Source organism: Electrona antarctica (genome assembly GCF_951216825.1).
Source record: "Electrona antarctica genome assembly, chromosome: 16".
Lineage (NCBI taxonomy): Eukaryota > Metazoa > Chordata > Actinopteri > Myctophiformes > Myctophidae > Electrona > Electrona antarctica.
In genome coordinates this window covers 28,292,127-28,364,215 of record NC_136797.1, presented here as the reverse complement: position 1 = coordinate 28,364,215, position 72,089 = coordinate 28,292,127, and the positions used below count along the sequence as shown (strand labels likewise).

At 42.4% G+C, this 72,089-nt stretch overlaps 3 protein-coding genes across 4 annotated transcripts in view; 1 reads left to right on the top strand and 2 right to left on the bottom strand.

The window, feature by feature from the left end:
• LOC306939614 (uncharacterized protein) overlaps window positions 1-27,818 on the bottom strand; it is a 42,631-nt gene extending 14,813 nt beyond the window's left edge. The window contains exons 1-3 of the mRNA XM_079524239.1: window positions 27,439-27,818; window positions 24,174-24,302; window positions 19,132-19,305 (exon numbers count right to left, since the gene is read on the bottom strand). Of these exons, the coding sequence (XP_079380365.1) occupies window positions 19,132-19,305; window positions 24,174-24,302; window positions 27,439-27,733 (598 nt within the window). The 5' untranslated portion in view covers window positions 27,734-27,818. The remainder of the gene's footprint in view (window positions 1-19,131; window positions 19,306-24,173; window positions 24,303-27,438) is intronic.
• A 6,513-nt stretch (window positions 27,819-34,331) lies between these two features.
• On the bottom strand, window positions 34,332-65,812 carry LOC306940084 (myosin light chain kinase, smooth muscle-like). 2 transcript variants are annotated; one of them, XM_079525050.1, is made up of 6 exons: window positions 65,729-65,812; window positions 38,716-38,843; window positions 36,012-36,141; window positions 35,692-35,779; window positions 35,053-35,193; window positions 34,332-34,784 (listed from the first exon to the last, which is right to left on the bottom strand). In XM_079525050.1, the coding sequence occupies exons 3-6, from the start codon at window positions 36,099-36,101 to the stop codon at window positions 34,615-34,617; spliced, it is 489 nt and encodes a 162-aa protein (XP_079381176.1). In that variant the 5' UTR covers window positions 36,102-36,141; window positions 38,716-38,843; window positions 65,729-65,812; the 3' UTR covers window positions 34,332-34,614. The 2 variants fall into 2 exon arrangements, with proteins under 2 accessions (XP_079381176.1, XP_079381177.1); XM_079525051.1 differs by lacking the exons at window positions 38,716-38,843; window positions 65,729-65,812 and adding an exon at window positions 37,397-37,534.
• On the top strand, window positions 63,295-64,059 carry LOC306939384 (inhibitor of growth protein 4-like; the record flags this gene model as incomplete). The annotated part of the gene is made up of 1 exon (XM_079523970.1): window positions 63,295-64,059. One exon carries the CDS (start codon window positions 63,295-63,297, stop codon window positions 64,057-64,059), a length of 765 nt encoding a protein of 254 aa, XP_079380096.1.
• Window positions 65,813-72,089: the final 6,277 nt, after the last annotated feature.

The following is a 72,089-nucleotide window of genomic DNA, read 5'->3' as shown; positions in this document are numbered from 1 at the left end:
TATGGGCAACTGAGAGAGAGAGAGAGAGAGAGAGATAGGGGGGGGGGGGGGGGGGTAACTGTAAAGATGAATAAAAGTAAAGTAAAAGAAAGAAAGAAAACATTACAACAGATCAAATTACATACCATTGCAGCTGATCAGATCAGTTAACACTTTAATTGCCCGGAACTATTTAATCCATTACATTCATGCGCCCAGTCGATTTGTAAACACGGGCGCCTTTTCCGGACGGACCGGCCGGAAGTTCATGATGTTGTGTAGCAGCTAACAATAGCCACAGCACTTTAGAGTCGATCGACAACAACGGGAGACAAGAATAAATCTATCGAGACTAGCGACTGGACCGTGGAGCGCCGTCTAACACAGGATCTTTTTTCAGAAAAAGACGGGATGATTTAGATCGCAATTTATTAACGTTTTAAGATTTTCGTTTATCAGCTAAACATTATTGTTATAGTTACTATGTAATTCAGGGTCTTTTGATTTTTCCATATCGTCTTCTAAAGTGAAATATCTCCAATCTGATCTTTTGCCACTATGCCTAACATCTGTTGAGGAATAACTATAAAGATTGATTATATAGAGACTGATTCACTCTGACATGATATCTGTGATGTCAGTGACGTCACATACTAACCATAGCAACCATGCTCGTTTTTTTGGTACGAACAAACACGGGTACACGGGTACAAAGCCAGTTGTTGGAGTGGTTTGCACCACTCAAAAATAAAGATTTAAAACAATATATCTAAGATTTTCCAATTCAGACACATTGTTTTCAAGGAAAAAATATTCCCTACAGTCACTGGTCCAGTTGTGGTGTGTTTTAAGATCTACTCTTAACACTTATGCCAATAGTACAATATCCATAATCACAGACAATATCCAGTCTAATGATATGGATATAATACTGATGCCCTGCCCATGCACAGGCTTAAAGCAATTACCATATGTTACCCTATGTTGACCAATCATCATTATGATGACGTTATGACCTGTGGAAGCCACTTTCTCTTCTCATGTGGAATGTGTTTCACTCTGGGAGTGCACTCAGCACACCGTGTCAGTTTATGACAGACTCCGCACTGGCAGGAGAGGAGACTGTTCTTTTGGATTACATTACATAGTGTAAGTTACAGCAAGTTACAAGTTACAGCAAAAAGTAGTTTTGTTGGTTGTCATGGCTGCCAGTTCCCACCTGATGTCGTGTGGGAGTTCAGACTGTTCCAGATCGTACTGAATAACCGCTAGCTTGCATAATGTCTTCAGGCTAGGACTCAGGTCTAAGATGAAAGTGCCATCAATAGTCCATATGTTGTCTCTGCGTTTGAATCCTCCAAAGAGGATGATACGATATCCCACAATGCAACAGCACATAGCAACCATTGGACCCGGGCCTTTCCCTTTGGGCTCAACCTTCTTCCAGGAGAAGGTCTCTGGACTGAATTTCCACAGATCATTGAAGGTCTGGTTATTGTAACCATGGCCACAAAATATGTACAGCTCTCCACTGTAGGTAAAGGTTGAATGACCCCAACGTCCTTCTGGAACAAGCTGTGCAGAAGGCATGCTCAGCCAGAGGTCGGTCTCTGTGTCAAACACTCTGAAGGTGTTGAAATACAACCCCTGGTCCCCCACGCCCCCAAATACAAACATCTTTGTTCCGATGATGATGGCAGGGGCCAACAGCTGGTCACCAACAGGTGGAGATCCTCTGGTGTTAATTAAAGACCAGACCATTGTGCTGGTGTCCAACTTGTACATGTCATTAGTGCATCCAGTCAGGTTCTGTCCTCCATAGATAAACATGACCTTCCCCAACACAAAGGCTGAGTGGAGGCACCTCCCCGCTGGAACGGTTCCAGAAACCCTGCTGGGTTTGAACCACACGTGGGCGTCCACATCAAATGCATAAAGCTCATTTGAGTACTGAAACCAGAAGCCTCCCCAGATGTAGACTGTATCTTCTATCAGAACAGCTGTGTGGCTGTGGCGCTTGGATGGAACCTCAAGGTGACCGTCTCCTCTTCCAGGACTCACTGGAGGTAACTTCTTCCAGCATAAAGACATTGTGTTGAAGACATGGATGCCAAATATCATCCCTCCATCACAGAAGCCTCCAAAGGAATAAAGTTTGTTCCTCACTGCTACAGCAGCGTAATTGCTTTTACCTAGCTGTGGTCCTCCTTTTTTGGAAACAGTCCAAGAAAACATCACCCTGTCCTGTCCTGTCCTGTCCTGTCCTGTCCTGTCCTGTCCTGTCCTGTCCTGTCCTGTCCTGTCCTGTCCTGCCTGCCTGCCTGCCTGCCTGCCTGTCTGTCTGTCTGTCTAATTTACTCCCTCGATTCACACACTTTCATGCAGTGCATCATCTTATATATTCTGGAGTGACATCACACACAACACAAACTTTTGCCATGAACGCCTCAACGACGCCAATTTGTGCAGCCACTCCTGGTCTGCGCCTTTTGACTGCAACACTGTTCATTCACACTTACTGGAAATTGTTGATATATGAAGCCCCATTTCCAGTTTACAGTTTAAGTCTAAACACAAACAAGTCACATGTAATCAGATCTTTATACAAATGTGACTTGAACCACATGATTCAAATCTGTTTTCAGGAGATCCGTCTCAGACTCTGAATGCAGTAACCTGATCTAAATTGGATTCCATGTGTTTAGACTAATTTAATAACACTTTGATTGCTACAAGATCTCGACAGGCCTATTTGGATGTTGCTACCGTTTAACATTGCACAAAGGCCTTGTTCGGGGGCCCACAGCAAAATGTTCTCTTATAGCGAGAATCACACGCATACATCAAAAGAAAGCTGAACTTGTCCACTTCAATTTAAAAAATACATTTTGATTTTACCATGTTCCATTCTGGAGATATTGACCTTTTTGCAACACCTGCATTTGCCTGGAAGTGGTTATCTTGAACAGCGAGCAGAGTTATGGATGGTTTAAAGTCAGAGACATTGACAGGCAGATATAAAATTGAACCCAATAAATATCCTATACATCCTATACACCGAATGAAAGCCCTGAATGTGTACTTTTACGAGGAAAAGAGTAAACATTGATCCCATGTACAGTTAGACAGTAATTGGTTATTGAATGCAGCTTGTGCCCACCAGATAACTTCAGAGAAGACATGGACGTGAACTCCTCAATATTCACAAAATAAGGCCTATAGCGACATATAAATACTATATACCGTATGAAACAGAAGACTCTCTGCTTTCATAAGAAAAAAATCACACCCGTGTGAACTGAGTGGTGTAAGGTTTTATATAGCATGATCAGCTGTGGTCTGACGTAATGTCTGACGTAATGAAATAAGGTAAGGTATTATGTAGCCTGATCAGCTCTGATCTGACGTAATGAAATCACACCCGGATGTGATTTCACAACTGGCTTTTTCTGCGCAGAGAAAATGACCACGGTTGCTACGGTCATCCAGTTCACCCGGGTGTGATTTAATTACGTCAGAAATTATTTTGAACATAGCAACCATGGTCATTTTTTTATGCACACAAAAGCCAGTTGTAGGAGTGGTTTACACCACTCAAAAAGCCAGTTGTAGGAGTGGTTTACACCACTCAAAAACTTCTACTGTAGTAATAATAAAAATCACACCCATGTGAAGTGAGTGGTGCAACTCTGTCCCATATTCTGTTCTCTGCTTATTCAATACAGGTCGCTATATACGGACTGAGGCAGAAAGTCATGTAAACCTTTTATTTACAGTTTGGTCTGTAAACTTCTACTGTAATAATAAAAATCACACCCCTGTGAAGTGAGCGTTGCAACTGTTCTGTACTTATTCACTACAGCTCGCTATATACGGACTGAGGCAGAAAGTCATGTAAACCTTTTATTTACAGTTTGGTCTGTAAACTTCTACTGTAATAATAAAAATCACACCCCTGTGAAGTGAGCGGTGCAACTGTTCTCTACAGTTGCACCGCGCAACCGCGGGTTCTTTTTTTTCTGATCACGTGAGCGGGACTAAGCAGCAATGATAGGGCGATGGTTCTTCATTGTCCGGGTGGGTAAAAAGATGAATGAAAGTATGCTATAAAAAAGTGATTGAAACGTATTGATACGTGATCCGCACCCGACGTTTGATTAATTGATAACGTATTGATACGCGATTCGCGTCGGCTGTGTTAAACAAATCAGATTCCAATCTGGATGTGGCACAGATCTGATTCAGGCTGGATTTGGCTGCCAGTGTGAAATGAGTCTGTTCACACAGATCTGTGACAGATCCGATCTGGTCTCTTGAAAATGCAGTGTGAACAGTCTGGTCAAAAGATCAGTTCTGTCTTAATTCTCCACAAATCTCTGTGACTGGAATTTTACTATAATCAGCAGTGTCAATTCCTTGTGCTTATTATTAATTGTCTAGTCAAAGAAGTTATTAGATTTGCACGAGTGAAGCTGTGTTGGAGCTACTGGACACAAAACAACCCGGCCTCTGTATCAAATATAATGCTATATTTCAAGGCAGCAACGTGTGTCGCTCTTCCATGGCCATGGGCCATAACATAGTGTAAATCCCTGGGCATAGTCCGACATGCATCCGCATGTCGGACTAGCGTCTGCTCCCGTGCTTGCGGTTATGGTTAGGTTACGGGGCCACACCTCTCACACAATACTAAATCCCCAAATTGAGGAAAAAGGGCTCCTGCCGCAAGATGGAGCCCATATGGGCTCCATGGGCAACTGAGAGAGAGAGAGAGAGAGATAGGGGGGGGGGTAACTGAATTAGTTAAAATGGCTTGGGCCATAAGCCCTTATCTGTGTGTGTGTGTGTGTGTGTGTGTGTGTGTGTGTGTGTGCGTGCGTGCGTGCGTGCGTGCGTGCGTGCGTGCGTGTCACACCATGACTCATACAGGTTGAGGCGCCTGTTCAGCAGGGGGCGGTGTGCCTCCTCAAGCAGCTGACATTAAGTAGACAACCCCATTTCTCCATGTGTATCATTGGAGAAATGGGGTTGTCTACTTCAAGGCCAAAGAGCAGCAGGGGGCATTATGAATGATAAACTTAGGACAGGCACGAACATTTTTTAGACAGGGGTGAAACAACCGGAAGCTTATGACGTCAGCCAGTAATTATGCAATTTAAGCCTGATTTAAGCAGTTGTTGAACCCCTGTCTAAAAGTTTGCCGTGACTGTCCTAAGTTTATCATTTGTAGCTAGCCAGAAATACCTTTACTATTTGGAAACGGTACTGCTAAAAGGGTTTCGCCACTGTTTTTGGGCAACTCAAACCCTGTTCTACCGATGCAGGGATATCTGACATGGAACCTCTTCTCTGAGCTAAGAGCGTAGAGTTAGGTACCAAAGGGAGTACGGACCGACCTAGCTCTGGTCTATAGCGATAGCCCTAATGCTTTTAATTCTGCCTTAAAAGCATTAGCGCTATGGACCAGAGCTACATCAACCCTGAGGGGGATAGACAAGAGATAAATTCTAGATTAATATGGCAACGTACAGTATCCATAACAGAGTAGACCAGGGGTGCCCAAAAGGTAGATCATGATCTACCACAAAGGCTGTGCAGGTAGGCCGCATGACTGCCACAAAAATATAAATAATTTAAATAAAATAAAAACTATTTTTGGCATATGCCACTTAAATTAAGGTGACTTGATTGATTGACATCAAAAAGGGCCTGCCAGCTCAAACCCACAATGCAATACTTTGTTTTCAAGATGTTGCACACAAACATCAGTAGCATTACAAAGTTATATACAAAAAAGAAAATAAATGCCCCAAATATTTCCCATTCTGCATTTGTCTAATATGTAACTATGTATTAGACATATGTAATCTCTCTGAGAGAGAGAGAGAGAGAGAGAGAGAGACAGACATATGTAATATGTAATATTAGACATATGTATTATGTAATATGTCTAATGTAACAGAGCCCCCATTCCTAGCAGTGTGCATGTGCGCACATGCATCCATGCATGCTTATGAAAGTGTACACCACCACCACAAAATCTGGATTGTTAGTTTAACCACAGCAGCCTTGCATCTTTATTGTAGCCATGTCTTAAAAATAGGGGAACATTCGGCAAAAAACAACATTCCAGCCGATGCATTCTGAGCCTGTAGATCAGCTATTTTCACTATTATGCATGGTTTAAGTGGTTAACGGAAGCCAGTCATCCAAAATGGAAGAACAAGAAACTGGCATTGAAGGAAATGAAGGACACATGAAGGCGTATATCTATTCTACGTCCAAGCATAGACATGGTAACGCCCCGCCTGCCTCTGATTGGCCTACCGACACTACAGAATACCGCTGGTCTCACCAGACTCCTCCACCTCCGTCCGAGGTGGGAAATTATACAAGTACAAGAGAATGACAGCTTGACACGCGTGACAGTAACTTGTAACTTTTATTTTTGTAGAAGAGGCAAACTAATATTGTTCATGCCATTTGCTTTGATTGAATGATTGATTGAAATGAAATGAAATGAAATGAAATGAAATGAAATGAAATGAAATGAAATCTATATTTACCCAGGGTATCTGGGCTAAGCTCAAGAACTTGTTTCCAGCCAGGCCCTGCTCATAGAACACATTTCATCGTAGTGGTTCAATGCCTTGTTCAAGGGCACTTCAGCGGTGGTAATTTTAACGTGTCGGACGGCTGATTCGAACTAGGAACCTTCCGGTATCAAGACCGCGCCGCTATCCGTTCGGCCACCGCTGCCTTGATTGAACACGTATGTGTATGATTTGATTTGGGTGTGTTCTAAATTAAAATGTTAGTGTTGATTATCGTGTATTAATCTAATTATAGTAAACTAATACTATTATACTAAAAAAGATAAAGATCAAGGGAAAAGAGACCTTTATTTTACAAAAATGTTTCAAGTTTACACTGTACACATGTAAAATAAACGGCATAAACAATATATTAGTTTGCCTCTTCTACAAAACATAAAAGTTACTGTTGCGCGTGCCAAGCTGTCATTCTCTTGCAATTATCGTACTTGTATTATTTTATTATTTTATTTTTATTATTATATTTATTATTATATTTATTTCCCATCACGGAGGCCTCATTCACACGTACCAAACACCAATCAAGCAAATGTTTGGTCGTTTTTTGTTTTTTTTTGGGCCACCACAATGCTTTTCCAATGTGAGTCACATGGTTTGACCAAACATTTTTGTTTGATGAGGGGGGAGGGGCAGAACAGCACCAGCAATCAGCAAACCATGTAACTCCGATTGGAAAAGCATTGTGGTGGCCCAAAAAAAACAAAAAACTACCAAACATTTGCTTGATTGGTGTTTGGTACGTGTGAATGAGGCCGGAGTAACCTCTTGGCAGACTATCCAACATGTATCTTCCACCTCGGAGGAAACTCTGGTAAGGCTGGCAGTGTCGGTAGGCCAATCAGAGGCAGGCGTTACCATGTCTATGCTCGGACGTAGAATAGTGTGTACCAAAATCTCCTGGAGGGGGCGTCAACATATGTGTCACATGGTAGCGGCCGCCATACTTGTTGGCTTGTCTGGTTTGTTTACATTAAGCGACTATCCGTGTGCTTGTATACGTTCTTTTTTTAAACTGACCTCACAATGGTGCAGACTTGCTCAGTAAATAAGTGCCACAGCAGGTTACGTCGAGGGAATGAGCCAGAAAACGGAATTAGATTTTCAGCTTTCCAGCATGGAGACAGCATCAAGGAACCCAGATTGACGAGTTTACAAAAAGACGTAGAATGGCTTGGATCTCGGCTGTACGGCGCACGGGCGCAGAGACATAACGGTCAACAATCAAAGTATCTAAGCACAGCCGTGTTTGTTCACAACATTTTCCTTGTCCTTGTAATGTATTTGGGCCTGACGTTCTTTCTATCCATCCTGGTGTTGGTTCACTATGTTGTCGCCAAGAACGAGCTCAATATTTACAAAAACATACTGGTTCTGGTCCACAAGATTCGATACACAACCAAGATACCCATGTACCTGTCTAGATACTTCCTTAATGTTAACGAAGTCCACACCCACAACACCAGAGGGAGTGCAACGAACCATGTACAACCCAGATTCGGCACAAACAAGGGACTAAATTATTTTCGCTCCTATGCCACCAAAATGTGGAACGCCCTACCAACAGTCATTAAGACATGCAAATCCCTTGACTCCTTCAAAACCGCTCTCAAAGGGCACCTACGGATGGCTGCAATTCGAAACTGGCCCCCGTAAAATCTGAATCCCCCCCCCCCCCCCCCTTTTCCCTCACTGTATATGTTTCTTTTCCCTTTTTACCTCCATTATGATGAATTCCTGTTCTGTTCTTTGTCTATATAGAAGTGTCTATTTGTACGTCTATAAATGTTTTGATGAATTGAACATGGTGGACCCTCTTGTAAACAAGTGTAATGCTTAATTGGGTCGTCCACTCACAGTTAACAGCCTTTGTATTGAGTTTGTGCTTGAAATGTACTGTAATTCTGCAAACTGTTAATAAATATTTCAATCAATCAATCAATCAATACCACCGTCACTCTATTCTGAGTGATGTGGGCTAGAATTGAATGCCCACGAGAGGGCCGTCCCAAGCTTTTCAGACACCGCCCTCCTCTTGGTGACGTACACGTTTTCACACCCTATAGATATACGCCACATGAAGTGCAACTATGCAAATACTGTAAAAACATCCCATTACGTGGGTGTTGTGTTGTCTGCACCATTCAAAACAACACAGCCTTCCAGAGAAACCTACACACAATGGCATTAATGGCTGTGGGAGTCGCTCACCTTTTTAGTTAGTTTGTCAGGTGTGCGGGTACAGAGGGCATAGAGGGACTGTCTTGCCAGGTTATCTCTCATTAACATGCGGCGCAGGCATCACTATTCACCTAGGCTACATGACTGCTTTAAACGAATGGGTAAAATTAATACAGTAGCCTACAAACGTATTCCATTCATGTCGAAGCAACTGTGATGTAGCCTTGGTGCGTGCAGCGTGCGTGCATGCGTGGACATGACAGCCATTCAAGCAGGCGAGAGGGAAACAGACAACGTGTAGGGTAGGCCTAAAGCTAGCCTATAATTGTATTCATGCAGGTGTTCGTTCTTTATTTATTTAAGATACAACACACAAGTTGCGTGTGCTTCTCTCTCTGTGTGTGTGTGTGTGTGTGTGTGTGTGTGTGTGTGTGTGTGTGTGTGTATGGGGGGGGGGGGGGGGGGGGGGGTTGAGGCGGGCAGCAAGGCAAGCGGGGGGAACTTTTTTATTGGCTTTTTCCATCATGTAACTATGGTTTTCATACGTTGTTTGGTCATATTGCAGTTGTTCATGTCGCAAAAACGAGGGCAAGGCTTGATTTCATAGGGCGTGCCAGATTGATTTCAGCCGTCACATGTATTAACGCTCGGAACGAAATTAAGGAAGGATCAGCTGTTTGGGATCACTTCATAAATGCCATGCCGACGTGAGTGTACTCCAAAACCGACGCTCGAATTTGAGGCAGATTTTACACTCCATTGATAAACTAGAAAGGTCGCAATTTTCAAAAATTGCAAAGTGTGGTTGCCGCAGTCGCTTACATAGTCCAACTCAAAAATACTTGAGTTGGACTTTTAGATCTTTCCATGTTAAGTGAATGGGGAAAATGAATTCACTAATTAATTAATATCAATTCAACTATACAACATTTCTCTTAGCAATGAGCAAGCACACCATTCCCGATGAAGTCGTCGATTTGACATGGCTCAAGTGCCTACAGTCAAAACTGTGGGAGTAGCGTTTCAAAAAAAGTCTAAAAATAAAGTGTTACAATTACAATAGTCTGGCAACCACACTAATAATAAATAAAGTGTTACATTACAATAGTCTGGTTGCCCACACTAATGAATGAAAAGAAAAGGTAAGGGGAACAATAGTATGGTTGCCCATAGGCAACCACACTAATAAAGTGTTACAATTACAATAGACTGGTTGCACTAACTAGCTTTGGGGATGCGTCAGAGCTGGATTCCTGAATGGGAAATTCTGGGCACAAGCCCTGCAGGGCCCAAAGAGCAGGGTGGCACTGTAGAAAATTAGGCAGAGGCATTCACCCTGGAAATCTTAATTATAGCGGCTCTCATATAATGTTATGTATTGTTACATATACACATAATAAAGTGGTGAAAGAACATCACCAGCTGATCAGTCAGTCTATCATATGATTCTAAAGTAAAGGGCACCAGCACGAAAAGCTACTATACCCGCATACGGCCTGTTTTGAAACCGAATATACAAAAGATATTTTGACACTACTTTTCTTTCACTTAAAAGGAGGAAACTGATGACAAAAAGATACAAAAAGAGAGAACTATGAGTCATTTCGACTTCATGTTGACATATCCGTGGTGCAGTAGATCATATCATGGAGATGCGGTCCGGTACGCTCTTAACCCATTTAGACCTGAAGACGTTTCTGCAAATGTCTTCTAAATCCTGACAGTTTTCTGAAAAGCCTATGTTTCTATGTCAGTCGTTCTTAAAGTTTTTCATGTCAAGGACCCCAAAAATATATGTAATTGGCCGCCGACCTCCATCTGAAAATATGTTGTTCCAGGGATCCCCCATGAAGCAAAGATTGAGTTAAAAACGATCGCTCTGACAGAATATATATTCAAAGATTTGCACCACATTTTCTCGATTTTTCAAAAATAGCAGACCTACAAGCTCGTAGCGCGGCACTCGGTGCCGCACTATGAGCTTGTAGATCTGCTATTTTTCAATAGCTAAAGTATAACATAATTCTTAAAACACCAAAAGGGGTTCCCGCCCGTCACTACACCATTGGTTCTAAAAGTTGGGGTCTCAGCTAGTCCTTAGAAGGGTAGAAAGTAAAATCAGCCAGAGAATGTATCATTCATTCTGTACAGTACTATGCTGCGTGAATAAACATACAATTTGATAGCATACAGTAGATCACCCAGGTTTTATGGTTTTTCAATCCCCACACGTGTATGTATAAGTGTTGCAACACTTAAAATGCAGAATATGAAATGCTGGGTGTATGACTTGACTACCGCGGCCTGAATGATTAAGCCCTGCAGCCCTGGTGTGAGATATGATCTGGACAACAGATGTCAATATGAAGTTGAGGATAACATTGACCACTTCTGTGTCTTCTGTCTCTCTCCTTTCTTTCGTAATCTTTTTTGTCATCAGACGGACAGCTTGGTCATATACTTCTCTCTTTGTTGACGTTTTGTTAACTCATCCTCCTGCCGTTAACCCAGTGGTGGAAAGTAACTAAGTACATTTACTCAAATACTGTACTTAAGTACAATTTTGAGGTATTTGTACTTTACTTGACTGTATTCCAATTTCCAATACATTTACATCTACTCCACTACATCTCAGAGCCAACATTTGTACTTTTACTCCACTACAATTATTTGAAAACTTTAGTTACTAGTTACTTTGGAGATTTACATTTTGATTAGAAAAACATACATTACTGTAACCACTTCAACCCTATATACATTTCGACCATTTGAAAATAGCAGGAGTAGCGCGGCAAAGTATTCCAAAGTAGGGGAACAATAGTATGGTCGCCATAGGCAACCACACTAATAATAAAGTGTTACAATTACAATAGTCTGGTTGCCCTGTTAGGGCAACCACACTAATGAGGGCCTGTGTCCACATGCCATACCAACACATGCCATACCAACAGGATAAACAATATTAATTTGTACCGTATAATAGTTGTGAACAAAAGCCATGTGAGCAAGATTCAAATGTAGTGTGTAAACTAAAACAAATGAAACATGTTGTGAGATTGTGGATCAGCCATTTTCGTTTGGAAACTATCATATAATATATAATATGATTTTTTTTAAGCCTCTCACTACTAAATGAAATATAAAGGCAGATGCTGCATTCATAGATACCATTCAGGTTTCAGGGAATTTACTTGTTCCACTCTAATCCATTAGAGGTCACTCTTTGCTCAAAAACGTACAAAGTAGCATCATGGCTTCAAAAGCTTTTGAGAAGACAATAGCCTACATGAAGTTATTGTCTCCACCAGGCCGAAGGAATGGGGAGAGAGTGTGTTTTGTACTCCGTCAGTCAGTCAGTCAGTCAGTCAGTCAGTCAGTCCGTCCGTCCGTCTGTCTGTGACCAGCTAATCTCCGGCACCGTTAACCCGGTCGATGCCAAATTTTGCACACACACTCCCTGGATGTCAACGATGAACCTCTGCCCCAAAATTTCCAGAACGGCCTGTTATAGCGCCACCAAGAGGCCGCTTTGTGCAAAACAAGTTTTTGGACAGTACACCTACAGATTTTGTCCAAACATTACGCAAATTGGTACACAGTCTCTCAAGAGTCATTCAACGAAACAGGTCTTTCAGATTTCTCAGACTCCATCCTGATTGGCTAAGATTGGCTTCCAAAGTTCGCAGGAGTGCTCAGTTTCAAACAAAATGCTGCAAATCATGAACACATTGTGTGATTTCCGTGAAATTGTGCACGCACATTCCCACTAGGCCGAGGAAGAAATGCCACATGAACATTTTCAACTCAGCCTCATGGTGGCGCTATAACTGGCCGAAAAGTGTTTTACCTCTAACTGCACAGATCTTTGGATAACTTTGTATGCCAACTCCCTAGAGGCCAAGGAAAAACCTTTTCCTGGAATTTTTCACATCTGCTCTTTATAGCGCCACCAGGAGGCCGACATATGTAAAACACATTTTCTAATATTACTCCTTCAGATTTTATCCAAATTTCACGCAAATCGGTACACATGCTCTCCATAGTCATGTGATCAAGACGGGTTTGTTTGATTTCTCATAATCCACCCTCATTGGCTACGATTTTTCTGCCTTTATTGATAGGATGAAAGTAGTCTGACAGGAAATGGGGAGAGAGATGGGGGAGAGCATGAGCAGATTTTCACATTTTTACCGATAACTGCACCGATATGCGTGAAACGTTGCATGCACACTCCCTCGCCAAGGAAAAACCATTGACCTGCAATTTTATCAGACTTTAAAAATTATTTACACTAAAAGCTATTTTGGTTGAGCAGGATATCCAGAAACGTGTCACTTCATCAGATAAAGTAACTAAACGCCAAAATATCACAGCATTGGAGCGAAAAGCTCTAGAAGAACTTAGTAAAAATGATAAAATCATTATTAAGTCTGCTGATAAGGGCGGGTCCATTGTTGTTCAAAATACCAAAGATTATATTGCTGAAGCTATGAGACAGCTTGGTAACACCTCTTTTTACAAACGGCTCCCCCAAAACCCTATTGAACAACTGATGAATGACAGGGATGAGATTCTGGATACTGCCCTCCGGGAGAATAGTATAACAAAAAAACAATATGAGTTTCTCAAGGTTAATTTTCCAGTTACACCTGTGTTTTATCTATTACCCAAAATTCATAAAGGTTTGACAAACCCGCCAGGTAGACCCATCGTCTCAGGGAATAATTCACTATCAGAGCCATTAAGCCAATTCGTTGATTTCTTCATTAAAGACACTGTCAAAGCACTGCCTTCGTATGTAGCGGACACCAGGGATGTCATTAAATCATTAGACATAACTATCCCACATGGGGCCTACCTGGTAACTCTTGATGTTGAAAGCCTATATACTAATATACCCCATGATGACGGCCTGGCGGCAATGTCTCACTTTTTAGGTACAAGAGAAGACATTTCTTCTGACTGTTTGTTTAATTTTGCAAATTTTGTTTTGAAATCAAATTACTTTATGTTTGATAATAAGTTCTTTATACAAACCCAGTGTACTGCTATGGGATCTACATTTGCTCCCAATTATGCTAATCTATTTATGGGTCACTGGGAATCTCGCTTTATTCATAACAAGGCAGCTTCTCTACTCCTAAATAAAGTCATATATTGGAAAAGGTTTATAGATGACATCCTAATGATATTTACTGGTGAAGAAAATGAGTTATTTGTGTTCAAGGACTATATTAATGGTACACACCCTACAATGGAAATTTACAATGGAACACAGTAAAGACCAGATTGACTTCTTAGACCTACGCATTCCAGTAGACCCAGAGGGCCTTCTTAAGACTACAATTTTTCGCAAACCCACAGACCGGAACAGTATTTTACATGCACATAGCCATCATCCCAGGCGCCTAGTGGAAAACATTCGATATGGACAGTTTTTGCGCCTCAAAAGGATTTTCAGTGATTCTGCGGACTTTAAAATAAAGGCAAATGAAATGCACAACAGGTTCAGAGATAGGGGTTACAAGACCTCTACCATACATACGGCAGAAAAGAAAATTAAAGATGTACAAAGAGAGATACTTCAGACAATAAAGTCAGTGTTTCGGAATTTAGCACCTCATCTCATGCAATTAAAAATATTATCCACAAACATTGGAACATACTGAAATGCGATCCCAACTTAAATATCCCAAATATTTCAACAGTGCCACCTAGGTTTTGTTTTAAGAGAGGAAAAAATGTGAAGGATTTTGTTGTCACTTCCATGTACAAGCCACCCAAGGCCACCAATTGGTTAAATACTGAATTATGTGGCAACCATCCTTGTGGTAGATGTACCCACTGTTCAAACACCAAGGTCTTTTATCATCCACAAACTGGTCAGGAACATAAAATAAAGGGCTTCGTTAATTGTAACACAACTCATGTTGTATATATGTTAAAATGCCCGTGCGGGATGGTATACGTTGGTCAAACTAAACGCAATCTGAAAATAAGAATAGCCGAACACAAAGCTGCAATCCGAAATGGGAATATGGACTATGCTATTGCCCGACATTATAAAGAAAGGGGACATGGGTCAGCAGCCACCCTCAAATTTATTGGCACACTGGATTTTCACCCTGAACACAATGGAACCAAATGGCTTGAATGAGAGTTTAGACCTCAGCCCATTTCTATAAACCCAATGGTCATAAATGTGCTATTACCACTCTGCCCTATTTATTAAGCCTTTATTATTGATGTGGTTGCCCTAATTGTGATTATTTTACCTGACCTATTCCATATTTTCCCTAGGACGAGGCCCATGACATTTTATCTGTTTTAAATCTTTATATTGTGTATTGGCACTGTTGTGGTGGGTTTTATACATCTGCTATATATATTTATATTGTCATATTTTTGTATATGGAAAGAGATGTATTTATTTTTCAAATGAGGTTTCATTTTGATCTGTTTGTTCATGTGTCTAGTCTGCCCCTCCCATATATGAAAATTGATTGAATCATTGATGCCACACCCGGGGGGGTGGATCTGTATAATGAATGTCCCTATATATACTGTACTTGACACATTCACACCTCTGTATAGCACCTGACGAAGCTCACGGCGAAACGCGTCGTGCTAATAAATAAGTTGATGCAGTAAGTTGTCCGTCTTTGTTCCCTGGAGTGTGCAGTCCCTTTTTCCCTTTTTGATATATATATATATATATATATATATATAGATATATATATATATATATATATAAATAAATAAGATGAAGGACATTCAGGTTCAGGACGTTATTGCATCCATCAACTCTGTTAGGGTCAGCATTGCTGACGAGATCCTGTGCCACAAGTTCATGCGCTTCATGATGATGACATGAAGCGGGAGGGCTACGACATCAGCTTCCTCATCACCAACTTCCACACAGAGCAGATGTACAAGCACAAGCTGGTGGACTTTGTCATCAACTTCATGGAGGAGATTGACAAGGAGATCAGCGAGATGAAGCTGTCAACGCCAGGGTCCGCATAGTCGCCTAAGAGTTCCTGAAGAACTTCTGATAGAATAAGGTGTCGTTCCGTCGTTCCACCGCGAGCAACAATTTCTCAAGTTCAGGGCGTTCAGCGCAACATTGTTCAAGGTGCTTACAGACAGCTTTATTAAAACCTTTTTATTTTCAAAGCCACATTTAGGCAGTAGGCCTACAAGAAAAACATGACAATCAAGTAATTCTAACGACAGAAGACCAATATATGCTATCATTGGGCTTAAAATCACAGAAGCAAACTAAACATAGTTCCTCACCTACACACCACACCTGTACAAAAGGATTTCCTGGGGTCTAGGACTATAGTAAATAATAATAAAGAAATTGCCGTAACATTTTGTAAAAAATAAGTAAAAAATATAGCTGCAAGCAGCAATAAGGCGGGACCAATAAAGAAGACTATACGCAATAAGAACAATATGCACAAATAAGACTGACGAGCTGAGTTGTCGGTACCCGGATTTGAACACACAACCTTGTGGTCTGAAGGCAAGAGCTCTACCAACTGAGCTATGCAGACACAGTTAGATGTTTCATTGGGAACAGTAACATCAATGTTGTAGTATGTATAGTATGTATGTTTTTGCAATGTCACTATCAGTGTGTCACTAGTGTCACTACAGTGTGTTTTGCTGTAAATGTTCTCACGTACAAACTTCTCTTCAACTGGGATTTCAGATAATGGTCCATAGATTGTGTGTAGGACGTTTCACGCAAATTGCTAAAAAATCCAGGCAGAAAATCAGGTATAAGCATTTTTCAAACTGCTCAAAATGGCGGAAAATCTGAGGGCGGAGCTTACTTGTCAAAGTGACAGATGTGTTCCCCCTGAGTCAAGGAACATGTGGAAACAAGTGCCATGACTTTTGCTATAGCGCCCCCCTTTGGCCAATTGGAGTAAGACTGCTTTCAGTGCTATTTGGCATGACCCTCTACCATACTGTAAAGTGTAATAAGCAAATTACGCTTCATGTAGGTATTAGGTGCAGAAGAAGTAGTTTCACAAAACAGCAATTTTCATTGGCTCATAAAAACGTAATCTTTTCACTTAACAAAAATGTGCAACGATTATTTGTCCGTATAGGTCCAAAGTTCACGTGTAGAGGTTTTCGTGCATTTTTATCAAAGATCCTGGGAGCAGATACATTTTAACTGTTTTTCATATAATTCAAAATGGCGGGTGATCTAAAGGTCAGAGGTCAAAAGTCAGAACACGAAAGTTGTTCGGCATGAGGAGACACATGTGTATCAAAGTGTCATTGCCGACGGTCAAACGGTTCATGAGATATGCACGTTCAAAGTTTGCATTTTCAATTGATCGCTATAGCGCCACCATTTGGCCAATCGTCATGGGCTTCGCATAGTCACCGTTTGGCATGGCCCTCTACCAGATTACCGCATTTCGCGAAAACCAAATTTTTGGCGGAAGGAGGAGGAGGAGAAGAAGAAGAGGGAGAAGAAAAATAAACACAAAAGCAATAAGTGACCAAAGTCACTTCGTGACTTCTTGGTCCCTTAATAAAAAATAAAATACATATTTAGCCACTTGTTCGAATTGCCTCCCTGTCAAAATTGCTAAAAACGCAAAAACAAAAGAAAGCAACTAATTTCTAAAAAAGAATGAACACTTTCTCTAATAACAGTCTATAACATGAAACTTGGTTGAAAAAAAGGTTGTCCTTTAACAACTTCTCCCCTGTATGAATCCTCATTATCTTCACATGTGGATTTTGACCAAAGCATTTGACACTAACTTCAACAGAAGGTTTTATTCCCCTGTATGAGTCCTCATGTGTATTTTTAGACTACTACTTTGACTGAAGCTTTGTTCACAAACAGTACAAGCAAAGGGCTTTTCCCCTATATGAGTCCTTGTGTGCCTTTTTAGTTTATCCGTTTCAGCAAAGGCTTTATCACAAACTGTACAAGTAAAGGGCTTTTCCCCTGTATGAATCCGCATGTGTTTTTTCAGGCGACTACTCTGGCCGAAACTTTGTTCACAAACTGTACATACAAAGGGCTTTTCGCCTGTATGAGTCCTCATGTGTGATTTTAGATTACCAGTAAGACTGAAACTTTGTTCACAAACTGTACACGCAAATGGCTTTTCCCCTGTATGAGTCCTCATGTGTGATGTTAAAGTAAACATTTTAGCAAAGCCTTTACCACAAACTTTGCAAGCAAAGGGCTTTTCGCCTGTATGAGTCCTCATGTGTGATTGTAGGGAAACATTTTGACTGAAACTTTGTTCACAAACTCTACAAGCAAAGGGCTTTTCACCTGTATGAGTCCTCATGTGTGTTTTTAAACTACTTGTGTTAACACAGCCTTTACCACAAACAGTACAAACAAATGGCTTTTCACCTGTATGAGTCATCATGTGTGATTGTAGATTACTTGTGGTAGCACAGCCTTTACCGCAAACTGTACAAACAAAGGGTTTTTCGCCTGTATGAGTCCTTGTGTGTTTTTTTAGAGTACCCCTTTCAGCAAATACTTTACCACAAAATGCACAAGCAAAGGGCTTTTCGCCTGTATGAGTTCTTGTGTGTTTTTTTAGAGTACCCCTTTCAGCAAATACTTTACCACAAAATGCACAAGCAAAGGTATTTCCACCTGTATGAGTCCTCATGTGTAATTTTAGACTACTACTAAACGTGAAACTTTGGTCACAAACTGTACAAGCAAATGGCTTTTCCCCTGTATGAGTCCTCATGTGTGTTGTTAGAGTAAACATTTTAGCAAAGCCTTTACCACAAACTTTGCAAGCAAAGGGCTTTTCGCCTGTATGAGTCCTCATGTGTGTTTGTAGGGAAACATTTTGACTGAAACTTTGTTCACAAACTCTACAAGCAAATGGCTTTTCACCTGTATGAGTCCTCATGTGTGTTTTTAAACTACTTGTGTTAACACAGCCTTTACCACAGTCAGTACAAACAAATGGCTTTTCACCTGTATGAGTCATCATGTGTGATAGTAGATTACTTGTGGTAGCACAACCTTTACCGCAAACTGTACAAACAAAGGGTTTTTCGCCTGTATGAGTCCTTGTGTGTTTTTTTAGAGTACCCCTTTCAGCAAATACTTTACCACAACATGTACAAGCAAAGGGCTTTTCCCCTGTATGAGTTCTCATGTGTTTCTTCAGATGTCCCTTTTGATGAAAGATTTTGCCACACTCACAACTAAAGCTTTTCTTCCCTATATGACTCCTCATGGAGTGAGTTTGTTTTGATGATTTCAGGTCCTGGGGCAGTTTGTTGCTCAAAGACAATCTTTGTCCTTCCACATGTTGTGTCTTTTGTGAAGCTAACTGACCTTCACTGGTCTCCTCCCAGTCATCACTGTCGTCAGTGTCAGATTCAGAACAGTGTGAAGAGAGGAGCTGGTTGTCACTAGTTGGTTGAGTTGAGGTGCTGGCTACAGGCTGAATATAAACAGTCCTGGCTGGAGTACTCATCTTCACCTGCAGGCTGGACTTCACACACTGGTCTGGAATGAAGGAATAAAATAAAAGAATAAAAACTTTGATGGGACATGAATAAGAACTTGAATGTCACATGGGTTGTAGGGACTTCCCTATGTCCGCATTAATGCCACACACTATGGACTACATTTGATATCACAATATTTTTATGTTAATATATAATAACTAGATATTTCGGTATAAGCTTGAGTCTATAATGATAATAATAAGCACTTCTACCTGGCCCCTAAAGGGCGAGGTCGTGTGCACGCATCCGCCTCGTTGACAGCAGACTGCTGAGCGAGTGCTGGCGCTTTGGCATGGGGGGCATCAGCTATAGCTATAGTGTCTCCATTAGAGGTGCACCGATGTATCGGCCGACAATCGGTAAATATATTTAGACCCGGTCCAACAGGGTCTCTAGACCCATAACATCAGATCACCATGGTATTCAGATTAGCCATGCTTTGTATAGCCCAACACACACCGTCTGTGAACGCCGCGCGTCAAAACAGCCGCCTCCGTTATTTTCAATGAACCTATCCCACACCGGCTAGCCGTTTCGACCGAAAATCAACCGATAGTTACTTATTACACCGATCTTATCTAGCCGATCGGCTCGTCTGGAGCCTACTGGCTGCGATTGGCGTTGATGACACGTTAACCGATCTTATCTGTCTATTCAGGTCTACTGGACATGCTGGGAGCCTAAAATGACAAGCCTCCTCATACCCTCCCCTAAACTTAACCGCAAGCATGTCGCAGCGTGGTCCTAATATTAACGCATGTTCGCCAACCTTAATCCTGTCGTTTTGGTCTACTGCCTACTAAAAACGACAAGCCTCCTCATACCCTCCCCTAAATTTAACCGCAAGCATGTCGCAGCGCGGTCCTAATATTGACGCATGTTCGCCAACCTTAATCCTGTCGTTTATTTTTTTTCAGTCGGCAGGCATGCCCATACTCGTCGGAAACAATTGTACTGATCCTAACTGATAACTGCGGTCTTGTCCATTGATACCAGTCGAAACGGGTGCACCGGCGGCGTCAGACGCTCGCTGGCGCCCTCTCACACCTCGCCTGACGCTCCGATACGCAGCTGTTCTATTTTCCAGGCGTTGCTGCACGGCCTCCATCCGGGAATCCGTGGCCGTGGCTGGCCAGCCGCGCGGTAGCGTGCCGCGTCCTGTGGGTGTTGCTGTGCGGCTATGACGCGCGGCAATACTGTGCCACGTCGCTGCGCACCCGCTTCACAGACGGTGTGTGTTGGGCTTAAGTCACCTCCTCCTCGGCCTCTCCATCAACTAGTACTCACAGCGTTGCCAGGTTCGTTTTCCAAGCAAACGGGTCTATGAAAACATTGCGTTTTGTTAAAGTGAAACTGACCGCAGGGCTGCGGTTGCCAAGTTCATTTTGCAAGCAAATGGGTCTAGGAAAAGATAGTGTTTTCTGAAACTGAAAAACATAGCTTTATAATACTGTAAAATACAAATTTCAATCAATCAATCAATCAATCAGTTACTGTAGTAGCATTCAAGCCTCTCTTCATGCAACACTTTGTCTGATATATTGAAGCAAAAAAGCTGATATACTGTACTGAAAATAAATCGGTATCGGCCGACCATAAAAAAAAGAAAACGGTGATTGGGATCGGCCCCAAAAAACGTGATCGGAGCACCCCTACTTAGGGCTGGGCGATATGACAAAATCTCATATCTATTTGATATATGATATTTGATATCACGATAACGATAACGATATACTCACGATATGGAATATTTTTCCGATACCGATTTTCTATCCAAGAAATAGATTTTATTCTTTTTTTCTTTTTTTCAGGCCGAGTACTTGTACTTAATTTTGTGTACTTACCTACTTGCCAATACAGAGAAAAAAAACAGGAAAATAACACTTATGCCAATATCAAAAACTTATGCCAATTACAATATCCAAAATCACAGACGATATCCAGTCTAATGATATTGATATAATACTGATGCCATGCCCATGCACAGACAGGCCTAAAGCAATTACAAAAAGAATACAAAATTAAATATATTATTAAAGGACCAAGCAGACATGGGAAAGTATAGTACATTTTTTAAGTGAAAAAATGAAGGTTTTATGAGCCAATGAAAATTGCCGGAATTGTAATTTATTTTCTTCCGCCAAAAATAGCAGTTCTGGCTGAACCGTGCAGTCGGTTTTCGCGAAATTTGGAGATATGGTAGAGGGCCATGCCAAACGGTGAGGATGCGAAGCCCATAACCATTGGCCAAAGGGTGGCGCTATATTGAAAATGCAAACTTTGACCACGCATAGCTCATGAACCGTTTGACCGTCGGCAATGAAACCTCGACACACATATGCGTCTCCTCATGCCAAACAAGTTCTCCCGCCATTTTGAATTATATGAAAATCAATTAAAATGCATCTCCTCCCAGGATCTTTGAAAAAATGAAGGTTTTATGAGCCAATGAAAATTGCCGTTTTGTGAAATTTTGTCTTTACTTTGTTCTGTTGTAGTGCCTGTGGCTTTGCTGACCTCTGCTGGTCTAAAGTGCCTCACCTGTCAATCACCTGAGATTTCTGGCTGCCACACCCTTAGTCAGCTGTTCTTGATTAGTTGCAGGCTATATAAGTGGACCTGTGGCCAGCAACTCATTGTCTCCCAAACACCCAAACTGAACAGTTGTGTTCCCTTTTTGTTGCTGTTATTAGTTAAGTTTCAGATGGGCTGGTCGTAAGTATTCTTGTCAATCAGTCCCTGTTTTGCAATGCAGGATTTTAAATAAATGTGTAATATCTTTGTAAACTTTTGATCTGACTTTGTGTCCTTTTATGTTAGCCCTTGGTTGAGCCAAGTTTAAAGGGCCGTAACAATGCTAATGTTTAGTGAGAAACATGTATAAAGAACTTGATCCTGATCAAATCAGGTTCTTTACTCATGAATTGATAGATTATTTGATGTTGTACAACAGTGATTTTGAAACAAAGACTGATTTGGACACCTGGCCTTTCAGTTCAGGTTTTTTGTGTCCTGAAAGGATTCCCTTGCATGGATGGTTCTGGTACCGGATGGTACCCAGACCTGGCAAGCCGACCCAGAACTCTGAACCCCCCTTCACCCACAAATGTGGTAATCTGGTTCTCCAAATTGGAGAAAGAGACTGCTTTCCCTGAACTGAATAGGAACTGAACTGGGTCTTTTCAAGTCAACAACTTAAAGTGGGCCCCATTTGTTTGTTTTTCATGAATGTTCAAAGCTGTTTATTTTCTCTGAAGTTTAATAATAATTTTTCAGTTAACCTTTAATCCCTGTTTCAGACTCATTTAATTGGTTTTCACTCATTGAGCTCCTCATCCGAATCTGGTATATTTTCTGGTTTATACGCAGTCAATTCATACATTTTTATACCCACCTTATCATTAGTTATCCTTGTGCAACTTGCTACAAAAACACTGAATGATTTTGCTTGTTAGCTCGGTAGGTAGAGCTCTTGCCTTTGCAACACAAGGTCATGGGTTCAAATCTGGGCACCGCCAACTCTGTGTATGAGTCTTCAAGAACCTGTACCTGCCCCCCACTATAAAAAACCGACCCTGTCACAATTCCATGGTCTTTTTCTCAAGTTTAGTCTTCCATGTTTCTTGTGCATATTATTCTTATTGCCTTCCTGCTTGGTCCGGCCTTATCGCTGCTTGCAGCGATCCTTTTCTAGTTATTATTATGACAATTAAAAAGAAAACAAAGAAATACGATTTTCCAATTCAGACACAGATGTACAGGCCCATGTGTGCATTACATTGTCTAAGGAAAAAACAAATACCTCATGTCACTCACTGCTCCAAAGTTGTTTCAGTTCATTTCAAGGTCTGGGATTCAAAATGTTACACTTTGTGTTGCTCAGTGTAGTTTGTTAAACTTTAATTGACTACAGGCGTTGGATAACGTGAGAGACAACGCGTTGCACTCGTCAACTCTGCATGCACAGCTGGGTCGAGTGGATGTTTTTCTTCTCTTTTTTTTTAACATGATCACAACTGCAGTTAGCGTCTTGTGTTGTTGTTGTTGGAAGCTGTTGCTGAATGAAGGACTTTTCAGATGGAATACTTTATTTTGAACAATAAAACAAGAAGACACGCAGCAGGACTGCAGGTAGGAGTAATGAGGTAGTAGTGTTTGCACACAGCCTGGGCCATGGCTCAGTGGTCCAGGCACCTTGGCTGGTAATCCAGTCTGGCAGTGTGCCGCGGGTTCGACTCCCGATCCCGACGGCCTTTACTGCATGTCTTCCCCCCATCTCTCTCCCCATTTCCTGTCAGCCTACTGTCTGTCCCTCCATAAAAAATATAAAATAAAGGTGGAAGCCAAAATAAAAAATAAATAAAAACATTAGTGTTTGCACACTACGGACAAGCTCTGTCTTTGTACAACAACATCACCGTGGAAAACTGCGTGGCCCACGCAGTATATCAATTTGACCCAACATGAAACCTGCATTTATAACAGTGAAGGGCTGGTTACTTTAGTGTTACCCCGCTCTGAATCTCGTCCCCTATCATCTCCCTTCATGTTTGTTATGAAATAGCAGCATAGATTAGCAGTGTGTCTGGGCGCAGTGACGTAAAATACTGCCGTAACGCTTGTTTTGCGACACGACAATATAAACGATAGAGCAAATCTTTCACAATAGACATCGTCCATATACTGTATATATACTGTATATATCGTCATATCGCACAGCCCTACCCCTACTTACCGCATACCTTGCAGAACCCAAGACGTGGTACTCAATACTCAAATGCCAAGTTGGCAGATCGAACCCATGACCTTGTGCTCTACCGACTGAGCTACCCGGACACAGTACTAATAAATGGATCCATAATTTACCTGACAGAGCGTCACATCTGCTCTTCCTGTGTATTGAGGTCAATGTTGACACATCAGCCTCCTCTTCATGTTCCTCTTCCATCTGTGGAGGTTGTGGTTCCTCCTGGACCAGACTGGGGTGACTCTCCTCTTTACACACAGACAGAAGGAGGAGAGAAGAGGCAACATCAGCATAACAACTCAAAGTGTGTGTGTGTGTGTGTGTGTGTGTGTGTGTGTGTGTGTGTGTGTGTGTGTGTGTGTGTGTGTGTGTGTGTGAAGTGGAACCGGAGCGGCAGAATTTTGAGTCTGGAGCGGGTTTTAAAATGGGTCAGAGGAGCTTTGGAGCGAGGACCGCCTGAAAGCAGGGAATCATAGCTTAAAATTATCATACTAGGGCCTTGCTTTACCCGTTCTAATATATGAACTGGAAATTACGCAGTGTGGGTAATGTGATATAAATAGATCACATTGATTGGGAGGGAAGTGTTAATGGATGATGTTGGGAAGTTGGGTTGAATTTGGGCACAAAATAAATGTTATTATATAAGATAGATATTTCTTCTTTGTTGTGTTTGCCACTGCCCCTGCAGGAACCGGCTGGAACCAGTAGCCAAATACATACCTAAACGCGACAGTTTTCACAAAAAAATTGAATATATCTTTCTCTGATATTTACATTAGACACAAGCCAAAAGACTAGGGATAACTTTCACAACGATCGGGTAGAAATAGTGGATTTTACAGCAAAATTGCATAATTTTGTTCATGAATCGATTCAGGTGCGTTCATGGAGGTTAGCACTTCCACATTTTGGGCACTAAATGTGTGCGTGTCATAAAGTGCAACTCTGTATTTCTCCAGTGAGTATTTGCATATAAGCTCAATGTGTTCCTGCTCTGGCAGTGGGCTCTTCAACTTATTAAATTCACTCAGAATGTGGGCCACAAATGTTGGTAGGGACCAGACGCAGAGAGTTCTTAAAACGGCAGTGGGTGCCCCCCCGCCCCGCCCCCCCTAGAATAGCTGGTTTTCCATCATATAACTAGCACGAGCTGAGTGGCTATGTGCACATGCATGCACGTGCACGTGACGTGCACGAGGCTCTGAGCCCTACTAGTTACAAAATCCACAGCACACCACTGTCCTCATGTGTGTCTCGTGAGTCGTGTGTGCTGTGCAGCACGTCTAGACCTAGAATGTCTGTGATCATTCATATACTTCATACATTTTCATGTATCACAGGCATAGATCCCTTCTGTCCGCTCCTGGTTGAATTGAATTATGCACGGCCTAAATGTGATAAATGATCCGTTTGTACTCACCCATTAAATAATTCCAAAGACGTGGAGTGAAATATGGTCCTCTAGTTTCATATCCATGTGAAAGTTCTGGCACAAAACGTGTATTTAGTCAATTATCTCCACATTTTCACGAGATGGACACGGATGTCTTTCTCTCCGGGCAAAGGGGCCCGGAATGATCGATGGACTGATTTTACCAATACTTCCTGTTGTTTACCACAGACGTCATCAACAATTGACCAGGGAAACACAAAAGTTTGGGTCACACAATTGGCAAGTGGTGTGATTAATTACCTAGCACCTATCGCAAGGCACCTGCCAATTGTGTGTCCCAAACATTTGTGCTTCCCTGGTCAATTGGTGATGACGTTTGTGGTGATCAGAGGAAGTTTTGATAAATGAAGTCCAGCTGTCATTCCGGGCCCCTTTGCCCGGAGAGAAAGACGTCCGTGTGCATCTCGTGAAAATGATTGACTAAATACACGTTTTGTGCCAGAACTTTCACATGGATATGAAACTAGAGGACAATATTTCACTCCACGTCTTTGGAATTATTTAAAGGGTGAGTACACACGGAGCATTTATCACATTTATGCCGCGCATTTGAGCCGCGACCAGAAATACACCAGGGTGTTCTATGGCTACTGTATGTGGAATACTGTACAAACTGTATGTAACAACAGGAGACATTCTATGGCTACTGCCCGCCATAATAGCTGAGAAGCTAGGCTGGTGTTTAACGTGATGTAATGTGTACTTACATGATTGATTGATTGATTTTGATTGAAATATTTATTAACAGTTTGCAGAATTACAGTACATTTCAAGCACAAACTCAATACAAAGACTGTTAACTGTGAGTGGATGACCCAATTAAGCATTACACTTGTTTACAAGGGGGTCCACCTTGTTCAATTCATCAAAACATTTAGAGACGTACAAATACACTTCTATATAGTCAAAGAACAGAACAGAAATTCATCATAAAAGGTAAAAAGGGAAAAGAAACATATACATTGAGGGGGAAAAGGGGTGGGCGGTGGGGGGAATGGGATTCAGATTTTACGGGGGCCAGTTTTGAATTGCACGAGGCCGTAGGTGCCCTTTGAGAGCGGTTTTGAAGGAGTCAAGGGATTCACATGTCTTAATGACTGCTGGTAGGGCGTTCCACATTTTGGTGGCATAGGAGCGAAAATAATTTAGTCCCTTGTTTGTGCCGAATCTGGGTTGTACATGGTTCGTTGCACTCCCTCTGGTGTTGTGGGTGTGGACTTCGTTAACATTAAGGAAGTATCTAGACAGGTACATGGGTAGCCCCTCTCGGACCCCCGGTTGAGCTCTTTTCATCGTTCACCCGTAGGGTCCCTTCGCATTTATTCCACTGTCTATGGTACACAGCTGTACATACGCTCCGTTCAGGCCGTGCTGCGCTCCGCTTAAGTGGTCGTGAGATGTTTCAAAGATGCATAACACTGCTATAGGAGACAACGGAAACGTGGAAGAATTTTCATTTGGCACAGATGCCGTTAAGTATTTTTAATTTTTTTCCCCCGTTTTGGCTGCTCTGAAATTCTCTCTTCCTTCCTTCCTTCCTTATTGACTTCCCATTGTACCGGCTCCCACACTGACACTGGCGACAGAGCAGATCAGAGGCAGGAACGTAGGGACGCGCAGCTAGCCAGTGTCGGTGCGGGAGGTGGTACAATGGGAAGTCAATAAGGAAGGAAGGAAGAGAGAATTTCAGAATCTTGTGGACCAGACCCATTGCAAGATGCTGTACTCTGTCGTCGACCTAGCTCCTTTCGGAACCCTACGTTAAAGTTTCTGACATTGTGATGACCTACGTGGTAGGTCCAAAGGAGCTCAACCCGGGGGGTCCGGAGACGGGCTATCGTCGACCCTAAGCCATTCCAGCAAACATGTGTGTACCATAGTCTACTCCTTGCTCAACACATCACAAATGTAAACATGTGTTTACTAACCTGCTGTGTGTAGATCGAAGTCCATATCAACATCAATGTCCAGCAGTTTGTTTTGTTTCTCCAGCAGAGTTTCTAGTGTCTCCATCTCTCTTTGGAAGAGGTTGCACATGAACATTGCGGCCGCGCTGAGGCGCTCCAACACAAACACTCTGACATCAAGCTTCACACAACAAACATCAGCACCACGCTGCTGTTTGTCCAAAACACACAATATCTCTTGTCCCACCGACGTCATGTGTTCATTTATCGACAGCCGTACAGACTCCATTTGACTCATTTTACCTCCTTTAGACATTTTTCACTAAGCTCTTTGTTCCTAGCTACTGTAATATACGTAATATATAATGTATAAAGAACAACAACTCCACCATGACGCTTTATGCGGCTAGTCCATAGGGCTAGTCGGTTGGCACTGTTCTTTTGGCAAATCTAAGTGAGCAAATATAAGACTTCCGGGGGACGATCTCTTCAAAATAAGAGTACCCTCTAGAGTATTGAAAAAAAGATTAATTTGCACATTAAAACTACAAATGAAGCATTTAAATGATGCTATATGATGCTATAAGACACACATTATGTTTCTGTGTAAAAATAAGTAATTAAAAAGTTATCTAAATGGATAAATGCTATTCACTGGAGAGCATGGACTTTATAAAGTGGACGCTGGACAAAAATCCCTGCTATGTTTCGACTATTGTGACATACGCACGCGTCCGGGGAGACCTCCTCTACAACACCACACTGTCCGCTAAGCAGCAGAGGTGTAAAACAAAAATTGGCACCAGGTCACAGGTCAAAAAATGTCAAAAACTTCCCATTTCCAGACTACAGTGGACTAAAGTGGACGCTGGACAAAAATCCCTGCTATGTTTCGACTAGTGTGACATACGCACGCGTCCGGGGAGACCTCCTCTACAACACCACACTGTCCGCTAAGCAGCAGAGGTGTAAAACAAAAATTGGCACCAGGTCAGATGTAAAAATCATAAAAAAATGTCCCAATTCCAGACTACAGTGGACTAAAGTGGACGCTGGACAAAAATCCCTGCTATGTTTCGACTAGTGTGACATACGCACGCGTCCGGGGAGACCTCCTCTACAACACCACACTGTCCGCTAAGCAGCAGAGGTGTAAAACAAAAATTGGCACCAGGTCACAGGTAAAAAAACATAACAAAACTTCCCATTTCCAGACTACAGTGGACTAAAGTGGACGCTGGACAAAAATCCCTGCTATGTTTCGACTAGTGTGACATACGCACGCGTCCGGGGAGACCTCCTCTACAACACCACACTGTCCGCTAAGCAGCAGAGGTGTAAAACAAAAATTGGCACCAGGTCAGATGTAAAAAAACTTTAAAAAACGTCCCATTTCCAGACTACAGTGGACTAAAGTGGACGCTGGACAAAAATCCCTGCTATGTTTCGACTAGTGTGACATACGCACGCGTCCGGGGAGACCTCCTCTACAACACCACACTGTCCGCTAAGCAGCAGAGGTGTAAAACAAAAATTGGCACCAGGTCACAGGTAAAAAAACATAAAAAACTTCCCATTTCCAGACTACAGTGGACTAAAGTGGACACTGGACAAAAATCCCTGCTATGTTTCGACTAGTGTGACATATGCACGCGTCCGGGGAGACCTCCTCTACAACACCACACTGTCCGCTAAGCAGCAGTTGATTGGCACCAGGTCACAGGTAAAAACCTGGTGCCAATTTTTGTTTTACACCTCTGCTGCTTAGCGGACAGTGTGGTGTTGTAGAGGAAGTCTCCCCGGACGCGTGCATATGTCACACTAGTCGAAACATAGCAGGGATTTTTGTCCAGTGTCCACTTTAGTCCACTGTAGTCTGGAAATGGGAAGTTTTTTTTAAGTTTTTTTACATCTGACCTGGTGCCAATTTTTGTTTTACACCTCTGCTGCTTAGCGGACAGTGTGGTGTTGTAGAGGAGGTCTCCCCGGACGCGTGGATATGTCACACTAGTCGAAACATAGCAGGAATTTTGTCCAGCATCCACTTTATTAAGTCCATGCACTCCAGTGAATGGACTTGGGCACTCCAGTGCATGGACTTGGGCATTTATCCATTTAGATAACTTTTTTACGTTATTTAATTACTTATTTTTACACAGAAACATAATGTGTGTCTTCACAATAACTGTAATGTAATAACAATACTAATAATGTAATGTAATAATTATTTACTCTAGACCAGCCAGGCGACGACCAACAACAACAACAACACCGATAGCATCCTTCCTCACCACCAGCCAACCTGCACACCCATGCTGGATATACACGCTGATGTCCCGGCTGTGAATACTACATTCGCAAGAGCCGAGCGCGTCCCAGACAACAGCAGGCGGAATGATCCTACATCGGCGGCAGTCGAGGCAAAAGACACGGACAACACCACCATCTACAGGCGTGAAGAGTCTCCACATCCAACCAAGGGGGACAAAGCGGCTGGAGACGGACACCGTGATACTTTACCTGCTATTTCTGCTGTTTCTCCGGTCGACACCATGGCTCAATCGGCCCCACCAGCGCCCTCAACAAACCTGGACGAGGGACCCCATCCCCCACTCCCGCCACCCCACGACGACCCCCACGCACCCCCCACCCTCCCCCCACGGCACCCCGCGGCTTCTACAGACATCAACAATGGCCCTCCGCTCCACTATTTCGCCACGGAGGAAATAAGCACCATAGTCAGAGCCAACGGACTTCATATCTTTCACCTGAACGTCAACAGCATTGGACCCAAAATGGCTGAAATCAGGCATATGTTTCAATGCGGTAAGGCGAACATCATTAGCTTCTCTGAAACCAAACTTGATGAGTCAACCAAAGACCCAGAAGTTGAAATAGAGAACTATTCCTTGATCAGAAACGACAGAAACAGGCATGGTGGTGGCGTGTGTATGTATATTCACAAAGACACTGAATATGTTACTCGTACTGACTTACAGCATGATGAAATTGAAACTGTGTGGGTTGAATTAATTTTCAAAAAGGCTAAATCAGTATTAGTGGGCACCGTCTACAGACCGCCTGACCAACATGGGTTCTATGATATACTTGAGGGGTGCTTAGCTGAGGAGGAATGTGTAGAGAAAATCCTGATTGGCGACTACAATACAGACATGCAACGTAAGGAAGCACCTGTGTTTAAGTCATTCAGTAAGTTCTGTGATCTACATAGTGTCAGTCAGCTAATTACCCAACCCACTAGAGTGTGTGATTCTACTCAAACTGTCATTGATCTCATTCTGTCCTCGGACAAATCCAGAATCTCCAAGAAAGGGGTTATTGTATGTGGGCTTAGTGATCATTTTATGATATTCTGTACCCGCAAAATACAAAAACTTAAGACCGGCTGCCACAAAACAGTCATATCAAGGGACCTCAAAACCTACTCTAGTGAGGTCTTTAACCAAGTATTGGAGAGTCTGGATTGGTCCGATGAGCTTAAAAGCACACTTGTCGAAGAAGCTTGGCTTGGCTTCAAAACCAAATTTACATCAGTACTGAACTACATGGCTCCTTTGAGAACCACCAGGGGCAAAACCCGCTCGGAACCATGGATGAATTCGGACATACTGGCTGCAATGAAAGCCAGAGACAAAAAATGCTCTGAAGTTCTAAAATGCAAGTCAAAGCTAGCCAAGCGCTTCGACAGTGTTCGCCAAGCTCGTTTGAACAACCTAAATACACAACGAATCAAACTACGAAACAGTGTAACTGCCATGACCAAATCAGCTAAAAGTAACTTCATTAATGATAAAGCTCAGGAAAACAAAAACAATCCTCATGAGCTCTGGAAGCTACTAAACAATCAACTAAGCTATGGTCAGAAACTAAAAACCAGATTTTCGAACATAAACATCAAATCTGACAACACTCTCATCACTGACAACCTTGATGTGGCCAACTACTTGAATATCTTCTTTACAAACATAGCAACAACTCTGGTTAACAAACTGCCCTCCCACTCTGGGCTCTTTGGTGTAGAGCACATTACAACCTTCTACAAAAACCTAGGTGTTTGTAAAGACGATTTTAAACTAGTTATGGTAACAACTGATGAGGTAATTAAGAAACTGAGTGCCCTCCAACCCCACAAGGCCACAGGCCATGACAACATTCCCTCCAAATTTCTCAGAGACTCAGCCATCTCTATAGCTCCAATCATCACCCACATAGTAAACCTCTCCATCAAACAGGGACAGGTCCCCCAAGATTTCAAACTGGCCAAAGTAACCCCCTTGCACAAGAAAGGGAGTAAATTAGACCCCGGCAACTACCGCCCTATTTCTATTCTTAGTTCCATCTCGAAAGTGATGGAAAAAATAGTCTATGAACAGGTTGAAAAGTATCTTGCCACTAATAAATTATTGTACGAGTTCCAATCTGGCTTCAGAACATCCCACTCCACTGACACATGTCTTCTCTATTTGAGCGACCACATCAAACAAGAGGTGGACGCTGGCAAATACTGCGGCATGGTCATGCTGGACCTCCAAAAGGCTTTTGACACCGTGAACCACTCCATACTGGTTAACAAGCTAAAAGCAATTGGTTTCGATAGCACATCAGTGAGCTGGATGCAATCCTACCTGGAGGGGAGAGAACAGATGGTGGAAGTGAACGGAACACTGTCCCCCCCCCTCCCAGTGAGCTGTGGCGTTCCACAAGGAAGCATACTAGGGCCTCTACTGTTCCTAATATATGTAAACGACATGACTTCAGCCTGTGACTGCAACTTGTTCCTGTTCGCAGATGACTCAGCACTGCTGGTCTCGGACAAGGACAAACTGCAGGTTGAAAATGCCCTCAGCTCTGAACTCGGTAGAATCTGCACCTGGCTCGCTGATAACAAACTATCTTTACACCTGGGAAAAACTGAATCCATTCTCTTTGGCTCTATTAGTAATCTCAGCAAGGCAAATGGCTTCTTGGTTAAAGTGGGTGACAATGTTATCACACGTAAAGATGAAATTACCTACCTAGGTTCCATCCTGGAGGCTAATCTTTCCGGTGATAAAATGGCCACCAACGTAATCAAAAAAGTCAACCATAGAACAAGATTCCTCTACAGGATCTCCTCACTGGTCAACAAAAACACCTTGAAGACCTTAACAGGAGCCCTTGTACAGGGTTTCTTTGACTATGCATGCACCTCCTGGTACCACAGCACCTCAAAGGCCCTTAAAACCAGGCTCCAGACTTCCCAAAACAAACTGGTCAGGCTCCTACTTGATCTAGCCCCCCGAACCCCCCTCACCCCTGCCCACTTCGACAGGCTGGAATGGCTTAGGGTCGACGACAGAGTACAGCATCTTGCAATGGGTCTGGTCCACAAGATTCGATACACCACCAAGATACCCATGTACCTGTCTAGATACTTCCTTAATGTTAACGAAGTCCACACCCACAACACCAGAGGGAGTGCAACGAACCATGTACAACCCAGATTCGGCACAAACAAGGGACTAAATTCTTTTCGCTCCTATGCCACCAAAATGTGGAACGCCCTACCAACTGTCATTAAGACATGCGAATCCCTTGACTCCTTCAAAACCGCTCTCAAAGGGCACCTACGGATGGCTGCAATTCGAAACTGGCCCCCGTAAAATCTGAATCCCCCCCCCGCCCCCCCCTTCTTTCACCTCACTGTATATATTTCTTTTCCCTTTTTACCTCCTTTTTGATGAATTCCTGTTCTGTCTATAGAAGTGTCTATTTGTACGTCTCTAAATGTTTTGATGATTTGAACATGGTGGACCCTGTTGGAAACAAGTGTAATGCTTAATTGGGTCGTCCACTCACAGTTAACAGCCTTTGTATTGAGTTTGTGCTTGAAATGTACTGTAATTCTGCAAACTGTTAATAAATTCTTCAATCAATCAATCAATCAATTTAATTAACCACGCTTTTATTCTGAAAGCAACCGGATGTCTTAAATTTGCTAGCTCTCAAACAGGAAGTTCTAGATTTGCCAAAAGAACGGAGCCTAGTCGGTTACTGAAAAAAACACGTTTATTTCCGGGTCAACGTGTCTTGAGCGTGCGCAGCGAAGGATCCAGGATTCCAGGCACGCAGCGTTGTCTTACTGCCACCTGGTGGAGGAGGGGTGTAACTACTGAATAAAGATTTACGGTAGATAGGAATCGGATAGGATAGAATAGGCCAATAGGGCAGCCATAGCAGTGGACAGTCACAGTGGTCGTGGTTTTCTGGCACCACTGAAAAATCTGCCATTAATATTTGAGGGCCCCTCCTATATACAGGTTTAATGTTTGTGTTTATATTTCAATGTTTGTTTTTAAAACACCATTGATAATGAAGGGAACATTTACGTCATCTTGTCCCTATCACAAACATGAAATGCCATTAACAATAAAGAGAATTTAATGTTTGTTTTGACACCGTTTGTTTTACATCATCATTACATCACCTAATCAAATTGAATCATTGAATTCCCTTCTCGATGTTGTAAGATGATAAGAGCGCCCCTCACTTCACACGGGTGTGATTTTTCCCAGAGATTTACAAAAATAATGTAGCAATTATTTTAAGCCTATGTCCCAGAATCAAGCCATCCAGGATCCTGGAGATTCATGACCATAAAACCTTTGATTCTGTGAAAACACATTTTTGAATATTTAATTATATGATAGGCCTATACATTTAATAAATATACAACAACAACACAATATAATAACATAGAATAGCTGTTGTCAGGTGTAACAGCGGATCCTACAACTCTAACTCATTATATACAAAGACAACTTAATTTAATTTCAAATCATTTTATTTGACTGACCCAGTGAAACATTACAGTTTCCTCCTGACTCGTGTTCTCTCTTCCTTCAGGTGAACGTTAAAGGGACACTTCACCCCTTTTGCAACCACAATCTTATTTTAATCATGTTTGGGAGAAAATAAACACTTTTTTTGTGGGCAATATGTGTTTTTAGATATCTTAGTATTTCAAAGTGTCCATGATGTCATGGACACTGGGCTCACTTCCGTCCTTGACTACATCTCAGTAAAACAGCCCTCCCCGGGCTCCCCCTATCTACAAGGAGGAGCAGTGCACCAAAGCATTATGGGAATTGTGTCCAGGTCGTTGAATTGTCGTCCATACACACTCATGATACATTGTTACCCCTGGTCATTGGTGGCTTTGCAGGTGTAAATATTGGCATCACCAGGGTCCACCTGGGCCAGGACCAAGGTACAGTGGCCATCATCCTCATACTCAATCTGCACTCTAAATGATTCAACCACAGGCTGCTCACCACACAGCCAGATCACCTCTGGGTCCGGGTAGCCTGTCAAGACAGAGAGGGGTGGCAGAGTTAGAATTGGCGAAACAATTGAAATGGAGAACAAAGGTGACCCACTCAGTGCTGAAACTATGACAATTTCATCCGAAAATATGCCTGTACTTCAAGGGTGGTCAGTCAATGTGTACGCCAAGTAGGCCTACGACTCGTGGCATAATTACCAACCATAATTACCAAGCATACCGTGTAAATAAATAAATACAAATATTAACCAAGGCAAAAAATAATAATACAAAACGTGTAACTTATATACCTTGTAGGTGACAGGAGAGACAAGCTCTGGAGCCCTGTGTCACTGTCTGGTCCTGTAGTCTCTGGGAGAACTGGGGAGTCCCCTGCGTCTTAAGCTCCAGAGACTGGAGTGCTTGCTCTGTCTCTGGTGTCAAGGGGCAATCTGGGACAGAAGGAGTATTATGAGAGTTTAAACCTTTAAAGATGTTGAATAAAAGATGTTACACAGAAAGTGTGTGTGTCCTTGTTTTGAGCGACTGAGGAGATGCTTGCCCGTTTTTCCTCCCGGAATTTTCCCCAGTGAGGTGGATAACTTGTAATATGCTATTGTTCTGTTTGTATTCTTTTTGGAAAAATATAAAAAGATATTCCAATGGAAAGGCTTTATCATTTTACTGACCCTATACACAATTTAGTATAATGTAAGGTTTTGCCCACTCAAATGGTACCTCGTCAGATAATCCCCACACCGACTTCACTGTAGTAGCCTTTTCATAAATTATATTTGTACTTAGGCTGTCTGCTGTCGTGAAAGTTTATAGATAGAGATATTCAAAGTCCAGCTGTCTGCCGTCCAGCCTCTCCCACCCCTCACTGGGGAAAATACCGAGAGGAAAACAGAAAAGGGGTGAGTTGTCCATGGAAGGATTGAGTTTCTCACCCTCCCGGGAGCTTGTAGGTGATCCATGGCTGTTTACTTTAGAGAGCAGAGCCAATCTCGTGATGGCCCGCACGACATTGCCTGCTTTCTGTATGAGGCACAAAAAGAAGAGATTGACATTTAAACTAGAATATCACAAGTCAACAAAAGTTATGAGTGAAATTGAATGAGACATTATTTCCCTTCCTGTAACAACTACTGGTCTAGATGCAACAACAACAGATAGTTGTGGTCATACTGGTCAGTTCCTAATATACGGTATCAGTAAATAAAAGGGTAAAATAGCAACTCAAATCAAAAAGGCAAAAAAGCCAGGCTACCCTCCACTTCTGCCTAGCGAGGAAATTCTTCATCTTCTCCTTGGACAGGCTCTTGGTAGTGCCGGAGTCTACTGAGTTAAATGTTGCCATCCAGGGGTGAGCCAGGGCTTCCTTATAGCACAACCTTCGTCTGGAACAGAACACAGAGGTTTCAATCTTGTTTTGTTTTTGCTATATTTTGCTGATGCAATGGTGGAAGGCCTGGATCCCTTCCCCACTCTATTCCAGAGATAACTAACAAAAGAGAAGGAACAGGACAGTTGGGTCGCAAAATCCGATCAAGAATTGTGCTTGCCTTGTTGCTTTGACAGTGTTATGGACAACTGGACAGGATATCGTTGCTGTCGGGAGGAAACCGCCTAACTCTATTTTGGGGTTTTTTGATATTTGCATAAATCAGTGCTATTGAACAGTGAACACCCTTTACGTCTGTGTGTTGTTTCGAAAATATTGAACCAATGGAAAGTAGTTTTGTCCAAAAAAACACTTTGGACAAAACCTCTTAATTCCATTGGAACCTCAAACTGTCTGCTAAAGCAATTAACTCCACCACCACTCCCCCTCTCATGCAAGTAATTGACAATATATAAACTCACAACACCAACTTTGAGGCAGTAGTGCTTTGTTTTGAAAATATAAGGTTTTCTTAATTTCCTGAAAAATGAGTCATTTTCATTTCCTGAAAAATGAACATTTTGGAGTTAAGGTTTCTTCCCGACAGCAGAGATATGTGAATGTTTGTGAAGTCAGTGCCAAGAATTAGGAAAATGTATCAGACTAGAATTTCGCGGGCCTTCGGCCCGCTCATCCCAGAGTTGCGTTGCCCCGCGTTGCGATACAGAAGTCCACAGATACAGAAGTGCACAGTGACACGCGTTGTATGCAGCTGTTTTGTGTTGCAGCGCGCGTGTAGTGGTGTTGTTCTTATCCATATATGCGCCTCGGTTCGTCCCGTTTGTTCCACGCCAGGTGTCGACGCAGTCGTTGGCGCAAATGTCTTATTATTTTAACTGTGTATGTAATCGCGGCTAGTAGCACACAATTGTTTGTAGGAGCACGATGAAAAGTTATCAAATAATGTGTTTGAGGGCCCTCCTATATACAGCTTTAGTCCCCACACGTCTCAATATTTGCCATTGACAAAGAACAGAGAAATTAGGTCGAAATGCCGCTAAATATGACGTAAATTAAAATGTATTATATATATATATTTTTTTAATTGAATGTAAATACTTGACTTATAAAAGAAGCTGTCAACCCGCACCCCGCGGTCATTTTCCGCTAACGTGAGCGGTGCTCCCTAGCCTGCTGGAGGGGTTCACATCATCCCATGCACCCTCGAGAGGAAAAAGAAGGAAATTAAATGCAGCCTTGAGCCTACCTACCAATGTGGTGTTGTGGAGCTTGATCACCTCCTCCTCCTCCTTTTCTCCCCAAATTGCCAATCCCAATAAATGCAAAAGTTGCCTAGTGTGAATACTTCCACAGCCTAATTACTAAAGGAGAAACTATCAGTGTTCTCCGAAATCTGTCAATGTTTGTCAACTCAGCACGTGTTGACAACGCATAGTAAACAGAAGCCGTGTGTGTCACACCAAAAGTGGTGACCTATAGAATCCTGTACATAGAAGCATCACGCAATCGTCTCCCTCCCTGTGTGGGTCACGTGGTGGGCTGTGAGCAAATGGGAGAGGGAATGTAGTGTTGCCAGGTCCGCGTATTGTAAGCGAGTGGTAGTGTGTGTAAGTAGCGTGTTGAATGGCATTTTGTCTGTGCTTGTTTTCATAGACGTGGCAACAAATTAGGCGGGGGTGTCGGTGCTTGTGGCGTGTTTGTGTTTATTATTGATATTGATGTTGTTTGTGAGTGTGGACGGGAGGCGGCTGTAGTGGCAGTGCAATGACAGTTTTTACGCGGGTGTTGTTGAGTGTGGGCGTGCGGCGCGACATGAGGAGATAGCCGTGGATCGACGCGGAGGGTAAGGCTGTGTCGTGTTAGTGTGTTGTTGCAGTGTGTGTTGCAGCGTGTTGCAGCGTGTCAGTGACGTAGTAGCTGGTGACTTTATTTTCCTGGCTTGGGCACACGTTTTGGGCACACCTTTTCAAATGTATAATAGATATCTGTGAGTTTAGCAGAGGAGAAAACACTTAACAGAGGCTGCACAAGAAAGATAGGAGAGGAGAGAAGGAAAGAAGGGAGAGGAGAGAAGGAGAAAGATCCTAGAACCGTATACCTGAAAATAAACATCCACCACTGACAACTGCTAATTTCAAAAATTAAAAGGAGTAATTTAGTGTCCTAAATACAAATATAGTGGGAGTTTTAGACATAAGACAACCCTTCTCAAGCTTTACGACTGGGTGACTCTAGGGGCCCGATTCACTAAACTGTTTATACCCATATTTTGGGTGTAAAGGAATTTTCCAAACTTCCCATGTTAGTAGTCTGATTCGGTAATCTTTCTGTGAATTTTGCAGGGGCAAGTCTGCTTCGATGTAGACTTACACGGGACCAAAGCTTGCTGTATGTCATTAGAATGCCTTATTATTCTAGACTACTATAACATGGGAAGTTTGGAAAATTCCTTTACTATACAGCCAAAATATGGGTGTAAACAGCTTAGTTAATCGGGCCCAAGAAGTAGGAAGTCAGAAGACCACAGTCAGGCATTATAACACACACATGCTAGGTGTCCTGATGTTACCTGGTGTCCTTCTTGAGCAGGGAGCTGATGAAGTTTTGGGCCTGCTCAGTGATGTCCTCAAAGCTCTCCCCATCAAACTTCCACTGGGCTGCTGTCACAGAGGCCAGGGTCTCCTTGTTACTGTTACCCTGGAATGGAGACTCACCACTCAGTCTGAGGAGCACGCAACACACACACACACACACACACACACACACACACACACACACACACACACACACACACACACACACACACACACACACACACACACACACACACACTATATATAATCAGCGCCGTCGCCACGGGGGGGCACTAGGGGGCAATGCCCCCCCAGATAGACTTGGTGCCCCCCCAGTCCAGAACCCTACCCCACCATTATTTTAATGTTTTATAGGTTTAAAATATATATAATGTGTTATTTTCATGTTCTTTGTGATTATAATAAATATACATTTTCTAATTTTTCTAATTTTCTGCATGGTTGCACCTAGTCGGATTCGTTTTGATGCAGTGCACCAAACGCTACGTCATTACCTGTGTTGCCATGCGAGGCGGGTCAATTCAAATGTTTTCAGACTTCAGTCAGACTGTGAAAACAAACCCAAACCGGTCAAATTGAATCATGGATATAAGGAACTGGCTCAAAGCCAAAACACCAAACTCTAACCCACCACCAGCACCTTCAGCACCTTCAGAAAGGCGGACTGATGATGACAGAGAAGACGGTACTGAAACTGCCGCCATGTCGCCTGCTGTTGTTAATATTGCGTTGTTAATATCACATTACTGGGGGTTCGCGAGTGTCGGATACTAGCGTTACTCACTGAGCGATGACCCTCCGTTTTCCATGATAGTGTCCAGCACCCCACAGATGGTTTCACGGTCTGAATTGGTTTCATCATGTTGGGCATTGTTAACAGGACGGAGAATGGAGAAGAACCAGATTTACAGGGATGTCAGAACTGAAAGGCTATAGCTTCAAAGTGGTTAGGCCATAGAGAAGTGATCATAATGACATCACTGGAGCGTAAGCTATTCATTCATTCAACCTTTATTTTAAAGAGAGATCATTGAGGGAGACCCTAATTTACAATGAGGCCGAGATTACACATAAATAACCAAAAAGACAATATGTTGACACCAATCAGTTAAATCAGTTGAAAAACTGATTTTACTCAAGTAAATGGAGCCAAAACTTACCGGTCAATGCGATGGAAACCCAGGCTCATCTGGCTCATTGAACTGGGGATTCACAGTTTTTACCTGCCAACAGCTACAGCTCTGATCAATAGGAAACAGACCTGTTCTGCATGTGACATGAAAGTCACCTGAGGTCTGTTGATTGATAAAGAGCTGAAGAAACAGTCACTACTGTCTTAAGACAGTGCTAGACACCGCTGCTCAAAAAAAGAAAGGTGATCTAAAGAAGATTAAATAATATGGCAAACATCATGTGACTTCTCACACGTCATTTAAAACCAGTGGTGTAAAAAGTTCTTAAAGTTTTTACTTAAGTAAAAGTATCAATACTGCATGAATATGGAATTACTCTAAAGTAAAAAAGTAAAAAGAAGTCAGGAATTTAACATTTACTTAAGTAAAAAATCAAAACCACGGACAACGCTCATAGTTTCAGAGAAAATCCTATTTTAAATAGGACTGCGTGTGCACGTTTCCCAATAGTTTTTAAATCTAAATGTCCCATCCACGGGACAAAAGCTATAGTGTACAAATGGTTCCATTTGTACACTCTCCATATGCAGTCCATTTGTACACTCAGAGTTAAATTAACATTGATTTTACAATATGAATTGGGGTCTCAGAGATAGAAATGCCATTAAATGGGGGCACGTAGACTAATGCATGTCAAACTGAGGGTCGTTGAAATTAAACGGGTTTACTGCCGTAAAAATCTTCTCTTATGGAGGTCCCTGGCATCACTTTTCAAATGGGGGACCACGGGCTAATTAGTGTCAACTCATGAGAAGTTTGGGAACCACCGCTCTACGGTTCCCAAACTTTTTTTGGCTGTGCACCCCCTAATACCTTCTGACCTAGCTGTCGGACCCCCCAGTGCCCGGTCTCGTTGTATTTGGCCGAAAATTATATACATTTATTTGTGTGTGTGTGTGTGTGTGTGTGTGTGCGCGCGAGACCCACCTTGAATGTCATATGAAAGCAGAGAATCATAGCTTCAAATTGACATATTGGTTGTTCAGTTTTATCCAGGTTTGGATATATATGGCTTATAGAGTAATGTCTTGCAGAGAAACGCCAAGTTGAGAAAACAGGCTTGAAAGGTTCACTTCTGTGGACTCTAATATTACACCTATAGCTACATGTTTAAGCATTTATTTCATATTTACATGTCTTCTGTGGCCTCTAACATTACACCTAGCTACATGTTTAAGCATTTATTTCATATGTACACGTCTTCTGTGGTCTCTAACATTACACCTAGCTACAGGTTTAAGCATTTATTTCATGTTTACATGTCGATTTCAGACATGCTCTAGTATGTGAAGAGTCTGGCACTACACCATCTGTGCCAGGAACGTTTGGTTATGTTTTAAGCAGCACCTCCACCTGTGCCAAGACATAAAGTTATGTTTATATCATAGACTATAAAAAAGGTTTATATATATATATATTTAGATTTTTTTTTAGATTTTTCTGACGTACACGTGATGTGAACATACATGCGCCCACTTTTATTTACTCTTTCATTTGTCAGTTAGTCTTGCAGCCAACCATCTGAGAAAACTCATTTTGGCCGCTTGTATCTGCTGTTGTTCATTCTTTTGTGACCTTGTTGGCAGTGAGCATCAGTGTTGTTCAAGTTACTTTTAAAAAGTAATTAGTTATAGTTATAGTTACTAGTTTGAAAAAGTAACCAATTACTTTACTAGTTACTAAATTATGAAAGTAACTAGTTACTTTACTTTACTTTATAAAAAAAATTAAGGTTTAAAACAATATATCTATGACACATTGTTTTCAAGGAAAAAATATTCCCTACAGTCACTGGTCCAGTTGTGGTGTGTTTAAACTCTACTCTTAACACTTATGCCAATAGTACAATATCCATAATCACAGACAATATCCAGTCTAACGATATGGATATAATACTGATGCCCTGCCCATGCACAGGCTTAAAGTAATTACCATATGTTACCCTATGTTGACCAATCATCATTATGATGACGTTATGACCTGTGGAAGCCACTTTCTCTTTCTCATGTGGAATGTGTTTCACTCTGGGAGTGCACTCAGCACACCGTGTCAGTTTATGACAGACTCCGCACTGGCAGGAGAGGAGACTGTTCTTTTGGATTACATTACATAACGTGGGTAACTACTAACTCACCCATTGAAAACACAGTAACTATAATGGCATTACTGAAACAAGACCGAGACGACTCGCCCCTTTTCCAACTCGCCCTCGCGAAAAGTGAAGACGGCTCGCCACAGAATTTCGAAACGTGAAGACGGCTCGCCAAAGAATTTCGAAAAGTGATGACGGCTCGCCCCGAGCCGTGGAGAGCCCGCCCCCATAGTGTGGACGGCTCGCCCCACAGCGTGGATCTCTCGCCCCAACGCACGGATATCTCACCCCGTGTTTATTTCATGTTTATTTTACCTTATTTATCATATTAGAACATTGTTTGTCAAAGGAGAACATTTAGAACCAGTTAGAACCCGTTCGTTTGTTGTTGGTCAATGCATGGATAATGAATGGCTTACTCCCCTGTATCTCTGCCAGACAAAGGTGGGCCTTTTTTTCTGCTTGCTTGCTCTCGTACACTGAGGAGGCTTCGCTCCGCTGCTCTCGCCTATGCTTGCATTCTTCAACTGATATCAATGTTTTATTTTTCTTTGAGAAACTACAAGTGGATCCTCGTTACTTGTAAACCGATGGGACTGTATTTCTTCTATAGAACGAAGCTTTTGCCATACTGCAAAATACTCTTTTTTTACCTCCAGTGAATGGGTACGTGGCACATAGCTATAGCTAACTAGCACTGGATACTTGGCAAATAGCCAGCACCGCGATGTTCCCTGTCATATCTTCAAAGGACTTTCAGAAACTGCTTCAAAAGATTGCAGTGCTCGAAGCGGAATTACACTATTTAAAAGTTAATTTGGAAGTAAAACAACAACATGGGAATCAGGAGAACCGCACGCAGGATAAGACATTCGCCTGGAGTTCTCTCGGCGCAAGGCCAAAGGACATGAAAGGACGAAAAACTGGGGGTGTTTCCCCCCCCGGTATATCCACTGTGATTACAAACAGAGAGAACGGCGTACAGGACTTGAAAGGACGACTAACTGGAAGAGCTCGGAGCCCCGATAAGACCAGCTGGCCTACGCTACCAGCCCGACTCAGAGCCTCGTCCACCCCCCTTCAAAAATGGAAAACTGTGAAAGGCAGATCAAAAATCATATCTCCCCATATGGAGAATGTGCAGGTGGCTAACAGATTCAGCCCACTGCTCCAGATGAATGACAGAGATATCGCCACACCGAGCAGGGTAAGAATCAACATCACAGAAAATGAAAGGCGAGCTAATGGAGACCAAATTAATGAATTCCTGATTGTTGGTGATCAGGCTGTGAAATATGTTAAAAGTAACAAAAAGAGAAAAGCAAAAGTTCTATGCTTTCCCAAAGACACAGTCTCTGATTTGAATGACAGAATCTCTGATGTTGTTGCTGCACACCCTATGGTGAAAACACTGATACTGCACATCGGTACACGTGATACAGAAAAACAACAGTCAGAAATCCTAAAAAATGATTTCAGAGCCCTATTCCACACCCTCAGCTCCCTAGATTTAGACGTGTGGATCAGCGGGCCACTACCTCCGATGACTGGTTGTGAACATTTCAGCAGACTGTATGCACTCAGCAAATGGCTCTCAACGGCATGCACAGAAGAATCATTCAATTTCATTGACAACTTCAATTTTTTCTTTGATCGTAGGCACCTCTTTGTTGACGGAATTCACCTAAACAAGCTGGGGGTTAAATTATTCTCCAGCAACTTGTTCCAGTTTCAGTTTCAGTTTCAGTTTATTTTATTTATAGTACAAAATCACCCCAGGGGGTCTCTGTGCACTTTACAGCATTTATACAAAACAAATCAAACACAAATGGCAATAAAAACATAGTAAAACATGGTAAAATGTGCATAAAAACTAAGCGGAACTGTAATGTATAGAGAAAAGGTGTGTTTTTAGCCTTGACTTAAAAATTTCCAGGGAGTGTGAATTTCTGACATCCTGAGGGAGAGCGTTCCAGAGACAGGGGGCACGGTGTGTGAAAGCTCTGCCCCCAACCGTTATTCCACAACATAGAATCAAGAGATAGCGCCCTAGCCAAAACAGATAATATTGTGGCGGCGGGTGCCAAGCTTCTCCCCCTCGCCAAGGATGTTCTCAAAACAAGGAATACCACAGATAGTGAACCCACAGCTCCTCCTGGTGGAGAAGTCAAATCAAGTGAACACACAGCTCCTCCTGATGTGCTCTGGACTGATGCAGAAGAGTGGTCCTCCTCTGATGGAGAAGAGGAAGTGCATCCTCCCTGGTATATCTGCATCTGCTGTGACTACATAGAGCGTGATGCATGGTCCCCTGGTGATGCATGGCCCCCTGAAAAACTCACCCCCTATGAAGTCACCCCCGATGAAGCATGGCCCCCTGAAAAACTCACCCCCTATGAAGTCTATGAAGTCTATGACTATGAAGTCACAGCGCCCCCTGGTGGAGAAAAACGCACAGAGCGTGAAGTCACAGCGCCCCCTGGTGGAGAAAAACGCACAGAGCGTAAAGTCACAGCGCCCCCTGGTGGAGAAAAACGCACAGAGCGTAAAGTCACTGCGCCCCCTGGTGGAGAAAAACTCACAGGGCGTGAAGTCACAGCGCCCCCTGTTGGAGAAAAACGCACAGGGTGTGAAGTCACAGCGCCCCCTGGTGGAGAAAAACTCACAGGGCGTGAAGTCACAGCGCCCCCTGGTGGAGAAAAACGCACAGAGCGTGGAGTCACAGCGCCCCCTGGTGGAGAAAAACTCACAGAGCGTGAAGTCACAGCGCCCCCTGGTGGAGGAAAACTCACAGAGCGTGGAGTCACAGCGCCCCCTGGTGGAGATAAACTCACAGAGCGTGAAGTCACAGGGTCCACTGGTGGAGAGGATACTGAGGCCGCCGAGAGGTCCATCAATGACAGTCGAATGGAGGAATTTCAAACTCCTTCACCAATACATCACCTCAAATTCACTCCGGGCATGATGGACCTGATAAACGCTGGAGTAAGGCTGACCCCCCTTACCATACGGCCAGCCCAACAGCCCAAAATGCGAGAGGTAACATGGCCACAGGGAGAGATGGGAGAGGTACTATGGCCACAGGGAGAGATACCATGGCCAGAGTTAATCCCACGCTATATGCCACGCCCATATAGCCTAGAAAATACATTTGATCACTGATATGAACAGGGTCCATTATGCGTAGCAACAAACATGTGTGACCAGATGGACACTGATGATACTTTTGGAATAAGAACCACGTTCATAGAATAAGACTACGCCACTCTCAATGGGTGAGAGACCCGTATTCAGTATTTACTCTTGTAACCAAAATCCCCGTGCAAAGTACTTTATAGACGGACAGAGGCTTTTCTGTGTACAATCACTAGATCAACTTTATTCACAATTTCACATAATACAGATAGCAAAACCTTCATAAGTGTTGTATTTAAATTACTTGACCGGAGGGACAATATAGCACTTCTCCTAAACACAGCAAACTGTTAAGAGAATAAGATATAAATCACTGCAAACTGCTACGAGAATAAGATATAAATCACTGCAAACTGCTACGAGAATAAGATATAAATCACTGCAAACTAACATGGCACTTCGGCTTATGTTGCGCACAAACACTTGCTGTTAGTCAAAAGGTAAAAGCACACTAGAAGTGGGGAAGGGGGGTAACAACGGTCATTCAGTAAAATATACAGTACAGGAGGTTTCTTTCAATAAGGTTATCTAAAATACTGGAGGCACTGTAGAGCATGGAAACAATTAAAAACAAAGTAAAACTGAGGAAAAGAGCAATGGCTGTCTGCTGACCACTCTGTGTCACCAGTTCAGCCTGCAATAAACAACAGAGCAATTAGACACCGAGCACCCATCATAAGTACTCATTATAATATAAACATATACTGGCAAGCCTATCTTCCTACCTCCTAGGCCCAAGGCACTTATACCCAGCAGGCAGGATTCAGGCTAGCCAGGTCTGGATCCGGTCTGACATTGTTCTACCATGAAATACAGAAAAAATATTAATTCCCCATCATAATAAATATGTGAATTAAAAGTATGACATAAGGTGGTTGCATGCCAAAGGGCTACCTTTGGCATGCCACCATAATCCACATTGAAGTGTGAGACTCATACCTGTGTTCTGTTAAATAGTGTGTGTGGACACTGGGTCCAAGTGTAGTCTGCCCTGTACAGCCTAGCCCCACAACAGCACCAACAGATTCTAGAACCACAACAACAATAAGTATCTACAACTCTAAATCATACTAAATGCAACAGACTACAATGTGTAAGCCTTTGTTGTAACATACCTTGGTAAATTGATTTACACGGACGCGACGGGTGCTGCTGGGCACTGACGCTACATGCACACGACAGAACGAGAACAAACGTTGATTGATTGATTGATTGATTGAAGAATTTATTAACAGTTTGCAGAATTACAGTACATTTCAAGCACAAACTCAATACAAAGGCTGTTAACTGTGAGTGGACGACCCAATTAAGCATTACACTTGTTTCCAATAGGGTCCACCATGTTCAAATCATCAAAACATTTAGAGACGTACAAATAGACACTTCTATAGACAGAACAGGAATTCATCATAAAGGAGGTAAAAAGGGAAAAGAAATATATACAGTGAGGGGAAAAAAAGGGGGGGGCGGGGGGGGGGGGGGGATTCAGATTTTACGGGGGCCAGTTTCGAATTGCAGCCATCCGTAGGTGCCCTTTGAGAGCGGTTTTGAAGGAGTCAAGGGATTCGCATGTCTTAATGACAGTTGGTAGGGCGTTCCACATTTTGGTGGCATAGGAGCGAAAATAATTAAGTCCCTTGTTTGTGCCGAATCTGGGTTGTACATGGTTCGTTGCACTCCCTCTGGTGTTGTGGGTGTGGACTTCGTTAACATTAAGGAAGTATCTAGACAGGTACATGGGTATCTTGGTGGTGTATCGAATCTTGTGGACCAGACCCATTGCAAGATGCTGTACTCTGTCGTCGACCCTAAGCCATTCCAGCCTGTCGAAGTGGGCAGGGGTGAGGTGGGTTCGGGGGGCTAGATCAAGTAGGAGCCTGACCAGTTTGTTTTGGGAAGTCTGGAGCCTGGTTTTAAGGGCCTTTGAGGTGCTGTGGTACCAGGAGGTGCATACATAGTCAAAGAAACCCTGTACAACCCGGTGCATGCATAGTCAAAGAAACCCTGTACAAGGGCTCCTGTTAAGGTCTTCAAGGTGTTTTTGTTGACCAGTGAGGAGATCCTGTAGAGGAATCTTGTTCTATGGTTGACTTTTTTGATTACGTTGGTGGCCATTTTATCACCGGAAAGATTAGCCTCCAGGATGGAACCTAGGTAGGTAATTTCATCTTTACGTGTGATAACATTGTCACCCACTCTAACCAAGAAGCCATTTGCCTTGCTGAGATTACTAATAGAGCCAAAGAGAATGGATTCAGTTTTTCCCAGGTGTAAAGATAGTTTGTTATCAGCGAGCCAGGTGCAGATTCTACCGAGTTCAGAGCTGAGGGCATTTTCAACCTGCAGTTTGTCCCTGTCCGAGACCAGCAGTGCTGAGTCATCTGCGAACAGGAACAAGTTGCAGTCACAAGCTGAAGTCATGTCGTTTACATATATTAGGAACAGTAGAGGCCCTAGTATACTTCCTTGTGGAACGCCACAGCTCACTGGGAGGGGGGGGGACAGTGTTCCGTTCACTTCCACCATCTGTTCTCTCCCCTCCAGGTAGGATTGCATCCAGCTCACTGATGTGCTATCGAAACCAATTGCTTTTAGCTTGTTAACCAGTATGGAGTGGTTCACGGTGTCAAAAGCCTTTTGGAGGTCCAGCATGACCATGCCGCAGTATTTGCCAGCGTCCACCTCTTGTTTGATGTGGTCGCTCAAATAGAGAAGGCATGTGTCAGTGGAGTGGGATGTTCTGAAGCCAGATTGGAACTCGTACAATAATGTATTAGTGGCAAGATACTTTTCAACCTGTTCATAGACTATTTTTTCCATCACTTTCGAGATGGAACTAAGAATAGAAATAGGGCGGTAGTTGCCGGGGTCTAATTTACTCCCTTTCTTGTGCAAGGGGGTTACTTTGGCCAGTTTGAAATCTTGGGGGACCTGTCCCTGTTTGATGGAGAGGTTTACTATGTGGGTGATGATTGGAGCTATAGAGATGGCTGAGTCTCTGAGAAATTTGGAGGGAATGTTGTCATGGCCTGTGGCCTTGTGGGGTTGGAGGGCACTCAGTTTCTTAATTACCTCATCAGTTGTTACCATAACTAGTTTAAAATCGTCTTTACAAACACCTAGGTTTCTGTAGAAGGTTGTAATGTGCTCTACACCAAAGAGCCCAGAGTGGGAGGGCAGTTTGTTAACCAGAGTTGTTGCTATGTTTGTAAAGAAGATATTCAAGTAGTTGGCCACATCAAGGTTGTCAGTGATGAGAGTGTTGTCTGATTTGATGTTTATGTTCGAAAATCTGGTTTTTAGTTTCTGACCATAGCTTAGTTGATTGTTTAGTAGCTTCCAGAGCTCATGAGGATTGTTTTTGTTTTCCTGAGCTTTATCATTAATGAAGTTACTTTTAGCTGATTTGGTCATGGCAGTTACACTGTTTCGTAGCTTGATTCGTTGTGTATTTAGGTTGTTCAAACGAGCTTGGCGAACACTGTCGAAGCGCTTGGCTAGCTTTGACTTGCATTTTAGAAATTCAGAGCATTTTTTGTCTCTGGCTTTCATTGCAGCCAGTATGTCCGAATTCATCCATGGTTCCGAGCGGGTTTTGCCCCTGGTGGTTCTCAAAGGAGCCATGTTGTTCAGTACTGATGTAAATTTGGTTTTGAAGCCAAGCCAAGCTTCTTCGACAAGTGTGCTTTTAAGCTCATCGGACCAATCCAGACTCTCCAATACTTGGTTAAAAACCTCACTAGAGTAGGTTTTGAGGTCCCTTGATATGACTGTTTTGTGGCAGCCGGTCTTAAGTTTTTGTATTTTGCGGGTACAGAATATCATAAAATGATCACTAAGCCCACATACAATAACCCCTTTCTTGGAGATTCTGGATTTGTCCGAGGACAGAATGAGATCAATGACAGTTTGAGTAGAATCACACACTCTAGTGGGTTGGGTAATTAGCTGACTGACACTATGTAGATCACAGAACTTACTGAATGACTTAAACACAGGTGCTTCCTTACGTTGCATGTCTGTATTGTAGTCGCCAATCAGGATTTTCTCTACACATTCCTCCTCAGCTAAGCACCCCTCAAGTATATCATAGAACCCATGTTGGTCAGGCGGTCTGTAGACGGTGCCCACTAATACTGATTTAGCCTTTTTGAAAATTAATTCAACCCACACAGTTTCAATTTCATCATGCTGTAAGTCAGTACGAGTAACATATTCAGTGTCTTTGTGAATATACATACACACGCCACCACCATGCCTGTTTCTGTCGTTTCTGTTTCTGTGAGCTTCATTGATCTCACGGGAGTTTTAATATAGAGGCTCTGTCAAGCTACCGCTCTGGGCAGGCGGCTCCCAGGTCCTAATGTCCCACCTGTCACACATGTATGGACCCCTTGCTTCTAGAAAGCCTGGTGTTTCAATCACCGTACAGGTTGAGGTTCACAACATTTCCACTGTTATTTCAAATAGATTGTCCAAGACAAGGAGTAGCCTGAAGAGAGAATGCTGCTTGGTTAATGTACCTCACAGGCATCACAGTCCCCAAAAATCTGATAACAAGCTAAACCTTGCTTTGTTTAACATCAGGTCATTAACAAATAAGTCCTCTTCTGTAAATGATATAATATGTAAAGAGAAGCTAGATATTATCTTTCTAACAGAGACATGGCTTGGCTCGGATGGAGCTGTTCTCCTAGCGCCAGCCTGTCCCGCAAACTACAGTTTCATCCACTCTGTTCGCGAGGCTAAGAAAGGAGGTGGACTGGCAATAATTTTTTCAGACACTTTCAAATTCAAGGCTCTGACTCTCGGCAGCTTTTCATCCTTTGAATACCAGGCCACAATACTGCAGGGTCAGTCCTCTATCCCAATGATCAGCATTTATCGTCCTCCAAAGTGCAGCAAAGCTGTATTTCTAACAGAAATATCAGAACTTTTATCTATCTGTTCCACTAACTATGACAGAACTCTTATCTCGGGTGATCTTAATCTACACCTGGACGATGCTTCAAATGCGGTGGCTCTGGGTTTCTTAGAGTTATTGCACTCCTTTGAGTTCATCCAACATGTTGTTGGGCCTACACATAAACAGGGGCACACTCTGGACCTGGTGATTTCTAGAGGTCTGAACATCACTGTTGAAAGGACTATTGAAATGCCTGAGCTATCAGACCACTATTTGCTGTGTTTTAATATGACTGTCTCTGATCTAGAGAAAAACATCACTGAATATACTATAAAAAAGCGTTTTTTTTAGCTCATCTGCAGCCAACGAGTTCTCTCGTCATCTGGGCCCCCCCCTATCCGATACTCCCCCAGTGAATGATATGGTCCAAATGTTTAATCTTAAACTAGAGTCAGCTCTTGACATAGTGGCTCCTATGAAAACTAAAAAGAAACAGAACACCAGAGTAACACCCTGGATAAATGAGCATACACGTTCACTGAAGCAAGATTGTCGTAGAGCTGAGCGAGCTTGGAGAAAAAACAAACTCACCATCCACCTAGAGATTCTTAAAAAGTCAACAGTCACCTATAACAAAGCCCTGTGTCTGGCAAGGCAGGCTTATTTCTCTGGCATTATTAATGAGAACAAGAAAAATGCCAGAGTCTTATTCTCTACCATTGAACGACTTTTAAACCCCCCCCAGTCCTACAAGCAGTCGTTCCCGGCCTCTAAAGCTAAGTGTAATGAGTTTGCATGCTTTTTTGATAACAAAATTTGTAACATTAGAGCTGATATTATGAATGGTGCTGCTGCTAGCTCAAGCCCTCAAACAGCAGCTAATGGTGCCAGGGTTGATCTCTCCAGGGGGAGCCTATTGTCTTTCTGTACAATTGATGAAGACGAACTCCGAAAAACCATATCTCAGATGACATCATCCTCCTGTTCATTGGACACAATTCCCACCACCTTTCTCAAAGAGGTTTTAGACAGTGTGATTGGAGATATCCTAAAAATTGTAAACAGCTCTCTACAATCAGGCGTCTTTCCAGACTCACTGAAGACGGCTGTAGTTAGGCCCTTACTCAAGAAACACAATCTTGATCCCTCTGTGCTGGGTAACTACCGACCCATTTCTAATCTGCCCTTTCTGGGCAAGGTTTTAGAAAAATGCATCTTTCATCAATTGGATGTGTTTCTACAGAACAACAATGTGCATAACAAATTCCAATCTGGCTTTAGGAAAGGCCACAGCACAGAAACAGCACTTGTAAAAGTAATGAATGATCTTAGGGTGTCTGCTGACAAGAAACATGTTTCCGTTCTTTTACTTCTAGATCTAACGGCTGCATTTGACACGATTGACCATTCAATTTTAATACAGCGTCTGGAGCACTGGGTAGGCCTGTCTGGCACGGCCCTGTCCTGGTTTTCCTCCTACCTAACAAACAGAAGCTATTTTGTCAATCTAGCTGAGTTTGACTCAGACAAACACAACATCAGTTCTGGTATTCCACAGGGCTCAATTCTTGGTCCTCTGTTATTCTCCCTGTACATACTGCCATTGGGAGAACTCATTACCAATCACAGAGTCAATTTTCATTTCTATGCTGATGATACCCAACTATATCTTTCTGTAGATCCAGATGATCTCTGTGCCTTAGACCCGCTGTTGACCTGTCTGTCTAGCATTAAATGCTGGATGAGTGAGAACTTTCTCAAGCTAAATGAGGATAAGACAGAAGTTCTCATAATCGGTTCTAGTGAGCAGAAAGAATCGATAAAAAGCAGACTTGGCAACCTGACTGTAGAAAGTAACAGTACAGTAAAGAACTTGGGGATTACTATTGATTCTGAACTGAATTTTAATTCACACATTAATCATGTTACCAAGATTGCCTTTTTTCATCTTAGAAATATTGCACGAATCAGAGCCTATTTGTCACTGGACGATGCAAAAACGCTAATCCACGCCTTTGTTTTTTCTCGGCTTGATTACTGCAATGCACTTTTTTCTGGATTGCCTAAGAAATCAACTGACAGATTACAACTTGTCCAAAATGCAGCAGCAAGAGTCTTAACTAGAACTAAGATGAGAGAACATATTACTCCAGTCTTGGCCTCATTGCACTGGCTTCCGGTTGTTTTTAGGATTGATTTTAAAATTCTTTTACTTGTTTATAAAGCTCTCAATGGTCTCGCACCTTCCTACCTACATGACTGCCTGCCGAAATATGTCCCAAACCGCCCCCTAAGGTCTTCCACTGCTGGCCTGCTCGCTTTGCCTAAATAAATGGCAACTAAAAAATACGGGGAAGCAGCTTTTTGCTTCTACGGGCCGACGGCGTGGAACAAACTCCCACTGTACCTTCGACAGGCAGCCTCTGTAGACATTTTTAAAGCTCAGCTCAAGACCCACTTTTACACCCTTGCTTTTAATTGATTTATTTGTCTTTTAAAAAAAATGTTATTCTTGTCCTCACTGTATTGTTTATGCCCTGCCTTTCTTTTCTTTTTTGTGTAAAGCACTTTGAGCTGCATTTCATGTCATGAAAGGTGCTATACAAATAAAGTTTTATTATTATTATTATTATTATTGTTCTGGAAATTCCATTCCAAGTACAGTACTTGAAATTATATGCACTCATGTTTACATAAGTACAGTACTTGAAATTATATGCACTCATGTTTACATAATGTTATCCAGTAACATTCGTTTTTGCATGTCATGGTATGGAGTTGCTTATTTCATTGTTTGACTGACTACATAGCTACATAGTTATGGTTAATGTAGTCATGTGTATGACTAATTGTAAATTAAGTAACCCAGATGTTTATTTATAAATATCAATATAAATCAATACAAATATAAATCAATGCAGCATAAATATCAGGTTATTTCAATGTATTTCAAAGATTTACTATAGCCCATAGCATTTACAAACAACAAGTTATTACAAGTTCAATCAATTAATGTAACTATTGAGAGCGTAAGAATCTGGAGGAATCTGGAAGAATCTGGAAGAATCTGGTCTCAGTCCTAAATGGGTTAAAACACTTAAGTTGACAGGAAGAATCTGGAAGAATCTGGTCTCAGTCCTAAATGGGTTAAAACACTTAAGTTGACACTTTTTATTTTCTATTTCAATGTATTTTTTAGATTTACTGCTGCACAAGGAAGCTCTCTTGATCAACTACCAACTGCATATGATCTCAGAGAACCAGTTACGCCGTTTCCAGCGAAAGAACACTAAGCAGACAGAGTCCAACCTTGCCCAGTTATGGAAGGACTTTGAAAGGGACAACTTAACCGTTCCACAGTTGCTGAGGAGGGCAACTAAAGTGCATGTCCCAGTGCCCACTGTCACTGTCCCAGTGACCACTACATGACACTGAAGACCATTTCCGTTACCTTTTTGCTGGACTTTGAAACTAACACTAGTTTTTGCTGCTAGTATTGAAGTAGCATTGTATATATATTTTTGTTCAACCTTTTTTGCTGCTAGTATTGAAGTAGCATTGTATATATATTTTTGTTCAACTTTTTTTGCTGCTAGTATTGAAGTAGCGTTGTGTATATATATTTTTGTTCAACTTTTTTTCTTCTAGTATTGAAGAAGCGTTTTTAAAGTGGCATCTGTATATATTATTTCTCTCAAATAAATGGTTACATTCCTACAGTTGATCTGTTGTTCTTGTTGTAGTAACGACCCAGCACACTCACATTCCTAAAGTTGATCTGTTGTTGTTGTTCTTGTTGTAGTAACGACCCAGCACACAAGAGGCTGATGACCCCCCTTGGGCCCCCTCCACTCTCACTATAACTAGACACATACACACCCCCCCCCCCCCTCCCTCTCTGTTTAAAAGTACAAGAAAAATCTCAAAGTACATGTACAAATATAGTACAGGTAAAAATCTCTCTCTCTCTCTGTTTAAAAGTAGGCTACTATTGTGAATCAGTGGACCATGACAGCTTAAACACAACTCTTCTTTACTTTCAAAACTCAGAGTCAATAATAATGCAAAGCAACATCATCACACATCATGTTGTATGTCAAGACTGAAGTAGTCGATCCCAGATAATCCCCCCAATCATCACAAACAACACAGGAATATGCAAGAGCGCAGCACAATCAAACAGCTGTCAGTGAGACATAACAGCTACATGTAAAAAATCTCTCTCTCTCTCTTTGTTGGGGCGACTTCTCCGGACTTTTGGGCGAATTCTCCGGACTTTCGGGGGCGAATTCTCCGCGCGTTGGGGCGACCGCTCTTCCCGTTGGGGCGACCGCTCTTCTCCGCGTGTTGGGGCGACCGCTCTTCGCCGCTTTGGGCGAGTTGGAAAAGGGGCGAGCCGTCTCGTATTCAACAAGTTACAGCAAAAAGTAGTTGTTGGTTGTCATGGCTGCCAGTTCCCACCTGATGTCGTGTGGGACATAGATATATATAAACACTAGATGGCTCAAGGCGGAGTTTCTGACATCGTTCACCCGGCAGCCATCTTACTTCGGGGCTACAGTACAGTATGTTCAATGGCAGCTCAAACAGAAACAGTCATAACTCGCTCAAATCTTGACAGATTTACAAACGGGTTGGTTTATTACAAACGTTGTCAACGTGGCTATGATTCAGGACACTTATCTGCTTAATTTATTTTTTTATATGAACGTCGTATAAAAGCATATAAGTATGCGGACGTCTCTGACGTTTATAACAAACCAAACCGTTTGAAAATAGGTTGAAAATTGAGCAAGTTATGGTCATTTAAGAGTACATGCCCCATAGACACAATGTTATGTGTCCCGAGGTAAGATGGCCGCCACGTAACGACGTCACTCTCCATTGGCCAACAGCGCGGGTGAGCTATCTAGAGTTTATATATATCTATGGTGTGGGAGTTCAGACTGTTCCAGATCGTACTGAATAACCGCTAGCTTGCATATAATGTCTTCAGGCTAGGACTCAGGTCTAAGATGAAAGTGCCATCAGTAGTCCATATGTTGTCTCTGCGTTTGAATCCTCCAAAGAGGATGATACGATATCCCACAATGCAACAGCACATAGCAAACATTGGACCCGGGCCTTTCCCTTTGGGCTCAACCTTCTTCCAGGAGAAGGTCTCTGGACTGAATTTCCACAGATCATTGAAGGTCTGGTTATTGTAACCATGGCCACCAAATATGTACAGCTCTCCACTGTAGGTAAAGGCTGAATGACCCCGACGTCCTTCTGGAACAAGCTGTGCAGAAGGCATGCTCAGCCAGAGGTCGGTCTCTGTGTCAAACACTCTGAAGGTGTTGAAATACACCCCCTGGTCCCCCACGCCCCCAAATACAAACATCTTTGTTCCGATGATGACACAGTCCACCAACAGGTGACCTGTTGGTGGAGATCCTATGGTGTTAATTAAAGACCAGACCATTGTGCTGGTGTCCAACTTGTACATGTCATTAGTTCCTCCAGTCAGGTTGTGTCCTCCATAGATAAACATGACCTTCCCCAACACAAAGGCTGAGTGGCCGCACCTCCCTTCTGGAACAGTTCCAGAAACCCTGCTGGGTTTGAACCACACGTGGGCGTCCACATCAAATGCATAAAGCTCATTGTAGTACTGAAACCAGAAGCCTCCCCAGATGTAGACTGTATCTTCTATCAGAACAGCGGTGTGGCTGTGGCGCTTGGATGGAACCTCAAGGTGACCGTCTCCTCTTCGGGGACTCACTGGAGGTAACTTCTTCCAGCATAAAGACATTGTGTTGAAGACATGGATGCCAAATATCATCCCTCTATCACAGAAGCCTCCAAAGGAATACAGTTTGTTCCTCACTGCTACAGCAGCATAACTGCTTTTACATAGCTGTGGTCCTCCTTTTTTGGAAACAGTCCAAGAAAACATCACCCTGTCCTGTCCCGTCCCGTCCCGTCCCGTCCGTCCGTCCGTCCGTCCGTCCGTCTCATTCTCTCCCTCGATTCACACACTCACTTTCATGCAGTGCATCATCTTATATATTCTTGAGTGACATCACACACAACAAACTTTTGCCATGAACGCCTCAACGACGCCAATTTGTGCAGCCACTCCTGGTCTGCGCCTTTTGACTGCAACTCTGTTCATTCACACTTACTGGAAATTGTTGATATATGAAGCCCCATTTCCAGTTTACAGTTTAAGTCTAAACACAAACAAGTCACATGTAATCAGATCTTTATACAAATGTGACTTGAACCACATGATTCAAATCTGTTTTCAGGAGATCCCTCTCAGTCTGAACGCAGTAACCTGATCTAAATTGGATTCCATGTGTTTAGACTAATTTAAACAAATCAGATTCCAATCTGGATGTGGCACAGATCTGATTCAGGCTGGATTTGGCTGCCAGTGTGTATGTAAACTACGAAATTAGGGCTTTAATTCGGTATATGAGCTGTGGGGAAAAAGCATGTTAGCAATAGTTCCAGGAAGTGAGGTACCAGGAACAGCTATAAAAGTAAAGGGAGTGAGGCGACCTGGGGTTCCAGTTTATTGTATCAAAAATAGTGTTTGGTGGTGGTTTGTCAAAGACTGTTTTAAGGCCAATACTAAACCAGAACCAGAAATTGATAAACTGAGAAATTGAGTAGTGGGGCCAGAAACCTTTGCGATCTGAAGAAGGAAAGTTTGGCCAAGGAGGGTTAGCTCTGAATCCATTTCATTCAGAGCTTTTATTTGCAGATTTTATATGGATTACTTGACAGAATAGAAGATCTACAATTTTTGGTTTGATAACTTTAGGATTACTTTTTAAGAACTATATGATGATATCATCATACATCACATTCCGCACTCAGCCAATCAGCTGAGCACATTCCGTGCTCATACGGACAGACACAAAACTGTGCTTAGGAGCGTGCAAACATATTGCAATTTTGTTTTCCTATTTGATGGATCTGGTAGATCTGCTACTTTGGTATTTTTGTGGACTGGTGTCAATATGTTTCCTTTTGGCCCAGACCGTGTTCATCTTGCCCTTTGACCATCTGTTTTATCATCAGCCTACTGCCTGTTTACTCTGGGCTGTTCTCCTTATCCTATTTATGTCATGTCACCCTCCACAGGCCTAATCATCTCCGACCTATATTATCCGTTATATTATTATATCATATTATATTATGGGTTGCCTGACGCCAAGTTAAGATTTACTGTCTGCCTGTAGCCACAAAAGTTAACTGGCATATTGAGAGGTCTATTTGGATAAACACTGCATGTATTTGACCTTGGTGGCTAGTGAGAAAGTAGATAGGAGCATTTCTCTCTGTAAAGAGTTCACAGCTAGCCGGGAAGGAATGTTATCTTCAGGTTGCCATAGCAACGCCAGCCTCAGTGCTTTCCCGGCCTATGGCTTTCCATGACGGAACGAAGGAAGCTGTCCCGATATCAGTCTCATCAGCTATGTGCTGGTCCAATGAGCAGTGCCAGCGTGGCATAGTGGAAATTAACTGTCTATTCCGCCAATGAAATGTGTATCAACAATACGTATTCGACAGTATTAATGCCTTTGAAATGAATTGTTCGTCAGAGACTACCCTGTGCCCTTTTGGTGGTACCGGGGAGAGTGTAATTTGGCTGTGTGTGGATCTGTCCTGTCTCTCTGATCTGAAAATGAATAGACATTAACCATAATCTGCTGACTGGACAATCCTTCTTCCTGGTGGTTTCATCTTTTTATTGAGTACTCAAGGTATTTTTCTAAAAGAGTATTTCCTGCTCAGATCAACTTTTGGAAGAGTATTTCCTGCTTAAAGTAATCCTGTTAAAACTAATTGAACTTGGTCATAGGCTCTCTGCCTAGTGTTGTGGTGCTGAGTATTCCTCAGTACTTTTAAATACTTTCTTAGAAGTTTTTTTATAGTTATAGCCCTGTGTGGCTCAGTAATTCAGTATAATACAGTCCTTTTATATCCTTGGTGAATCATTAATTGTCCCTTCTGCATTTTATATGCAACTAATGGGTTTTATCTTAATTATAAATCCATCAAATTGGTCCTTCGAGCCGGCTTTTTCAAGTATAAGTCTAATTTATTTAATTAGCCTCTCCGACAAAAGGAACCAGCCCCATCCCCATTTTTATTTATTTTTTCTGCCGGAAGAACAAAGTCCATAGTCATATTTTTGGAGCAGTGGTTTTGTCGATACATGTTCAGTTCTGGAACCGATCCTCCCCATTTTTGGGAACATACAAGCCGCGGATCTGTGGACGAACGAACGAAGCATGAGTTATACAGCTTGCCTTGGCCGGTCCTCCACAGACCCCCCCTACCCTCCTGTCGTCTGTCCGAACGACGGTTCCTCTCCGCTTCGGTGCCCTCTGTCTGGGTCCGGTCTGCCTACATGATTCTCCCAGCTTGCCTTTCTCAAGTTAAGTAATTTACCTTTCTGTTACTTTCATAGATTATACTGTTATTATAATTTATTGCCGTACATTCATGTCTGGGACTTAATCCCTGAACATGTCTCAGTCACATTATTTTCCTCCACTTTTATTTTCAGGAGGCAACGCTCCGCGGGCGCTGCGTCCTAATTTCATTTTATCTATCTGCTTCGATTTCTTATCTATTTATAATATGTTTGCCTTTCAGCATACGGTTATCATTCGTAGGACACCCTTGTTGATATATCGCTGTAAGAATCCATAAATATTACTTCTTTTATAGTCTTCTTTCTCTCAAACCTCGACGGGGGTGCGAGAGTAGAGCAGGTTCTTTTTATACCGTAAAAGGTCTGTGAGCCCTTTCACCATTACATTACACATGATTATTTTTTATCACCCCTTTTTACATTGTTTTTAGAGTGTGTAGGCTTCTTATCTAAGGAATTTAGTCTCTCACTCCCTCTCTGGGACTGAGTGCGTGCGTGTGCGTGCGTGTGATAACGCATGGCTCCAACTCTCTCTCTCCTTCTCTCCTTTTTCTCTATCTGCCTGTGGGCCTCTCTGTCTGTCTGCGTGCGTGTTCGTGGGTAGGTGTGTATATCACCGTCTTGTGTTTATATGGATGGGTGTGTTGTCCCGTAGAACAGTTATTCTTCTTTTAATAGTTGAATGATGTGGGTGTGTGTGTAACGTGCCATTTGTTCAATGTCACCTAGTATATTGTATATAATTTTATTTGTATTTAGAGTGACTGAGTGAGTACGTTTGTCCTGTGGGCGGATATGTTGCCCTTGTCTATGTATGTGTGTGCATGCGTTCGTGCGTGTGTGCGTGCATATGTGTTTGTCCGTGTTAGTGCGTATGTGTGTGAGTGAAACACTTATTTTTGAAGAGTATGATATTAGGGATGCGTGACGACTATTTATTATTGATTTATTTATCTGTCAGGCTCCGTGTTCCGCCATTTATCATCATTTCATACACTTTATAATTGCCTAGTGGCTGTGCCATGGTTTTTCAATTTTAGATAGGTCCCCTTCAACATTTAAATGCCCATTATCATGACAATTTATTATTGATTTCAACCAATCCCCTTATTGATTTCATTCATTTATTATTTTGTTATTATTTCATTTCATTTATTTATTTTGAGTGGTGTCAACCATTCTTTCCCAAAACATTTTATTCCCTATTATTATAATACTTATTATTTTATTTTTATTTGTACTCTACTCTATTCTTCTCTGCCTGGAACGAGTAACTATAGGCTCCTACAGGTAGAACTTGTGATCTCACAATTTATTTTTTGGCGTCTTATACGTGACATTAGCTACGTCATTAATAGCGTATTTGATAAGTACATTAGCATACATGTGTTTTTTTTAGGAGTGATGACCTACATTTTGTTTATTTCTGTCCGTGTTTGCAATGCCATGCCATATTATGCATGATAGTCTTAAAGTCCAGTGCAAATACAGGGCAAAATAGACTTGTGCGTTTATTCTGTCATCATCAAGCTGTGTTTCCTGTGTTAACGGATTTATCACTGCAACATTATTATAGAAAACAATTAAATAGAAGAATTAAATAGAAAAAAATAGAATACTTTGTTTTCTTTTTGAGATATCTTTCTCTGTCTCCCTGTCTACCTACACGCCCTACTTTCACCTTTGGCTGTGGAACATGCGCGGTTGGTAGAACAGTCATTTTCATTTTTTTTAAAACCATACCCTGTGGATGTTTACCCTGTTGATGAATTGTTTATAAGTATTATTGTTTCATTTCATTCACCAGTTTGTTTTTCTCTTTCTGTTTTTATCTCACAGATACGGATTTCTGGTGGTTTCGTGGGTGGGAACAAACCCAGGATAGAGGAATCTATAGGTCAACAAAAGTGATGGAGAATAGAGTGAAGGAATGGTGTTGTCGACCTCGAGATCCCTTTTCCCTTAAGTTTAGGGTTTGCCCTTAGACCCCGACCCACTCAGAACCGTTTAAAAAACAGTATTAGGCCCGACCCCCTAGAACAGTATAGGCCTTATGCCATCTGCCCATAGATTTCCCATCGGAAACAAATTAGAATTCCACTCATGTTTCACCATACACATAATTGTTTTATGTTTTTCTTTTCTAAGACACTGTATTTTGCTAAAACGCTGTTACCCTTCCCTACCTAGTATTAGGATTAATTTGATCATTCCTTCTCCCCTCAATTAATTAATATGGTATTTTGACTATTCATTTTCCAGATCCCAGATCTGCTTCATTATATAGATTATGTAAACTGAATTATCCCATCTTTGGACAATCTAAATTTCCTTCCATTAGGATTCATTATCTCACCTCATCATATTTTTATTATTTTACATTTGATTCATATTTTACCTCTGAATTTGGAATATCCCTCCATTGTAAACATTTAACCTTTATTATCCCCGAACCACCCCTTGACCTTACATTGAGATATTTAGGATAGGGACATCTTCCCCTTTCATTTCATTTTATTATTTTGTTTTCATCACCTTGAGTTTGGCTTGACTAGGCATATATATCCTCCCCTGGATAGACTTGATTCTATATTTGGCCTTCATGGTACTAATGGACTCGCCAGGAAGCGACACGACATCATCAATTACCCTGTCCCCCCCTCTCCAAGCTCTGCCTGGTATAAGAACTGTTAGGGGCATCTCCGGCCGTTTTCTCCCGTTTGAATCACAGAGATCAAGTATCTGTCAATGAGAAAGTATAGGCTGATATTGTCACCTATGGGTCACCTGTTATGTCACCCATCCTGGGGGGCGGGGCGAAGATTCGGCTCCGACAACGAGCCAAGAAGAACCATCCAGTGTCTGCTCTGATGAGCCACAAAGAACTTTGTTGTCAAATGACACTAAACGTCGGCGTAGGAACGCTGCAACATTGCTGAGTTCCTTGGGAACCCCGAAGATCGAGAGAGAAAAGTCATTCTGTCTCTCTCCCACAGTACCATCTAAAATAAGGAGTGATTGTTTGCCTAGTCTTAAGTCTGGGTGGATCTTTGTTGGTTGTAAAGTGTCTTGAGACAACTTGTTGTGATTTGACACTTTAATAAAATTGAATTGAATTGAATTGAAGTCAAAACTATTTTTTATTTTTCATTGTTCCTGTTCTTTTCCCCTCCTGAGCCTTAGTATAGAGTTAATTTTTATTTCTCATCTCCCAATTGACCCTTATATTATTTTAAATTTAATTCCCTGAAGATTGATTATTGATTATTGATCACATTTGACACTTCATCCACAAAACGTGATGGAGTTGATGGATCTGGTAGATCTGCTACTTTGGTATTTTTGTGGACTGGTGTCAATATGTTTCCTTTTGGCCCAGACCGTGTTCATCTTGCCCTTTGACCATCAGTTTTATCATCAGCCTACTGCCTGTTTACTCTGGGCTGTTCTCCTTATCCTATTTATGTCATGTCACCCTCCACAGGCCTAATCATCTCCGACCTATATTATCCGTTATATTATTATATCATATTATATTATGGGTTGCCTGACGCCAAGTTAAGATTTACTGTCTGCCTGTAGCCACAAAAGTTAACTGGCATATTGAGAGGTCTATTTGGATAAACACTGCATGTATTTGACCTTGGTGGCTAGTGAGAAAGTAGATAGGAGCATTTCTCTCTGTAAAGAGTTCACAGCTAGCCGGGAAGGAATGTTATCTTCAGGTTGCCATAGCAACGCCAGCCTCAGTGCTTTCCCGGCCTATGGCTTTCCATGACGGAACGAAGGAAGCTGTCCCGATATCAGTCTCATCAGCTATGTGCTGGTCCAATGAGCAGTGCCAGCGTGGCATAGTGGAAATTAACTGTCTATTCCGCCAATGAAATGTGTATCAACAATACGTATTCGACAGTATTAATGCCTTTGAAATGAATTGTTCGTCAGAGACTACCCTGTGCCCTTTTGGTGGTACCGGGGAGAGTGTAATTTGGCTGTGTGTGGATCTGTCCTGTCTCTCTGATCTGAAAATGAATAGAGACTAACCATAATCTGCTGACTGGACAATCCTTCTTCCTGGTGGTTTCATCTTTTTATTGAGTACTCAAGGTATTTTTCTAAAAGAGTATTTCCTGCTCAGATCAACTTTTGGAAGAGTATTTCCTGCTTAAAGTAATCCTGTTAAAACTAATTGAACTTGGTCATAGGCTCTCTGCCTAGTGTTGTGGTGCTGAGTATTCCTCAGTACTTTTAAATACTTTCTTAGAAGTTTTTTTATAGTTATAGCCCTGTGTGGCTCAGTAATTCAGTATAATACAGTCCTTTTATATCCTTGGTGAATCATTAATTGTCCCTTCTGCATTTTATATGCAACTAATGGGTTTTATCTTAATTATAAATCCATCACTATTAGTCTGCAATACAGTTTGGTTACAGTATAAAGAATTACTGATGCAGGTACAGGACCTTTATTTCTTCATAGTTTCTCTCCCCCCCCCCCCCCCTCTCTCCATCTCTTTTCTTGCTGATCGAGCTCTGGTCTGACATCACACGCTACACAAACCGATTTGCGCTGATGTCAGGCATCTCCATATATGTGCTGAGGCTTGTCCACATCTGGGCATAATCTGGGTACTCTGACACCCCATAACCTTGTAGGATTTCCGGACAATCTATCATAATGTATGACAGGACAACATAAGGGTCTAATTGTCTTGTTTTTGAATTTCCAAGATGCCAGCGGGAACGTATTTGGAGCATTATTTACATAGCATTGAGAATATGCCATTCGAACTGCAGCAAAACTTAAACGTGATGAGGGACCTGGATCAACACACAGAGAATTTGAAGAGTCAGATAGACTCCCTGGCTAAAGAGTACACGTCCAATGCTTGGACTCTGTCCTCTGAGCAGAGACTCTCCATACTCGGGCAGATTCAGCAGTCCTACAGCAAATGCAAAGAGTTTGGAGATGATAAAGTACAACTGGCCACGCAGACCTATGAGATGTTTGACAAGCACATCAATCGTCTGGACACAGACCTGGCACGGCTCCAGGCTGACCTGAAAGAGAAGGAGAAGCAGAATGAGAGCCGTACCGACTATGATTCCTCGCAGAAGAAGAAGGTGGCTAAAACCAAGTCAAAAGTGAGGAGTTCAGATGAAGGTGGCAGCCCCATGAGCAAACAGAAGAAAGTCAAACTCCTTCAACCAGGAGAGATCAACATCAACACTGCCAACTTTGGGAATGTGCACCTCTCTGGTGTTTTGGAAATGCCAGTGGACCTCAACGAGCCCACCTATTGTCTGTGTCACCAGGTCTCCTATGGCAAGATGATAGGCTGTGACAACACCGGCTGTTCCATTGAATGGTTCCATTTTGCCTGCGTGGGCCTGAAAACCACACGGACACCAAGAGGCAAATGGTATTGTCCACAATGCTCACAAGACAGAAAGAGGAAAAAGTCACCTGGATACCTGAAACAAATCAGAAAATAGTATATTCACTACACGTTTCAACTATTTAGCTTTCTACATGTTTCAACTATTTAGCTTTCTTATCTTTCTTAACATGTGGTGTGTTTTCTTTTGGTTTGCATGAAATGGTCAGAAGTACATGATGCTGTTGTCTTGTGTTGTTACACAGTATAACAAGTTAGCAACTGTGAAGTTGTTCAATATCAATGCGTTTCATTCCAAAAGTAGATTATCTTGGTTCTTGAAAAGTAGATTATGGAACACAACTTAGACAATCTTTTTTTTCTCCATACATAAGAGTAACAAGTTTAGATTCTTACTTAAAAATAAAAATAAATAAATGGCACCCATATATATATATGGGTGCCATTTTCCCTTCATCCTTTCATATGAAGAAAATCAAGTAATATTTAAAGTTCTGGTTGTATTATGAATGTACCTGATTGCATCTAGTATATTTTCTATATGCTAAACTCGTTGTGCTGTTCACTGTGCCATTCTGTCACGTCTGCCCATCGCGTTTATCTAAAGTGATGGCATATATGCCTCTGCTTTCCATTACTGCCCACGTATTACTCTTCCTCAGTTACATTACAGTAGCTGCCACTGCTCTGCATAGCTATTGTCTAATTTATACTCTGTTGCACGATATGTCGCTTGGTGACATGGACTGATCTTAAAGCCAACAACGCCATGTGTTGTGCAATGGAGTATAAATTGAACTTTACAGGGGGTTCCCTGTGTGAGTCTCTCTTTAAGGTTTGGTGCATTCACATCCTGCTGCTAATAAATCCCTGTAGGACAGTGGTTCTCAAAAGAATTGTCCGGGGGACCCCCAGCAAAATGTGTATAGCATCGCAATCATTTTAACCACTTTAACCATTATTTATACTGAATAATTTCACACAAATCTTCTCTTCTGGTGGTCCCTGGCACAAACTCTTTTTTAGATGGCAGTCTATGGCAGGCGCGCAGCTACGGGTGGGCCGCGGCCCACCCATATAGAGAGCTGGACCACCCATCCGTTTTGGGGGGGAAAAAATAAAAAAAATAAAAAAATAAATATATATTTTTTTAATAAATAAATACATAATTATTATTTTCATAATCATATTCATAATGTATTTGTTGTTTTTTGCGTGATCATCTTCCTTAATATGAATAAACAGGCTGTCACTTTTATTTCGCTCTGAGCCTCTGAGTGCGCTATTTCCGAACGCGCCCTAAGCTTCTGTCTGTCTGTGTTGTTCAATCGCGCAAAAACTACAAATCCCACTATCCCAGAATGCTGAGCTCCCCAGTCTCCCCAGAGTCAGACCACCCCAATCAAAAAGCTGATCGAAGCCAAGCTGTGAAGTTCCTGAAGTTGAACTCTGAACTGTCATGATGACCCGGTGATTAATGTGAACAGGACAGGTGGAGAGAAAGATGCTAAGACAGCTAACCAAGCCAAGCAGCGTGTCTGACTCTGATTGTGTCACAATGGCAAACAAACACAACAAACAGTCAAACCTTTTTAAGTATTTTAAAAAGGCCAGACTGGAGGTGCAGGAACAACGCCAACCAGAATCCCAGCAGGAGGAGGTCGCTGACAACAACAATAATACAGATAGTAGTACAGTGCAACAGAAGCAGCCCCCCCCACGGGCCCCACCGCCGCCGTCAGCAGGTAATGGACTTAGTGACTTACCAGCTTTATTGTGATTTTGACGTCTTGCTTTTGAATGTTTTAATAACCAAACTATATGTTATACTTCTCTAGCCTCAGCAGCCGCGGTGGAGGATACAGCCGCCGTAGTCCCAGCCCATCCACAGCCACCGCCAGCGAGAGGTGGGAGGCTGGATGTTTTTATATATTTATTTGACGTTCATTATTTCTTTTGAATGTCTGTTAATAAAAGCATTATATTTTCTAGCCTCCACACCGGATGCAACCATGGATAGTTTAGATACAACAGCAACAGCGTCAGGTTGTATCACAGCCCGTCGTCCACAGCCGCCACCAGCAGCAGGTATAGATTAATGGGAGCTTTTTTGTAATTTGAGTGACTCGTTTAAATGTTAATTATTGCTTGAGTGTTTACTCTATTATTATTATTTTCTAGCCTCATCTGATTCAACTTTGGACACAGCAGCAGGAGGAGGAGGAAAAGTCCTACTCTCAGCTGTGGAGGAGCCACCAGTACAGCCCAAAATGCAAACGTTTCCTGTGACTAACTTTTCTGGGAAAATGCGCTGCTTTAATCGAGACTATGGCAAATATCCCTGGCTGGAGTACTGTAAAGAAAGAGATGCTGTGTTCTGCAAACCATGCAGACACTTCCAAGAGATGAGTAGTGAGAAAACATTTACTACTATTGGATACAGAGACTGGAAGCATATCGGTACAGCCTGTGACAAGCACAAGGTCAGTAATAGCCATAACAATGCACAAAGCAAACTGCTTGCATACGGAGAGAGCCACAACTCGGATGGCAGAGGGACAATTGTAAACCAGTTAAACAGAGTCAACGCATCTTATGTAGAGAGAAATCGGGAGCACATTAAAGTAGTACTAGACATAGTTCTGTTTTGTGCAAAGCAGGACCTCCCACTGCGGGGTCACAGCACCACAGAAGGAAACAAAGGCAATTTTCTGACACTTTTTGATGTGCTAAAAAAATATGATTCAGAGATTCAAACTCGCCTTGGTCAGCTAAATAAAAATGCTCAAATGTTGAGCTCAGACATACAAAATGAGCTACTCGAATCGGCTGCTTCCCTCCTTCTCCAAAAGATAAAAGATGATTTGCATGCAAAACAAAACAAAGACGGCTCTGTTTCAAACCACTATTATGCCATATTGGCAGATGAGTGTAAAGATGTCAAAAAAAGAACTTGTTGCGGTGTGCCTTCGGTATGTGAAAGATGGAATGGTCAAGGAACGAGCAGTAGGGTTTTTGGATACAGCCGACATGAGTGCGATTGGAATTTCAGACAAAATCCTACAGGTGTTGGCACCTTTCGATTTAGATCCATTATTGTGTGTCGCATTCTGTTTTGATGGTGCCTCTGTGATGTCGGGGAGCCATGCAGGAGTGCAAGCTATACTTAAAACAAAGGCAGTGTATGTGCACTGCAATGCCCATCAGTGCACATACATCCTTAATCTAGTTCTCTGCAGTGTTGCAAAAGCGTGTGGACATGTGGCTATGTTTTTGGAGACACTGAACAGTTTACACGCATTTATGACTGGTAGCAGCTGTCATGCCACCCGTTTCGAATGGGATCAGTGTATTGAAACGGGGAAAATCAGGTGCAATCAGGCCTTTCAATAGACTGAGTAGACGTCTACCCGTCTACTCAGGTGCTCAGTAGGTTGATTCCTTCCGATTGTGTCGGTTGATCTGTGCAGTTTAATGCATCGCATGCAGCTACTGGAGCGGTGCCGTGTCGTTAGTCAGAAGGTTCCTTGTTCCGAAATTACTATCCCTATCTCTAATCCTAACCTAAACATAACCGCAAGCACGGGAGCAGTGCATCTCTAATCCTAACCTAAACATAACCGCAAGCACGGGAGCAGTGCATGTTCGATGTTACGGCTGCATTGAAAGGAATGATCACCTACTGAGCTCCAGTAGCTGCATGCGATGCATTAAACTGCACAGATCAACCGACACAATCGGAAGGAATCAACCTACTGAGCACCTGAGTAGACGGGTAGACGTCTACTCAGTCTATTGAAAGGCCTGATTGCACCTGATTTTCCCCGTTTCAATACACTGATCCCATTCGAAACGGGAGGTCATGCACGGTTTGTAGACATTCAGAGGGAGTTGCACCCAGGCAGGCAGCCCATGGAGCTGGAACGGTCAGTGGACACAAGGTGGAGCTCCAAGTCGGGGTCAGTTAGAAAGGTGTTAACTTTGCAGAATATTCTGAAAGCACCTGCGCAGCAACTAAACTGCATGCAGGAGCTCTTCTGCAACAGATTCAGACCAAAAAGTTTCTATTTCTATTAGTGACATTTGGATTGTTGTTTGAGGTGTCTGATAGTGCAACAAAGGGACTGCAGTCGTCCACGTTGTCTGTCACAGACTGCACGCATTTGATTGAGAGCCTTAAATCAAATTTTAGAATTCTGGATTTTCGAGAGCCACTAGTGTAAGATTCCCACGATGATAAAAAAACATAATATGCAGTTCATTCTATGGGATGTAGGTGGCAGCAATACACCTTGAAGTATCTAGCCTGCTGGAATGTAGAATAAACCCAACTCCAAACAGTAACTGCTCAGCACTGAATCATGAATAAAGTGCATACATTAAATAATGTTTTGGTGCAGTGTTTACACTACCAGGAGACCAGCTGGAGACTGGATAGAAAACCCTCTCCATCTGTCACCAGTTATAAATAAAATCAGCCTATTGTAGAACACTGACTCAGGGGGTCGGCGGTTCGAATCCCGGCGTCTCCTGGCTGTCTACATGTTGAAGTGTCCTTGGGCAAGACACTGCACCCCACCTTGCTTCCAGTGGTTGCCACCATTGGTGTGAATGTGGAAGTGAGGACACTGGCATTAACAGACCATTGTAAAGCGCTTTGAGTAAGCACGTAGTGCATAGAAAAGCTATACAAATGCAATCCATTATTATTCCTGTCACCAGTTAAAAAATAAAATCAATGTCTATGTAGAACACCGTTTCCCAAACAGACCAATTTTGAAGTAAAAATCTCATAATATATTGTATCAAGTTTTTAATAGTCTTTAGATCATAACAGAACAATAACATCCACGTGGGGGGGGGACGTCCATGTCTCCATTTCTGTCCATCTCCGGGCTATCTTCATTCTCCGAGTTCCGGCAAGAGCCCATGACCGTGCCTCTAAAGAAAACAAGCATATACCATCACCTTCTTAAAACAATTGTCCCAAGTCATTTTTTTAGATCTGCGAATTTTTTTTTAGGAAAGGCTTTCAGAAAAAAATAAAAACTGGTCCCAAACAGAAATATTAGTTAACATTGCTTGATGGTACGTTATCTTACCTAAATATAGTGTTTTTCGCAGATCTTGACGATGTTGTTCAAAGGGGTGTAAATTGCGGGTCGCGCTGCTCCAACATTATTCTGGTTCAGGACCCTCAGTGCTTTGGCCGTAGCACAAATATTGGCAAAAGTTTGTGCCGCTGTCAAAAATGGAGAAGTTTTGTTGAAATTATTTCCGGCAGCCACACTAATAATAAAGTGGGACAACACTAGTCTGGTTGCAACCACACTAATAACGCCCTCTCTGTCACTGACAGACATAGCATGAAAATCACTGTTAATCGAGTATCGAGTTATGTCCGGAGCTGAGTACAGTACATAAATAAGGGATAATGTATGGCTGAGTGGTCATTGTTTATAGATAAATAACCAACAGGCTGATTAACCACTGACGCGAAGCAGAGGTGGTGAATCAGGTAGTTATCTATTTACAATTATTACTGACCTTCCGCAACCTCCGCGGCTGTTATAGCCTGTGCCATTAGACCCAAGCCGGTTAACATCTGTGCACGGAAGTTGCCTTGCACTGGCAGACCCAGCACCACACCTACGACGTGATCCCTGTTGACCTTGATTTGAGCCAAGTCCCCCATTCTGTTATGTTAACAAAGGTGGTGCACTATACCAGCTGCAAGGAAACAAAATCAAGTAGGCACTATTTTACATTTGCATTTTTATCCAAAAGAGAACAACCGCTCTGTCCATCTCCGGGCTAGCAGATCTTCATGCTCCGCCGGCAAGAGCCCATGACAGTGCCTCTAAAGAAAAGGTGTGACCAGACTTAATTCTCCCATTAAACAAGCATATACCATCACCTTCTTAAAACAATTGTCCCAAGTCATTTTTTTAGGAAAGGCTTTCAGAAAAAAAAAAACGGTCCAAAACAGAAATATTAGTCAACATTGCTTGATGGTACGTTATCTTACCTAGTTGTGGTTTTGGCAGATTGTGATGATGTTGGTCAACGCGTTGGTCATTGCGGCATCATTCAGGTTCTGCACGTTCAGCTGCGCCAGTGCATGGGCCCTAGTACCAATAACGGCAAAACTTCCGTCCACTGTCAAAAATGGAGAGATGTTTTGTTGAAATTATGTCCGGCAGCCACACTAATAATAAAGTGGGACAACACTAGTCTGGTTGCAACCACACTAATAACGCCCTCTCTGTCACTGACAGACATAGCATGAAAATCACTGTTAATCGAGTTATGTCCGGAGCTGAGTACAGTACATAAATAAGGGATAATGTATGGCTGAGTGGTCATTGTTTATAGATAAATAACCAACAGGCTGATTAACCACTGACGCGAAGCAGAGGTGGTGAATCAGGTAGTTAATCTATTTACAATTATTACTGACCTTCCGCAACCTCCGCGGCTGTTATAGCCTGTCCCATTAGACCCAAGACGTTTAACATCTGTGCAAGGAAGTTGACTTGCACTGGCAGACCATGCACCACACCTACGACGTGATCCCTGTTGACCTTGATTTGATCCAAATCCCCCATTCTGTTGGTGAAAATTTGTGGAAATTATTTTTTTAATGTACATGACTTATTAACACCACTTTCTTTATTATATATGTGACCAGATGGACACTGATGGTACTTTTGGAATAAGAACCAAGTTCATAGACTAAGACTACGCCACTCTCAATGGGTGAGAGACCCGTATTCAGTATTTACTCTTGTAACCAAAATCCCCGTGCAAGGTACTTTATAGACGGACAGAGGCTTTTCTGTGTACAATCACTAGATCAACTTTATTCACAATTTCACATAATACAGATAGCAAAACCTTCATAAGTGTTGTATTTAAATTACTTGACCGGAGGGACAATATAGCACTTCTCATAAACACAGCAAACTGTTAAGAGAATAAGATATAAATCACTGCAAACTGCTACGAGAATAAGATATAAATCACTGCAAACTATCATGGCACTGCGGCTTATGTTGCGCACAAACACTTGCTGTTAGTCAAAAGGTAAAAGCACACTAGAAGTGGGGAAGGGGGGTAACAACGGTCATTCAGTAAAATATACAGTACAGGAGGTTTCTTTCAATAAGGTTATATAAAATACTAGAGGCACTGTAGACGTGTAGAGCATGGAAACAATTAAAAGCAAAATAAAACTGAGGAAAAGAGCAATGGCTGTCTGCTGACCACTCTGTGTCACCAGTTCAGCCTGCAATGTACAACAGAGCAATTAGACACTGAGCACCCATCATAAGTACTCATTATAATATAAACATATACTGGCAAGCCTATCTTCCTACCTCCTAGGCCCAAGGCACTTATACCCAGCAGGCAAGATTCAGGCTAGCCAGGTCTGGATCCGTTCTGACATTGTTCTACCATGAAATACAGAAACAATATTAATTCCCCATCATAATAAATATGTGAATTAAAAGTATGACATAAGGTGGTTGCATGCCAAAGTCCACATTGAAGTGTGAGACTCATACCTGTGTTCTGTTAAATAGTGTGTGTGGACACTGGGTCCAAGTGTAGTCTGCTCTGTACAGCCTAGCCCCACAACAGCACCAACAGTTTCTAGAAGCACAACAACAATAAGTATCTACAACTCTAAATCATACTAAATGCAACAGACTACAATGTGTAAGCCTTTGTTGTAACATACCTTGGTAAATTGATTTACACGGACGCGACGGGTGCTGCTGGGCACTGACCAAGGGGGCAGGCAGACTTTCCAACGTTGAAGCTCTGGGTCCTAGTGGTAGGAGGAGGGACTACAGGCGGACCCGTGGATTCATGACCGGGAAACCCCGTGCAGCTGGGCTTTAACGTTGAGCGCTCGGTTGCCCTACGTCACTCAGGACCTCAAAGTTGAGGTCCTGGGAGGGACTTCCGGCAGTCTTCCGGGTGCTTCAAAACGCCACTGAGCAACTTCCACTGACATGAATAGCTGGGGGGGCGGAGCTTCGCGCCAGTTCAGTCTCTATTATATATATACTCTATGGCACTGACGCTACATGCACACGACAGAACGAGAACAAACGTGAG

What these genes read in the sequence shown, in the direction of transcription:
- LOC306940084 (XM_079525050.1), bottom strand. Translation starts at nt 36,101, where the DNA reads ATGGCAACATTTAACTCAGTAGACTCCGGCACTACCAAGAGCCTGTCC. An exon ending in ACCTACAAGCTCCCGGGAGG is followed by an intron (nt 35,194 to 35,691) that starts GTGAGAAACTCA and finishes CTTCTGTCCCAG; the next exon opens with ATTGCCCCTTGACACCAGAG. An exon ending in TCTCTCCTGTCACCTACAAG is followed by an intron (nt 34,785 to 35,052) that starts GTATATAAGTTA and finishes CTGTCTTGACAG; the next exon opens with GCTACCCGGACCCAGAGGTG.